Consider the following 72,089-nt stretch of genomic DNA (forward strand, 5'->3'; position numbering starts at 1 on the left):
TATCTGGTTTGACCAGATCAATTTTAAGTCAGTTGAATCATGTAACTTATCATGGGATACAAAGAACAGAGGTAAATAATAGATTATATAATTAAATATGAAAAATCTCAAACTCTTGTAAAAGGAAAAGACAGAGAAGGAGACAAAAAATAGAGGGGAAGAATAAAGAGAGATATTCTTATTAATGTGTGTAGAATTACAATGGGTTAAGCCTCTATTTATATAGATAGAAGACTTGGTTCCAAAGATATGTAAACCCTAATATTAGACACGAAGGACATCTTAGTAAATAAACTTGGTTTATAACACTCCCCCTGATGGCCACCGTGGCTAAGTCATTACAAAGATATCATGAAAATTCAAAAGAGAAAAACCTGAAATTGCATAAGCATATAAACTCAGACAGTGATAGACACATATATGTTGCCTCGTTAAAACCTTGACAAGGAAAACCAGTGGGATAAAACCTTGACGAAGGAAAAAGAGTACAACGCGATAAAGTCCAGTGAATGCACCCTAATTTGATGATGGTGCTCCCCTGATAAATACTTCAGTCAAATCTTGGCATGCAAATTTTTGAGTCGAGACTTTCCAATTTTGAAGAACGAATTTCTCGAATGCTAAAGATCCTTGTTCTTTCGTGAAGAAAATTGATACTAGATTAAGTCTTCTTTTGTGCAAGTCTTCTAACAGTAATTTTCTCGAGTCTTCACACTTCTTTAAGTACATTGAGGACTTGCTTCTTGGATTTCTAGCTTCTCGGAGATGATTTTCAAAAGTAGTTGATGTAGTTTCTTTAACAAAGTGCCAATATGCAGTCATAGTACCAAAGGTGAGTAAAGTTTGTGATCATACCTTATATGGATGAAAATGATATCCAAATTCATAGGAGATGGTTATGTTGATGTGGTCTAACAAAACAAAATGACCTAGTTAATGGTGGGAATCCACCAAATAACCAAAATCCATACAACTCCCCCTTGGATGACCACCATGTTGAATTAATTTGCCTCACTAAAACCTTGCCGGTAAAACCCAATGGGAAAAAATATGGACGAAGGAAAAAGAGCAGAAAGTCAACATTTTAAAATTAAATTGAACGTCAACAGAGATGTTGCCTCGTTAAAACCTTCTCAGGAAAACCACATGGGACAAAACCTGAAACAAAGGGAAAAAGAGTACAACTTTTGACGTAAATATGGATGCTAACTCAACTATATGAGTATTATTAAAAACACCAAAATTATAACTATAGTCTATATAATAGATATAGACATGTTTTAAGCAAGCATGTTATCTTAACTGCAGATTTAAGAAAAATAATATTTATGCTGCTGAAGCATGGATTTTTGTGTTTTTAAGGACCCCTCAAGAGACCTATGACGTTGAAGTCATCAACTAATTAATACGGATTTTTGGTTTTGCACCAAATTTCTAAAAACACACAGAGAGGATTGTTAAACCTTATGTAAGCAAATAAGGTGGCTGCCTAAATATAATTTGAATCCTCCAAGGATTACAAATTCGAAAATGTTCTTCGACCATATATGAGTCCTTCAAGGACTACCATGCCAAATGTGTCTTATAAGAAGAACAATTACTGAACCAATCCTAGGGTCTGAGCAAAAAGAAAACCCTCAAATCGTTTTCACAACGAACATATTTCTCGTATAACACATTATGACTACACCAACCTGTAATTAATAAGGCTTGGCACATTTACGGTGTTAAGTCTTGGATCCAAAATTTTGTCAATCGAGAAATCAATCCAATCTAATTTGTATTATATGCCAACCAATCACATATGCCGATGTTTTTCTGCAGAGGGGTTCAAAACCACCATCATTTATTTCAGTAGCTACTTTAATATTCGACAACAAAATTAGCTTACTACGAGCTCACACAATTCTCAAATGTATGCATATACTGAAAATTCAAAGAATTACTGGTACCATCACCCGCGGGCATTATAATCTCCTCATCATTCAAATGAGGAGATATGAATTTTGAGAATGTGAATCGTATTATGATAGTCTTTGTTGGAACACTATCTGTAGCTTATATAAAAAAAATGCTACATGTTTGCTAGATGTGATTGAATTTGCCTTTTCAAACGACATAAGCTTATGGAAAAGATAAATGAGATTTTTTCACGCCTATTTAATGGCAGCATTTATCAATTTGATTTTCTGGAAGAGAAATTGATATAACTTTTAAAGTTAATTAACACCAACTTTTGATAGTGTATATAGTCTCCCCCTGATTATGGCGGAAATAGTTGTATCTCATATACGAAATCAAGTTTCGTAAAGTATTATCCGATTAATTCGAGGACATATACTTAGAATAATTCCTGGATTTTAACAATACCAGGTTGGACAGTAGATAGTGACTCCAAAGAATCATTAAAAATTATCCGAAAACTGTAATCCACTTGAAATATAAATTGAACAAAGCATGGATTTTATTGGTTACAACCAAAAAAATATAAAATATGCAAATAAATCTTCAAATAATTTCATGACCTCAATGACATGAGATTGTGGACACTTTATTATTCAAAAGAAATTAAATTCAAGATCACTATTGCCACTACAAGGACTAATAATATTGGCTAACAAGCCGGGTGCGCACCCTTTGATATTTTGTGTCAAACTGTATTAATTCCATATACAAGTGGAACGGTCCAAACATTGGAGATTACTACGGAGAGGAAAGATAAAAAAATTTCAATATCCCTCGAGAATGTAGCAATTCTGTGTTTTGTTGGCGTTAGCAATTGAAAATACCATAACGATATTTTATCCCTTTAGGATCGATAGGGAAAAACCAAATCTAGTTGGCTTATAAGTTTCTTCTTAAGAAATATGAAGAAATCATTTTCGTTATTAAATTTAGAAAAATCCATGATTTTCGGTAAGAAATAGAAACCAACGGTATTGGTAGACAGAATCAAACTATATTGGCATCTCATATAAGCGATAGAGAAAACCAGCCAGTTCGTTTGTACGATTCGTTAAAATCATATCGACGAAGAAGGAAAAACAAAAATTTCATGTCAGTCATCGCATAGGGATAATCCACTTTGTGGTTAAATAGATAGTTTCTTGTAAAAAAAAATAGAAACAATATATAAAATCACATGATCTTTCTCCAATGGAAGAAGATACCAAACTTATTTGGCCGTAGGTTTTTCAACCATGCACGTGATCATCATTCAAGAAATTATATACCTCCAGGCTCTCTTAATCTTCCGACCATGAGTCGATGACAACAAAATCAAACATATACATCAATCAAAACCTAGCTAGTACCACCAGTATAAACAATTCCATTAGTTAAACATTGGGACTGAATCTCATTATTCGAATCAATATGCATGTAAGTAAAAAGAAATGGATTTTATACCTGATCAGATTATTGTTCTATTTAGAATGAGTAACGGATTCCAAAGAATATCAACTATCAAGGAAAGAAGAGGATGAGAGCTGAGAAAAAAGAAGAAGATGATGAGAGGTATTCTGTAGCGGTTACAATTTTTTGATTACATGCTGATTTAACGAAAATGAATGAGTGAGAAATAAAAGCTCCCACTAAGAATCGTGTAAGGTTTGCTTTGCTATCAAACTGATTGCCAAAAAAAAAACGACTTCGGCATTGAATATTGTAATGAAGATATATAATTTAGGTAAATAAGTGCAAGCACAACCTAAACTGGGAGAGAGGTGAGTAAAAACATGTGTTTGCGGGTGAATCTGGACCATTATTTGTCTTTCATTTGTCTCCAAAATGTTATCCAGCCGTTGAACCCTCAAAAACCTATTCTGTTTTGTATTATAGTTAACGTTTAAGCAACAATTTTCCTTTCCGTAGTGATTACAAATCACTTGTTTACTCTATATATTTCTCCCCTTTTTTGTCACAAAATGACAAAGGTTCGAGCAAATAAAGGTCAAACCGAAAGGATCTTACAAATTTAAAAGACTTGTACAACCTATAAGAGTTAAGCACGCAGGTTTACATACCATTTTAGATAACAAATATCAAAACTGAAACTACAAGTAATTTTGTTTTAATATGTTATCAAGGAAACAATTGCCCGAAGCAATCTTCCCTAATAGTTTAACAAATTGACTAAGAAACTTAGTTCCCTTGCTAAACCGATTGCACCAATACAATCGCTTATTTCGATAAGACCAAAATAAAGATCAGAATTAACTTTATTTTTCTCATCAGGTTCTAATTGTTCAGACAATAACTTAGACCTTTTACTTTAGGCAAGACAAGTACTAGGTTAGTTAAATAGTATTTCTTGTCAAGGCATTCGATTAGACTTGAATAACCGAATCCTTCACTTTGATAAGTCTAACTAAGATCAAAATTAAATTAGTTTCTCTTATCCGGAATCGAATTGGATTAAACAAATGATCCCGTATTTTGTTAAGCCATAAACAATACATACAAACCAAATAAATTGACTTGCACAATTAATTCTCTTAACCGAAAGCAATTGAAACAAACATAGACATTATTGCACCGAAATTTCGTTAAGCCAAAAAAATTTGATACCAAACAATAAAGAAAGATATCAAACAATAGTTTTTTCTTAACCGGAACAATTGAATCACACACACACACATCCATACACACATAATGGAATAAACATTAATTGTACCGAATTTTGTTAAGCAAAATCAAAATCTATGTAATAAAATCAGGCTTTCTTAAACAGGAAAACGATTAACTAACAAATTTTTTATACCTCAAATTCCGCATCTCTTCTCCCCAGAAAGATATAACATTACCTCAGATTCCGCATCATCTTCTCCCCATAAAGATATATCATTAAGCGCAAGTTCAATTTAGAACTTTCCCCCATTATGTTGTCATCCTCTGGCAAGAACAAAGAACAACAACAAAAAGAAACCTTTACCAGAGAAAGGTTGAATCAGTTTTAACTAATGCGTGCCAATAGAAAAAGTTGAAAACCCGAAACACATATGTTTATGCTAAACACAACTCATGTAAACACAAATTGATTCAACACATTGTGACTTTTTACATATGAGTCTCAATCGAAACACCTTATGATCATTTGAAGCCTACCAACATGGGCTAGAACTTAATCTCGCTAAATCAAAAACCCACACAAACCATAAGGGTTCACAGATATGAGATAGAATATTAAGGTTATGAAAATCGAAATCAAGCATCCCATAAACACATAGCAATAATATAAAGCATTCAAGCACAGCTATGTAATCGGAAAAACTATCACAAGAAAAATTATAAAATAATAATTTTATTCAATAAAAACTAGATAGTTTTATTCAGAAATAAACCTCGGTTTTCGGATCATTATGTAAGGGGGAGCGGTTTTCATGTGAGATGAAGTATTGACTAAGGGGGAGTGATACATATCACCATAGTATTGTTGTCGAATTGTGATACAATTGAACTTTGATGTTGTGTAATAATACTATGAAACTGTGTAACAATGATTGAGAGCTTTTGTTTTCTCATTGTTATGGCTACGGATCTTCAACAACGATGATGATGCATTGAATATCTTTGGAATCATTGGAGTACTTGGAAGTGACGAAGATTTCGAGTAATATTGAAGAACCAAGGAGATCATGCATGTGGAAGAGAAGCTGCAAAGTTTATTTATTTTGTATTCCATATGTATTGATAGTTTTGTCACTAAAACTGACAAAGGGGGAGATTGTTAGAGCACTGCTCGGTCGAACTCGCAAGCGTTGCTATCTCAAGCTTGTTTTTCAAGTTTAGTTGCCAAAACTATAAGTCTTGATTTCTAGTCTACTTATAGCTAAGTCTCGGACTAGGATAAAAAGTGTAGTTGAGATCTAGACTCCACGACGTTTATCATGCAAAGACGAAGAACTACTCAAGGAACTGGTGGATCTTCATCGACTAAAAGGTATGTGGAGACTTGAACTTATCTATCACTCAAAAGTCTATCTACTCTATATCCTATCTTGAGACAAAAGTCGTATTGCTATATAGACTTCTATTATACACATTTGCTATTTCGAGCCGAGTTTATCTCGCTTATCTATTTCTCAAAATATCTGTTGGTAAGCTTTCGCTTTGGCCAAGTTCATCTTTACAAGTGACGAAAGTCATGTTGATTGTTCAATCTCTTGAAAATCGCTTTGATGAAAAATAGAGTGTGAATAACCTCTATAACGTCCTCTAAGAATGTTTCAATGATTGAATAAATAGTTTAGAACATGTAACCATATTTGGATATAAGCATTTAGTGTGTTCGCACATTAGTGTATAAGTCCAAATCCGGGAACCAAATGTATGCATACTTGTGTGTGTACTAAATGGTTGATCGAGGCTGGGTAAGTATGTGTACCCGTATGCATACTGGCGGAAGTTCACGACCGTGAATTTCTGCTGAGTTTGGCGATCAAAACCAACCCAATCTGGTTACCTAAGTATGCGTACCCGTACGCATACTAGCGGAAAGTTCACGTCCTTGAATTTTTGCTGAGTTTGAAAACCAATACAAACTCAAATCCGGTTACTTAAGTACGCATACCCGTACGCATACTTAAGTGTGTTACATTCTAAAATTGGTTTGTTCATGAACTAAAACATTTACATAATAAGGAATGAAATTTGCAAACCGTGGATATAATGTTCATGAATCGATTCGAGTGAATCAAAACCAATTTTGCTTCGATTATGTCTTGTATACTTCTATAAGATCTAAGCAATTGAACAACTCTCGAACTAGTTCATTTGAATCATTTGGACTAGTTATGGTGAAGATGAATAAGGTTGATATGAAAGTGATCATATGGATAACCATTTGGTTAACTATTGTTGATACAACTAGGTGTACACGTTTAGGTACGGTTCCACAAACCTAAATGAACGTGCATTTCAATTGTGTATAACAAGCTAAGATTCGATCTAATGGTTGAAAGATATTAGCTTGAATCTAATCAGGTTTTCATATAACGGTGAATATTGAATGCTTTGTTACCAAGGTAGCATTGATTGCAAACCCTGATTTGAAGACTATATAAAGGAGAACTCTAGCAATTGGGAAACCTAATCCCCACACCTCCTGTGTGATACTAGTTGTATAAGCTAGAGACCCTGTAGGTTAACGACTTGAAGACTTCATTGGGATTGTGAAGCCAGACCCAACTATTTTCTCTGTAGTTGCGTGATCTGATCTTGCTGTTTCTATCGTATTGAGTACAATTGTAAAATTGGCTCGAGATTAATTTCTCCGATATGAAAGATAGAAAAGTAGTCACAAACGTCTTCGTCTCATCGTTTGTGATTCCACAATATGTTGTTTCGCTAGTCGATTAAGATTATTATGAGGTGATTGATATTTCTAGGTTGTTCTTTAGGAATATAAGTCCAATATATCAATTGGTTCCGGTTCACCTTGATTTATCAAAAGACGGAACAAAACTCGTAGGTATTTCTGTGGGAGACATATTTATCTATTCCTCTAGACTTTTCTGTGTGATACAAATTTGTTTATTAAAGTCTTCGACTTTGGGTCGTAGCAACTCTTAGTTGTGGGTGAGATCAGCTAAGGGAATCAAGTGCGTAGAATCCTGCTGGGATCAGAGACGTAAGGAGCGCAACTGTACCTTGGATCAGTGTGAGATTGATTGGGGTTCAACTACAGTCCATACCGAAGTTAATTTGTAGTAGTCTAAGTGTCTGTAGCGGCTTAATACAGTGTGTGTTCAATCTGGACTAGGTCCCAGGGTTTTTCTGCATTTGCGGTTTCCTCGTTAACTAAACTTCTGGTGCCTGTGTTTTTTCTTTTCCACATTATATTTTTTTATATAATTGAAATATCATAGGTTGTGCGTTGTATCGATCAATTGGTAAATCCAACCTTTGGTTGTTGATTGAAATTGATTGATCCTTGAACATTGGTCTTTGGTACCGTTCAAGTGATTTCTCTTGTATTCAATTAAACTCGCAGATTGCTATTTGCTTGAGTAAGTATTGAATCGAGAAATTGAGATATCTCCTTGATATACTTTTCTTAAGATTGAGTCTGACTGTCTAGTTGATTCTCTTGAAAGTATATTGGAGTTAGTCCATACATATTGCTAAGAAAAATATTGGGTGAGGTTGTTAGACCCCCACTTTTTCAAAGACCTTTGAGCTTGTGATTTACATCATCTACTTCTTCTTAGGAGAAGATATCTTCATTGAGAAGATCTTATGCGTCTTCATGAGAACAAGGTCAGAATTAACCTTTTTCAACTTAGTTCGTAACACATCGAGACCTTTCATAGTATCGACGATCTGCAGTTTTGCCTCCTCAAAGTATTTAAGAAAATCATGAAAAACTTCAGCAGAAACCATCTCATCATGCCCTACATCTTGATGGGTATATGCATAGCAACATCAGACATCAGGATAGTCTTCAGAGTTATGAGATTTGACAAGATCATCTTCTACTAGTGTTCTTTTCTTCTTCCCTTTGGATCCGTAACCAATACCCTTATGAATAAATCCTTTTGTAAAATCACAAGTGCGAAAAGGAGAAGACATTCTTGATAAAAAAAATAACCAAGAGTGAAATAATTCAACTCAATAGGATCGGTATATAAATGGTTATTAGGGAATATATTTTTAGGGTTTTAGAGTCGGTTCGTGACATGTAACAATGGCTACCCGTACGAACATCAAACTTTACCCAAAAAAGGAAATTTAGGAATGCTATAAAGTCCCATCCAAAGAGTAAAATGGAAACACAACAATATTTTGCTAAGTGAAAATTTTCTTTCACAAATCTTAGCTCAATAATATTATATTCTCACAAGAGGAAAATTTAGAGCACAAGAGTAGCACAAGCAAATGGAAACAACTAAATTTTATTTTAAAAATAAATAAAAATTCGACAAGTAGACACTTTTAAAGCAAAAAAAACTTTAATAACGAAAAACTTATGCAGCGTTGTCTGTGGGCAATAATCTAGCTATCAATCGTAAAGAGAATAACTCAACTAAAAAGAGAACATTTTTGCCATCAAGTATACCTGATCATTAACACATCTTACACATCAGGATTTTTCATGAGTAAGATTTCAAACCTTGTGATTAATTAACACAAGTATGAGCATTATGCTCATCAAATGAATAATGTTCTTGGTTAAACCTCTTTTTTCTTCTAATTTTTGGAGGAAACCCCTTTTGATGTGAGAAAGCATCATAAAACTTACTATCATCAAAGTATGAAACCATGTTTGAATCCTTACCTGAGGAAATTTGTATGGAGGAATTTTGACAGCATGTTGATAAGATCTTTGTAGCCTTCAATTATCATATTTAGGTTGTTCTTCACATCTCCATTGTTGTTTACACCTTCTGGTACCTTTTACACACTTTGAAAACCATCCCCAAAACTAGTTTGAGAAGGATTCTTTTGAAACCTCCTTGATTGATTCAAGTTAAAGATACTATTACAGGTTCTGACATTAGAGGAGCAAATTGAATTGATCTTCCTGGAACAATTCTCACGGTGAGTCCTAAAACCGATTGGTTTAGACATACGAATATCAGTTACACCTTTGAGTATTAAATCTAAGGTGTATTGGAGTCGAAAAATATAGTTATCATCCAACCTTAATTTTCACTTCCGTCGAACATGTCCCTTTGTATCGCAAAAGAAACATACTTTCTGATCACCAGAGTGATTAGAGTGAGTAAGTTCAACAAAATCGTTATAAGTTTTCTTTCTTCCGTGAGATGCAACAATTCCTTTATTAAAGAAAGTTATAAGCACATCTTTAATATGAAGGGATTGCAACTTATTTCTGAAACTGATTTCGTTAGAGAAACATGATTGGGAGTAGTCATGTTTTCTATTATCTCAGATTTATCAAAAGCAATAGGTATGGTGTACTCTTCAGAACAAACCTTGCATTGAATAGATTTACTCAATAGTTGTTTAATTTCTAAATCAATTCTCCTCCAGTTTGGCCTTGAGTAAATTACTTGACAAGCTTACATCAGCTTTTTCTTCACGGAGAATCTTTAACTGAGAGTCACGATCATTAACCATATCACTAAGCATATTGACTTTGTACTTCATCCTAATAAATTCAGTGGATTAAATTCTAGCTTGTCTAAGAATTATTGCACTTTCTTTGGGTGCTTCCTTTTCTACTTCAGAGTCAGACTCATGGGAACAAGATGTTCATCTATATTTGAGTCGGACAAGTCTTTGAAACAGCGGGGGGCTAACAACACCACCCAATATTTCGCTTAGAAATCTGTATGGACTAACTCCAAAATACTTTGCTAGAGAATCAACTAGACAGTCAGACTCAATCTAGATGAAAGTATCTCAAGGAGTTAATATCTCTCTCTTGATTTGATTTTTACTCAAGCTAAAAACAATAGCGAGTCTTTATCAAATACAAGGAATAACTTGGATGGTACCAAAGACCAATGTCCAAGTGTTAATCAATGAAATCGACAACCACAAGGTCAGATCTCCAATCGATTAAACTTTAATGCACAACCTGTATTATTTCAATTATAAAGATAAACAATATATAGTATAACTTCTTTAAAGTAATACTCGATAATATAATATTCTCGTTAAAATAATAAAATTTCCTGGTCCCGACTCGGGCCCTTAGTGCTAAAATAATAAATTCGATAAAATCATAAAATAATACATTTCAAAAGTTCCCCATAATAATTATTAGGTCCCAAGTAACATATAAAATAATAATGCTACTAGAAAAATAAAAAATTAATTTCATACATATTAAACTTTCCCAAAATATGATTTAATATTGGTTTCTTTTTCTTTAAAACTCGAATCAAGTTGTAGTTCATCCCCAATAATTCGTAATGCAATCAAAGTACCCGGGCTACGTTGTTATGCTGCAAGAAGAAGTAATTTCGAAGTGCCATTAATACTTGGAGTGCATGTATTTGTATTGCAATTAGTCAATAATATAATGCTTTTACAAAATTAGTCGATATTTTACTTAACCTACTAGTATTATTCAACCTACAAGCTAGGAATTATTTCTTTAAATAATTATATATTATTTAATTATAAAATAATAATTTATTATATTATTGATAATATAATATTTCTTTAAAATAATAATTTTTCTTGGTCCCAAGCCTATTATTTTATAGAAGTTATACTGTAATGCGGAAAATGAAATAACAAAGACACCAGAAGTTTTGTTAACGAGGAAACCGCAAATGCAGAAAAACCCCGGGACCTAGTCCAGATTGAATACACACACTGTATTAAGCCGCTACAGATACTAGCCTACTCTAAGATAACTTCGGACTGGACTATAATTGAACCCCAATCAGTCTCCCAATAATTCAAGGTACAGTTGTACTCCTACGCCTCTGATCCCAGCAGGATACTGCGCACTTGATTCCCTTAGCTGATCTCACCCACAACCAAGAGTTGCTGCAACCCAAAATCGCAGACTTGATAATAAACAAATCTGTCTCACACAGAAAAGTCTATCAAAGGATAAATCTGTCTTCCACAGAAAAACCCTAGGTTTTTGTTCCGTCTTAAGATATGAAATCAAGGTGAACAAGAACCAATTGATAATCCGGTCTTATATTCCCGAAGAACAGCCTAGATTAATCAATCACCTCTCAACAGTCTTACTTGAATACACAAGAGGACGTCGACGAATCACAAACAGTGATACGAAGATGTTTGTGACTTCTTTATCTTGCATATCGGAGAACTCTCACGATCTCAAGCCAATCAAAGATTGTACTCGTACGATAGAAGATGCAAGATCAGATCACACAACTACGATAAAAGTAGTATCGGTCTGGCTTCACAATCCCAATGAAGTCTTTAAGTAGTTAACCTGGTTTTAGAGAAGAAAACCAAAGGTTAGAGGAGAATCGACTCTAGCGAGGGCACTAGTATCACACAGATGTGTGGGGATTGGTTTTGCCCAATGCTAGATGTCTCTTATATATAGTCTTCAAATCAGGGTTTTGCCTTAGTTACAAAGCAATCAATATTCACCGTTAGATGGAAACCTGATTTAGATTCAAGCTAATATTTCTCAACCGTTAGATCGAAAACTTAGCTTGTCACACACACTTGAGATATACGTTTACTGGGTTTGTGAAAACCGTGCCCAAACGTGTACATGTATGTTGGTTCAACATAGTAACCCAAAAGGTCAACCATATGAGCATTTCATATTAACCTTGTTCTTCTTCACCATAACTAGTTCAATTGACTCAAATGAACTAGTTAGAGAGTTGTTCAATTGCTATGAGATCTTATGTAACTACACAAGACACAATTGAAACAAAGATGATTCGATTCGATTGAATCGGCTCATGAACTTTATAGCCACGGTGTGCATACTGCATTCCTTAGTAATTTAAGTTTCATGTTCAGAGAACATCTTTAGATCATAACCCACTCAAGTACGCAAACAAGTTCGCGGACTTAAGACAACCGGCAGAGTTCTCCAAACTCAGCAGAAAATCTCGGCAAGGAGACTTTCGCCAGTTCGTGGACTAAACACGCAAACGAGTTTTTGGAAAATCCCAGCAGAAATTCTCAGCAAGAGAACTTCCGTCAGTTCGCGTACTAAGTTCGCAAACTGAGTTCGCGGACTTGGCAAAGCCAATTCCTCCGGTTTCTCTCAATCAACAAAGTTCGCAAACTTCGGATTAAGGAATCAGATTTATGCACATATGTGTTACCACACAATGCTTATGTCCATCATTGGTTATATTTACCTAAACTCTCATTCCAACCATTAAAACATTTTTAGACGTTATATAGTTGTTACACTATTTCTCGTCAAAGCGATTTTCAAAGTGATTGAAACATTATGACTTTCGTCATTAGGTGAAGATAAACCCCATCAAAGCGAAACGCTTTACCAACACATGATTTCGAGATATAGATAGGCGAGATATACTCGGCTTGAAATATCAAATGTGTATAATCCAGTCTATATAGCATACAACTTTTGTCTCATAAGAAGTAGGATATAGAATAGATAGACTTTTGAGTAATAGATAAGTTTAAGTCTCCACATACCTTTTTGTTGATGAAGTTCCACAGTTCATTGAGTAGATCTTCGTCGTTGTATGATGAATCGCCATGAAGTCCTTGAGCTCAACTACACTTTTCTATCTTAGTCCGAGACTTCTCTATGTAGACTAGAAATCAAGACTCATAGTTTTGATCACTAACATTGACAAGCATGCTTGAGATAGCAACGCATGCGAGGTCGACCGAGAAATGCTCTAACAGTCTTTCTCTTTAATAGATTCCATAGAAACATAACTCTTATTCCTGGTGATGCGTTTGTCAGAGATAACACATTTGCCCATAGAGTCAGATTGCTACAAGCACAGACTTATGAGGTCTTAGCGTGCTTTCCTGCTCTGATACCAATTGAAAAAGCGGGAGTATAACAACCACACCCAATAATTCGTTCGAAAATCTGTAGGACTGCCCATGTTTCAGTTTGGTTTGGTTTTCTGCCAAACCCGATGACCAAACCAATATCAATTATAGGAAACCAAAAACCAAACCAGACCATGTTTGGTTTAGGATATTAGAAACCAGAACCGTCTCACCGTTTTTTTTTGGTTTTTCTGGGTTTTTTAGTTTTTTTAATAGACTTTCATTTTTAACTGGTAAGTCAAATTAGTAAAGCAAATCATCAAAATTAGATATATTTTGAGCTATAATTTTTTTATTTATGGATATACTCATTAAAATCATATATATTATACATATATAATTCAATATTATATACATTTTTAATAATATTTTCTTTATTATGGATATACTCGTTGAAGTGTAAATATATTATACTATGATGGAAAGTTCGGTACATATTATTATGATTTTCGTCGGTTTTTTGGGTTATAACTCTCGGTTTTGTCTTTAGTTTGGTTTTTTTGGATTTTTGGTTCTTTTATAACATCAAACCAAAACCAACCACCTATAATCGATTTTCTCGGTTTTTGGGTTTCTTGGTTTTTGGATTTTTCGGTCTCTGGTTTTCTGGGTTTTTTTGTCGGTTTGGACCAGTTCGGTCCGGGTAGAAAACCGAACCATGGGAAGCCCTAACAATCTGTATGGACTAAACTCCAATGTAATTCCGAGAGAACCAACTTAAAAGCGAGACCCAATCAAGAATTATATTAAAGAGTTTTTATCTCTTTCTCAATACAATCAGCAAATCAAACAGATAGAAATCCGCGAGCCTGATTGATATGAGAAATAACTTGGACGGTACCAAAGACCAATGCCCAAGTGTCAATCAAGTTATATACAACAAACAAGGTCGGATTTATCAACTGATTGAACTATGGACATCCTGTGATATTTCAATTATATAAACAAATATAATGCGGAAAAGAAATAACACAAACACCAGAAATTTTGTTAACGAGGAAACCGCAAATGCAGAAAACCCCCGGGACCTAGTACAGATTTGAACACCACACTGTATTAAGCTAATACAGACTCTAGATTACTACAAGTTAACTTCAGACTGGAATGTAGTTGAGCCATAACCAAGTCTCACACCGATTAAGGTACAGTCGCGTTCCTTACGCCTCTAGAACCACGCCGGATTCTGCAAACTTGATTCCCTTAGCTGATTTCACCCACAACTAAAAGTTGCTACGACTCAAAGTCGAAAACTTACAAACAAATTTGTCTCCTACAGATATGTCTATTCTTTATTCAGTTTTTGTTCCGTCTTTTGAAAAAATTAAGGTGAACAAGAACCAACTAATAATCCAGTCTTATACTCCCAAAGAGCAGCCTAGAAATATTAGTCACCTCACAATAACCCAACTGATTAACAAGAAAAGTTATTGCGGAATCACAAGAGTCTGAGACGAAAAATTGTTGTGATTAATTTTTATATCTTACCTATCGGAGATAAATCTCGAGTAAATATTAGAGAAGATAAAACTCAATACGATAGAACAAGTAAGATCAGAATATCCAATCACAAAGAAAATAGTTGGATTCAAGTCGTTAACCTATAATGGTTTTGGAAAAACCTAGGTTAAAGGAGAATCAACTCTAGTACGCAAATAGGACACAGGAAAGTGCCGAGATTAGGTTTTCCAGTTGCCAGAGTTCATCTTTATATATCCTTTCAAATCAGGGTTTCTTACAATCAAAGCTAAGATAGCTTAGTAACAAGGCATTCAATATTCATCGTTAGATAAACTCCTGATTTAAGATTCAAGCCAAGTCTGCTTAAAAATAAAGCAATCAATCTCCACCGTTAGATGGTCTTAGCTTGTTACACAAAAATGAAATATACTTATTTTAAGATATGGGTTACCGTACCTATACGTGTATGTTGAGTTGGCTCAATAACAGTTAATCGAAGTTGGCCATATGAGCACTTTTGTCTTAGCCGTATTCATCTAACACTTCTAAATCAAATATGAAGATCAACCAATCATGAAAGATAATCAAATGAATCTAATTGTGTTTCTAATATAGTTGTTTAATTGTTCACTATCTCATAGAAATATATATGAACAGACTGAATCGAAATCAGTTTGATTCGTAATCGTACAAAGTACTTATACTAGAATCAATTCATGAACATGAAACCACGGTTTGCAAAGATTGCATTCCTTAAATCATAAATGTTTTAGTTCATGAGTATGGAAATCATACATAACCGATTTTAGAACTTCACCACTGTGTTCGCCAACCAGGTACGCGAACAACAGATCCGGACCTTGACTTAGTCAAGCTGTTCGCAAACCCGGTTCGCGAACAACCGTTCCGGACCCAACTTAAATATACCCGTTCACATACTTGGTGTAGACACACCAATTTTGCACGGTCCACGAAAGATCGCCGCAAAATCGTATCCAAAGTGGTCCAGGTGTTAAAGGAAAATGAGTGCCAACTAGGGTCGTTGTTACCTAGACTTTCAAAATGCAACGCATGCAGACTTGTTCCACTGGAGCTAAATTCATAGCCCACTAAAGATTCATGCAAGTCCAAAATGCCTAATAGTCCCTAGTACGTGAAGTGAGAACAACCCTTGAGCTTAATTAGATTTCTACCCAACAGTGGCCACTAAGTCCACCCAAATGAGTTATCCTCCCACTAGTGCCCCAAACCCCATAGGTTAGCCGTCCATCCCAAAATGTGCAAAATGTCGACATCATTTCTAGCTTTGCTCCCAAGTCTTTCCATTGAACCAAAATCCTAGGCTTGAACGAGATCTTTTGGAATTTGGTAGTGATATCGCGATAATTTTAATAATATTTTCAAAAATGGGTAATAATATTTAGGTTTTTAATTTCCCGTTTGATCTAAGGCATTCGATCCAAGGATTAGAGTAGATGAGAAGAGGCTATAAATAGCTAGCTAGTGTTATGCATACAACAACTAAAGCCTATATCAGTGGCTTGATTAGCGCTGATCCTTTATCATGCCAGCTACCAGAGAATCTTTCCTCAATCACAGTTGTACGGCCTATATCAAAGGCATGATTTGTGCAATATTTTTGTTATTCTCATTCATGTAATATCTGCTCTATTTATAGTAATGTAGCTTGTATAAATAAGATAATTCTCCACCAAGATAAGTGTGGAAGATTTCACCAAATATTTCTTCTCAACTTGGTATCTCGCCAGTGATCCTATAAGCCACACTTAAAACCAGAAATAGTTCATCTTCATCATCATGTCAGCACCAGAAACTACAACACTACAACAGATCCATGTCAATCACCTTATCAGTGTCAAGCTCAATGACATAAACTATTTGCTGTGGAAAACTCAGTTTAACCCACTTCTGAAAGGTTATCGATTGATGGGTTATATTGATGGAACCTATCCAAAACCAGCAAGAACCCTGCCAAATACTGAAACTGTTAATCCTGCTTACACCAAATATGAAGAGCAAGATCAAATCCTGCTTGGTTGGTTGCTATCATCTCTCACAGAAGGAGTTCTTGGTTGTGTTTCAGGACTCGGATCTACAAAAGAAGTCTGGGATGCACTTGAAAAGCGTTATGCACCCAAGACTCGAGCTCATCATATGAATCTCAGAAGACAGCTTCATAGTCTTCAAAAAGGTAATAACTCTATGCAAGATTATTTTTCAAAATCTAAACAGCTATTTGATGCTCTTGCAGCATCAGGCAATGCTCTATCAGAGGAGGATATGCAACAGGCCATTTTGAGCGGCTTGGATCAAGCATATGATTCCATTGTTACATCTCTAAGCACAATGGAAAAGGTTGATATGGATGCATTCTATGCACATCTGCTTACTTATGATATGCGATTGGAGCAGCATATGTCATCGCTTCAACAGCCAGTAGCCCATGTAGCTGCATCCTCAAATGCTAGACCTTTTCAGAGGTCGGATCAGAGAAGAAACCAACCACCTAATCGACCATAACAAAGAAGGAACCAACCTCAAACTAATCAGGGTGAAGGACCATGTCAGATATGTGGCCGTAAGAAGCATGATGCTCTACATTGCTGGTTTCGCTTCAAACAGGATTTTGTTCCTAGAAAGCCTAGACAAGCTGCTTATCTTGCATTACCAGGAGAAGGTGTTGACAATCAGTGGATAACTGATACTGGTGCTACTCACCATCTCACTGCAAATCTCAACAATCTGAATGTTCGTCATGAATATGATGGCACTGAACGTGTCCATGTTGGTAATGGTAATGCACTTCCAATCGAGAATATTGGTAAAGCTTCTTTCAAAATCAATAGCCGATCTTTCAATCTAAATAACATACTTCATGTTCCTCAAATTAGAGTCAATTTGTTATCAGTTTCACAGTTTTGCAAAGACAATTTTGTATGCTTTGAGTTTCACTCTAATTTTTTTGTTGTAAAGGATATCCACACGAGGACAATATTTCTGCGAGGCAGGAGTAAGAATGGACTCTACATCTTTGATGGAGTGCGAGAGATACAACATTCCAATCCATTTACCTATGTTGCAGAAACTATCCCTATTTGGCATCAGCGTCTAGGACATCCGATGCTCAAAACGGTTCTTAAAGTTGTTAAGCAGTCTTCCATTCCAGTTTGCAACAAAGAGTTTCAATTCCGTCATTCTTGTTATGTTAGCAAGAGTCGTAAACTCCCTTTTTCTAGTAGTACTACTGTTATTGACAAGCCATTGAGCTTGATTGTTTATGATTTATGGTTTTCCCCAAACTTATCTAAACATGGTTTTCGTTATTACATTCTTTTCCTTGATGTCTTTTCTCATTACACCTAGATATATCCACTTCATCGTAAATCTGATGCTTTGCCTATCTTTGTTCAGTTCAAAAGAATGATAGAAAACCAAACTAAGCATAAAATGAAAAATTTTCAATCAGACAATGGGGGAGAGTATAAAAAATTCACATCTTTTCTCAATGAGTCAGGGGTAATACATAGGTTTACTTGTCCTCACACTTCAGCACAGAATGGCATAGCCGAACGTCGCATTAGACATATCACAGAGTCTGGTCTAGCCCTATTGTTTCAAGCCTCAATGCCAACTTCCTACTGGTCAGAAGCTTTCTCTACTACCTTCTATCTAATTAATAGACTCCCATCTTCCCAAACTGAAATCAAAACTCCTCTGGAACTACTTTTCCATAAGCTACCAGATTACAGTATGTTAAAAGTCTTCGGACGTCTGTGCTATCCTTGTTTACGACCATATATCTCTAACAAGTTAGAACCAAGGTCAAAAGCTTGTGTGTTTGTAGGCTATAATAGTGATCACAAAGGTTATATGTGCTTACACCTTCCATCCAATCGTCTATACATCTCTCGCCACGTCAAATTTGAAGAGGACATCTTCCCATTCTCTGCCAAGCAGCAGGTAACTTCAGACGATACACTACAGAGTCAGTTATGTACTAGAATATTGTCTTCTTCTCCTCTCTCTGTATTACCAATGTCTCCTATGCAGACCATGCCACTAGCTGAGCAAACGGTGGCTCCTGAAACAACATCATCATCACCGTACGTTACCGCAATCCTTAGTTCAACCATCTGTTGACGGTGCACAAAGCAACACAAATACTGGTACAACTTCTACAACAATTTTGGGTTCAACAACACATCAACATCAACAATATTCTATGGTGACTAGAGCCAAAGATGACATCAGAAATCCTGTCAATAGATTGTGTTTAGCAGCCACCAAACATCCTTTACAAACTGATAAGTTTTTCGAGCCAAAGTCATATACAGAAGCATCCAAAGATCCGAACTGGAGACCACCCATGGATGAAGAAATCAATGCTCATATACGTAATGGTACATGGACCAAAGTACCATATGTTGATGGAATGAATGTCATCGGTTCCAAGTGGGTGTTTCGAGTTAAGCAGAAACCAAATGGAGATATTGACAGAAGAAAAGCACGGCTAGTTGCAAATGGTTTTCATCAAAAAGCAGGTGATGACTATGGTGAAACTTTCAGCCCCGTGATCAAGCCTTGCACTATAAGATCAGTTCTATCTATAGCAGCATCACATAATTGGGATATGAAACAACTTGATGTTCAAAATGCGTTTTTTCATGGTGTGCTTGAAGAAGAAGTTTACACGAAACAACCTCCGGGGTATGTTGATCCTGAGAACCCAACATATGTGTGTAAACTTAATAAGTCAATATACGGCTTAAAACAAGCTCCGCGTACGTGGTACTCCAAACTCAGCTCTTATCTGATTGATTTGGGGTTCAAGGGCTCGATTGCTGATTCCTCCTTATTTGTGCAACAATCAAAACAAGGTATTACCTATGTACTTGTTTATGTCGATGACATCATAGTCACAGGATCTAGTTCACTACTTATCAATAAACTCATAAATGATCTGAGTACAGAGTTTGCAGTTCGTGATTTGGGCAATCTCAATTATTTTTTGGGTATTGAGGTAATTCAACAAGGTGGTGCAATCATATTCAGTCAGCGCAAGTATATTGCTGATTTGCTTAAACGTACAACAATGGATGGTGCAAAGCATGTCTGTACTCCTCTTGCAGCCAATACAAATATACTACGAGTCGGCAACAACAAGTTTGATAATCCAACCATGTACAAAAGTGTTGTAGGAGCTCTTCAATACCTTCATCTTACTCGACCAGATATTGTTGTTGCAGTTGCAAAAGTTTGCCAATATATGCATGATCCGTATGAGGAACATTGGGACTTAGTGAAGCGAATTCTTCGTTATCTGAAACACACAGTTGAATATGGTCTGGCAATACGAAAATCAACTGATTTATCACTACATGCTTATTCTGATAGCGATTGGGCAGGAAATTTAGATGACAGGAGGTCAACAAGTGGATATTGTATCTACTTTGGTGGCAATTTGATATCATGGAGTGCAAGGAAACAACGCACTGTGTATAAATCAAGTACTGAAGCTGAGTATCGAGGCATTGCAATAACTACATCAGAACTGGTATGGATTCAGTCATTGCTCAAAGAACTAGGAATTCTGTGTCTACTCCTTCTTTATGGTGCCACAACCTTGGAGAAACATATCTTACAGTCAATCCGGTGTTTCATGCGCGTACTAAACACATAGAAATTGACTACCATTTTGTCAGAGAAAGAGTGGATAGCAAACAATTAGAAGTCAAGTTCATTTATTCTAAAGATCAAATTGCAGACATCTTTACTAAGGGCCTAGCTTCACCAAGGTTTCAATATCTCAGAGACAAGTTCAACATTCGACAAATCATTCTCAACTTGAGGGGGGATGTTAAGGATACAACAACTAAAGCCTATATCAATGGATTGATTAGCGCTGATCCTTTATCATGCCAACTACCAGAGAATCTTTCCTCAATCACAGTTGTACGGCCTGTATCAAAGGCATGATTTGTGCAATATTTCTGTTATTCTCATTCATGTAATATCTGCTCTATTTATAGTAATGTAGCTTGTATAAATAAGATAATTCTCCACCAAGATAAGCGTTGAAGATTTCACCAAATATTTATTCTCAACTGCTAGGTCATGAGTTAGAGAGGAAAAAATTCAGTAATAATAATAAAAACAGTGGAGGAAAACAAAGAGGCTAATACAATTATTTGAGTGATCGTGTTGGAGAGAATTCTGTCATAATATCGGATTCAAATATGCGGAAGCACCTTGATTGTTGGTTATTCTTCCTCTAAGTAACATTTTAATCATCTACTTGCGAAACCAGGTTAGTACTAAATACTATCAAATACATCGCATCGGTGTGTGTTGAGATGAGCAACTAATAAATAAAGTTAGTTACCAATATATTCTTTATTAAAGCTTTTCTTTTAGTTTGCTACTGATGGTTTATTTTTGTTTTATTCAATCACAAGTTTGATACACTAACCCTCCTTGTCTTTTGTTGGACTACAATCACAAGCTAGGTTGACTAGGTGTTCAATTGAGTACAGGGCACTATTTAGCATTTGATACAAATTGTTTGGACTCATTCGGTTTGTTTCACATAATCTTTCATTCGTGCACTGTAATCCTGCTCTAGCATTAGTCTTGGTTCATATTTCATGGGAGTTACATTTAAATTTTGATTCGATAGCATTATGATAATAATAGGTAGTAGTGGTCCTAATAATTATAATGGTTTTGCTTCTATAATTTGATTTAGTCATTCAATCTTGGGTATCTAATATTTTGGTATTTTGCAGGTGATAATCTTATGGAATTAATATTTTTGGTATATTTTATTGTGATCAAAACCCTAGTGTCCCAATTATAAATTAGAGGCCAATCTTCGGATTGCACAGATTAGGTGCCTCACACCTTCCTAGTTTGTATCTTGATTCCCATACTTTTTATCTGTTTTGGACCAGTGTTTATTTTGGGTCCCAACACCCTAAGTTGGGTAGCGACTTCCCTTATTAATAATTTTCCACGTGATTTCCATTTCGGATATTTAGAGATCCTAACTGATTTCGACGGTATCTACACTTGGTATGCAAACATGAGTTCCAGACCTTCTCCGGTAAATCTGTTCGCATACTACGTACGCAAACAAGAGTTCCGGACCTGAATCATCACAATATATTTCGCATACTAGGTATGAAACATCCTTGGAATATGCTAATGGTAGTCTCACACATACCATTAGCTTCAAGTAATTTTTAAATGATCTAATGATCAATACGAAACTTCCCAAGCTAACATCAAATGACTGTCTCACACAAATCATATAAGATGTTTAAGGTAATTTTCACATGATCATCTTTTGACTTAATATTTAGTTTCCAACAAATAAATTATTTCCAACTAAACTCGTCAAGAATATGATGAACATTTAGCTAAAGCAAAAAGCTTCCAACACATATTTCGAGAAATAGATAAGCAAGATAAACCCGGCTCGAAATATCAAATGTGTAAAATGTAAAAGTCTATATTGCTATATGACTTAGTCTCATTAGAAGATAGAATAGGATAGACTTATGAGTGATAGATAAGTTTTAGTCTCCACATATCTTTTGTTGATGAAGTTCCTCCAACCTCCTCAGTAGATCTTCGTCTTCAATTGGTGAATGACGTGAAGTCTAAAGCTCAACTACACATTCTATCCTAATCCGAGACATAGCTATAAGTAGATTAGAAATCAAGTATATAGTTTTGATCAATTAAACTTGACAAACAAGCTTGAGATATCAATGCTTGCGAGTTCGACCGAGCAGTGCTCTTACACTAATATGATGAATTGTTGACCTGCATTACACCAGTTACTTCTGGTCCAAGAATATCTGTTTATCATGGTGTCGTGTTAGGTGATACATATGTTATATTATATAAAAGCATTGTTGGAGGATTGCAGTACTTGACTCTCACCAGATCTGACTCATGCTTTGCTGTGAAATATGTCTGTCAGTTTATGCACAAACCAACTTCTCTTCATTTTCAGTTGGTTAAAATAATTCCGCGCTATGTGAAAGCCACTGTAGGATCTGGTGTGACTCTCTCTGCAGGACCTTGTGATGTTCTTAAAGCCTACTCAGATTCAGACTGGGCTGGATGCCATGATACTCGTAAGTCAACTTCAGGCTATTGTATTTTCCTTGGTTATTCTTTAGTTTCCTGGAGTTCAAAGAAGCAGCCAACTATCTCTCGATCTTCTGCTGCGGCAGAGTTTAAATCACTGGCTGTTACAAGTGCTGAGATGCTATGGATTTCTTATTTTCTTAAAGAGTTGGGTATTACCTTGTCATCCCATTCTACTCTTTTTTGTGACAATACTAGTGTTGGTAGTCTAGCTGCAAACCCTGTTTTTCATGCACGCAACAAACACATAGAGATTGATTATCACACATTCGCAATCTGGTGGAGACTGGTTTTCTGCAAGTTTCATATGTCCCTTCTGAACATCAGGTAGCTGATATTATGACCAAGGGCTTGGGAGTTCATTTGTTCACCTTTTTAGTTTCCAAACTTATGTACTTACATAACCATAAGTTTGAGGGTGGCTGTTAGAGTAACTGAGTGTTAGAGTAAATGTAATTTCTTTTTACTTCTATTGGGTGTTTGTTGTTTTAGGTGTGTTTATCTTTTATATCTCAGATACATTTATTAGGGTTATCTTCTCTTTGTATGAACCATTCATTTTCTAATATTTAAAGAAAACTATTCACTGGATTTTTCCAGTGACCTACTTTTGGAGTTGGTCATTGGAATTTCTGTATAGGTTACAGTTGTTGTTTTTCGAACACTATGTGTTCTCGAGAGATAGTAAAAGAAAGAAAACTATTTTTTACTCAGAAAAGGCAAAGTTTATTAAAGAAAAACATGGATTCCACAAAGCAGTGGATACCATGAGAGAAAGTTACAATTGCTTTATCAAGCAGCACAAAAAGAAAAGGGAAACTAGCCTTAAGCTAACATTACAAGCTATGAAAAAAATTGTACTAAGCAATGCCTAACACCCCATTCCAGTTGAATAACAAACTGTTAATAGAAATGTTCTCAAAAATATTTGTACCAAGAGACCAATTGTAAAGCAGGAATTTTACTTCAATCAGGAGCTGATTATAGTTTTTATATTTCCCTTGAAATAATCTGGCATTCCTTTCATTCCAAATTACCCACCAAATTGCAAAAGGAATCATGCTCCATAGTTTGTGTCTCCATGTCCTACCCTTCTTTCTATTCCATTCCCACATTGTTGCCTTAACATCTTCCCTGAAAACCCATACAAGCTTGAAACTTGTAAAGAAAAAATTCCAGAGTTTTCTTGTTTCTTCACAATGTAAGAATAAGTGTGAATTAGACTCAGCTTCCTTTTTGCACATGATACATCCATTAATCACAATGGAATTATGCACATAATCAAGATTTGGAGCTGCATTGTAACATAAATTCCAAGTGAAAAATAATACCTTCTGCGGAATTCTTGGATTCCATAAACTTTTATGAGGAAATCTGATGAACCTGCCACTTCAATAGCATCATAACAGGATTTTACAGAAAAACCATTACCAGGATTCCATGACAAGTAATCATCTCCAACTTCAGTTAGATTAGGAACATTGATTTGGCCCAGCAGATCTGCATCCATAACCACTTCCTCTTCTTTGAGATTCCTAGTGAAATTGAAATCCCAAGCATTGCCATTGCCATTCACCTTCACCATCTCTTTTATTGTAGCATGTCTGTTTCTGGAGAGTTTATAAAGAGAGGGAAATATCCTAGCTAGTGAAATTGTCCCAATCCAGATGTCATTCCAGAATGAACATCTATTACCACTTTGAATATGCACTGTAGATAGCTGCTGAATTGTGCTTTTTGATTTGAGAATGCCAGTCCACAAACTCTTTCCCACTGAGTTGTTAGTGTCATTTGGCAAAATAGCTTCAATAGAACCTCCAAATTTTTGATGCACAATAGATCTCCAGAATGCTCTTCTTTCTGTGTTGTATCTCCATATCCATTTTGCATGAAGGGCTTTATTCATGAGTCTCAGCTTCTTTACTCCAACACCTCCTCTTTGTTTTGATAAAGAGACATTTTTCCATCCCACCCAATCTCTCTTTTTTCTATTACCACACAAAAAACTTCTCATTATGCTATCCATTTGCTTCTCTACAGATGCTGGTAATTGGAAAAGTGAAAGATAGTAGATAGGAAGGCTACAAAGGACATGTTTAATAAGCATCAATTTACCTCCTTTTGATAAATATATTCTTTGCCAATTGCTTAATCTTTTTTGGAACTTTTGCAAAATTACTTCCCATAATGTTACTGACTTTGACTTGCTTCCAAGTGGAATTCCCAAATAGTTCAGTGGAAATTGTACAACTGGACAACCAAAGATTAATGGACTGGAATGAGCATAATGTGCATTTCCTACAACAACCAAAGCACTTTTCTTGTAATTCACTTTTAAGCCTGAAACCATCTCAAAAGCAATCAAAAGATTCTTGAGGTTTGTAACTTCTTCTTCACTGTCACCTAGAAACATTATCAAGTCATCTGCAAATTGCAAATGATTTATTGTGTCTCCATTTGCAGAAGGCTTGAAACGCTGAATCATATTTAAATTTGCAGCTTTTTGTATCATCAAGGACAAGACTTCCACCACTAAGATAAATAAGAAAGGTGACAAAGGGTCACCTTGTCTTACTCCTTTACTGTTTCTAAAAAGCTCTGAGCAAGTCCCATTTAAAGCTATAGAGAATCTCACAGAAGATATGCACCAACGGATCCATTTTATCCAAAAATTCCCAAAACCAAATCTTGACAAAGTATAATTAAGACAACTCCAATTTATGTTGTCAAATGCTTTTTGCAGATCCACTTTGACAATTAGCCCTGGAATATTTGACCTTTCCCTTGCATCTATCAGCTCAGAAGCTATAAGAATTCCATCTGTAATTTGTCTTTCATCAACAAAAGCACCTTGAAACTTTTAGATAATTGTAGGAATTACAATTTTAATTCTATCTGCCAAACACTTAGAAGTAATTTTGTAAATGCCTCCAATTAGACTAATTGGCCTGAAATTGTACATAGAAACTGCACCTTCAATTTTTGGCAGAAGTATAATGTTAGTGCAATTGAGTCTCTAATATAGAGTACCAGTAGAGTGAAATTCACGAAAGACATTCATTATATCATGTTTGATAATATCCCAAGAAGCTTTAAAAAATTCCATAGTATAAGCATCTGGACCTGGAGACTTATTCAAACCAAAATGGTTGATGACATTACTTACTTCTTCTTCTGTAAATGGTTTCTCTAGCATAATGTTGTGTTGTACTAATAATGAAGGAAGCTGCAGATCATCAAAAGTTGGTCTTAGAATTTGGTCCTCTTTGAAAAGATCAATATAAAACCTCTTAGCTTCAGCATTGATAGCATCTTTGTCATGACACATATTATCATTTACGACCAGAGAAGTAATGCCTTTAGATCTGTATCTGCAAGAAGCATTCTTGTGAAAAAACTTAGAGTTTCTTTCACCATCCATAAGCCACTGGCCCGTGGATCTTGCATGCCACTTTCTTGCAAGATTTAGAGAAGCAGATTTATGTTGTATTCTGAAGTCCTCCCTTTCAGCAAAATCTTCTTGTAATAAACCATTTATTTCTTCTAAACTGTCCATCACATCAATAAGATTCTCCAACCTGTCTACTTCAGCTTGTAAAGAAACAAAATTATCTCTTCCCCATTTCTTGATGAAAAATTCCAGACCTTGAAGCTTCTTTGCAAGAATATAACTTGGTTTCCCAGTGAAAGTCAAGTTATTCCACCAAATTCTCAAACAATTTAAAAAATCAGGATGAGATAAGAAATAATTGTCAAATCTAAAAGGAGATTGAAAGAAGTACCTCCATTGAAGCTCAAAAGAATAGGGGCATGATCAGAGATAGGTCTTTTAAGTCTTGTTTGCACCAAATCTGGACATCTATCTTCTCATTCCATAGATACAACAAATCTATCTAATCTCTGGAGAAGTGGTGAGCTTTGGGAATTTGTCCAAGTAAACCTACCTCCTGCCATTGGCATATCTAACAAATTTTGGGAGTTTAGGAAATTCCTAAAATTCGTTCTTTTTTCTTTTTGCTCCACCAGCTTTATTTCTATCATCCTGACATAAAATGGCATTCCAGTCACCACCAACACACCATGGCTCATGCAAAATTGTGCGGATGTCTTCTAATTCAAGCCAAAATTGAGCAAAGTCAGCTGGATCAGAAGCACCATAGACTAACGTAAAAATCCAAGTGAAGCCATCTTTGACATTTCTAAACTTGATAGTCATTGAGAAAGCTCCCATAAGGATCTCCTCCATACACACATCACCCCCATTCCAAAGAGTAATGATACTTCCAGAGTTACCTTCAGATGGTAAAAAAGCATATTCACAATTATTACTTCCCCACAAAGATCTTATTAGAGCTTCATTCACAACTTCCATTTTTGATTCTTGAATAGTGCAAATAGAGACTCTATTTTTCCTTATTGCTTGTCAGACTGCCTGAATTTTTAGTTCATCATTCAAGCCACGAAGATTCCATGACATGATGTTAAGATACATTAGACAGATTAAACCCAGAATCAACAAGAGAATCTTGAACAATTTCTTTCTCAAAAGCAGAATCATAGTCTTCCAAACCATCTAAATCTTCAAGCATAGTTTGGATGTTACTTTGCTCCGACTTCTTTAGATTAAGGAGAAGATTCTTATAGACATTGCGAGAATAGACATTATCGCAATTGATACCCAATTTTTTATTAAACGAGATATGAAAATCCACCATTTTTTCAATCTCCTGAGCATAATTAATTGAATTTGTATATTCAACGACTACATTTGTTGGGGATTGCACTGTGTCAGCTATAACAGTGCCATTAGTAGCATTTGAATTTTCAAAAATTGGGTATACTTCTAATGGGGTAGAAATATCCCGATTAATAACCAAGGAACCAAACTGAAAATGTGAACCATTGACTCCACCCCCGTCTGATTGACACGCACGCGAGACAAATAGGAGTGAGTTTTGTTCAACAATTTCTCTTGACTCAGCTAACAATGAATCCTGGACTGGAGAAGACCCTGATTTACACGCAAGCGAGACATCCAAGTCACAGTGATTCATCGAGACTGAGTGTTGTATGTCTTGGGAAGAAACACCAGCCAAGTGCCCCAAATTATGACTTACAACATTCCTTTTCCTTCTACGTACCGTAATCCATGGGTGTGGATCGTCTTGGTTTAGCAGTAACCCTGAGTTAGATGGATCAACTCGAAATGTTGAGTTTCCCCTTAGCAACAATGTGGTTACTGGTGGTGAAACCTCATAATTCAAATTAGGCGCCGAAGAATCCGTCCTATTTGAATTCAAAATATTCTTTGGAATATTTCCGGTGCTAGCTGGAGTATTCTTAGATGGAGACTTTCCATTATTGAATGAAGCTGAATTATTGGCAAGGTTAGCTGTAGTCCGTTCCTGAACAATAGGTATTTGTTGACCCTCTACCGTAATTACCGATCTGAGTTGCTTCTTGAGATCATGATCAAGTATTAAATCATCTGGAATCCATTCAACACTCAGCCAAACACTTTGAAACTTAACAGCAACAAGGATTTTATGAAGATAACCTAGTATCTTAACCTTACTGTTGTTAGTTTTGGAAAGATTGATAGTGGATGGATGAAGATAAATGACTCTTCCCCAAGGATGACATATTAATTCGAACGTACTCATGTTCCAAAGATGTAATGGCAATCCCCTTATGCCAATCCAATGCTGCTCCGTCGATGAAAAGGCCTTACCGATATAAGCATCTTCCTGTTTCCATTGTCTAATCATGATTTGAGACTTCCCACATTAAAAGATTGAGGAATAGAAAACATAAAATAAGTTTTCTGAGACTCTACTTTGAATAAAGCGATTTTCCCGTTGATATTACAAAGATTAATTTTACCCCAGTTATAAAACTTTGAAATACCTTCTGCGATCTTTGTCCAGCCAATATTGTAGTTTTGGATGGATACTGCCAAACCAAGAGAATAGAATTCCTCATATTTGGGTTGAATAATTGATTCAGATGGGGGAGCAATGGGCTTCCATCTATTTAGAAAATCTAATGAAGAGTTTGAAGTACCTTCTATATCATGAGGTTTCTTTGCAACGGATGACCAAAAACTGCTCCAAACAGCTCCATCTAGACCACTTGGGATGCAGATAAATCTTTGAACAGAATCAGGAGATGTGCGAGTGATTTTGAGATAGCTACCATTTTTGTTTGATAACAGCTCCAAAAGGAGTACTATCTGGTTGAATCTTCTAGACCACTTCTGCTTCTTTTTCGAAATTGCTTTCACGGCTTCTAAAGTAAAATGAAAAACCCAATCAATAGCTTCAGCAGGGATGAAAATCCAATTCTGAAACCCTCTATATCTCTCCAGAACTTTCAATTCCTTCTTTTTTCCTTTGAGAGACCAAGAAAGCTCAAAAGATTTCGACTCAAGAAGAATTGTTGTTGAAAATTTCATACTGAAATGAAAAAACTACGAAAAATTGAAAAACAATGGCGAGAAAGATCTCTACTAACCAATAAATCTCGACCCCAAGGGGAAAGATCCAAAGATCCGTCCTTGGACAGCGGAGAAGTTCAGTGTAGCACACTCCTAAACTGAATCAAATCGCAAAGATTGAAACGATTAGGAGGCTGAGATCAAAAACCAGAATGGTGAAAATCGCTATGAGAGAGAAGCTCCGAGAATTAATTGTTGTTGAGTGAGTGAAACGTCCTTAAAAAAAAAAGGTACAAGAACGAGAAGAAATGGGAATTTGGTTCTTACTTATGTTCTTTTTCAAGGTGAAATCAAAGAAATAAAAGTTTGTTTTATCTTGTGCTTATTATGTACCGTTGGTTCTTTAGCTGCTTGGTGTTTGGTTATGGGTTTTAGTATGCAAAAAAAACAAAAACAAATGTAAGGTGCTATCCCGCACGGTCTAGCGGGATGCCTTCCCGCAAAAGCGGCTTCTAAGCCGTTAGATCACTATGTCCCACAACTAAAATCCAAATCTAGACACCTTGAACCTTTAGGAAAAATGGTGGGTCCCGAATTGAAAATGGTGGGTCCTAAACTGAATGCAAATCTAACCGTTTATTTGCTCATCCAACGTCTTAGAAACCGCTTTTGCGGAAAACCATCCTATAAAGTCGTGTGGGATAGCATTTGTCCAAATGTAATAGCTCTTTTCCAACAAAACAAAACAAAAAAACAAAACAAATTTGCTCAAATTTCGAGGTTATCCCAAACATACATAGATCGGTACAATTGTATTGTCACATGCTTTTGAGAAGTATATTTTTATTTTCTTCTTGTTCAATCAATGAATGCGGGCACTTGGTAGAGGCAAGAGTGAAGAAATGACACATCGATCCCCATTGAAGAAGACTTCCCTAGGAGCACACGAATCTTTTTTCACAAGAAAGAGTCGCAGCATCGTTTTTATATTTGTTCTTATAGAGATGCATTATCCAACTCACTGTTGAGCCTTTACGACCAGTTGCAGTGATAACATCGGTTTTATTTTTAGCCCCCCATATTATCCCCACCATTTCTGCATTAGGAAAAGGTAATTTGGCTAAATTAGTGAAGACAGTTCATTGTTATTAAACCAATCGATTATATAGCCTGCTCCTAATCTGAACAAGTAGCTCACTAGGGATGATTCTCAAACCAACTGTGCTAGCTGGGGCCAGGTTGAGTAATTTGAACGGCCTTGCTTGATAAGTTGGGCATTTAGGTAATGTCTACAATGAAAAAAAAAATATCGATACTTACTGAAATTAGTTAACTGCCTATGTTTGGCATGAAGAACTCTGGTGAGCTTGTTAATGAAAGGATGATTTACAAGCAGTGTTCAATCTGAGTAGTTCCTTCGGTAGTTAAAGTTAGTTATGGAAACGTTAACTGCCCATCCTACTCCTCTCTCTTTGGGTTTCATCATCTGCCAATTGATGTTAACAGGGCACATATGATCTGTGCACTTTATCTGTGATGGCACAAAGCTTAGGCCTCTCGTACTCCTACAAAAAGGGACATAAGTCAGTTCCATGTGTGATGACATCTTCAAGATTCAAGAATTGAACCTTAATGTGCATGTACATTTCGATAGATTCTAACTCAATTAGGGTAACATTTCGGATAACTCACGAGTTGCATGTTTTATTTCGACAACCACAGGCACAAGTAGGACAATTAGCTTTCTTATGTTGGCCAAACCCTGAAAATGATACGCAACAAGCTGGGTGCTTGTTAGCCTCTTTAGCACGCGAGTGCGTGCACACTACTTTCCATGTCACTGCAAAAATATACACCCCTCTTGATGAACCATATAATTTTTTTCTATAGAATGCTAAAAAATAATCTCAAGTAGAAATTGATTCATTTTATTTTTTGGGACTTCAAACACTTACGATTCTGACCGGAAAACCCCAATATTATTCATCTGGACAAAGGGCAAGGCAGAGTCTCTCTGGCATTTTACAAATCCAGAGCAAAAAAGGAAACAAACCGACATATTTTATTTAAAAAAATTATTGATTAAATTTTAAATTTGTTTGTGAGTTTTAATGATTTATTTACAATAATTTCTTTGGATTTTATGTCCTAATTTATATAAGAAATTTTAAAAGCTCATTGGTGGTTGGGCCAGTTAACAACACTCATTGGATCAAGAAAGAAATGAAGATAGGGATTTTGGTTACTCACTGAAAGCTCTGGTCATTCTCCTTCCATCCGAAGTGATAAATCTTGTAGAGGGTACAGTCTTGGCAGGTCTGCAAGTATATTTGTCATGGCCAGCAACGAAGGTGAATTTCTTAGGCATGCGCACCGTAGTATTCGAGGTACCTGCATTACCAACAGAGATCTGAAAGCTAGCCACTGAATTATGAACATCATGATATCTCGTGCTTAAAGTTCCTCCTTTACAACAATCCTTGACCTGTTGATTGAATGGAGCGCCAGGCATCAGATCAACCATGGTAGGTATCTTTAAGCAGGAATGTGGGATGTTGCCCTTGAACCTAGAACAGTCCCCTTGGTCAATGGCCTGAGCCCCGACCATGCTCCAACCAACTTCACGTCCAGCCCAGGTCTAGCCAAGCTTCCAACCTGGCTTCTGCACTGTCCGGTATATCTGATTGTTTGTGATAGTAACAACTCCCACATAACCATCTGATGTCCAGCTCAAGACGTCCCATTTGACTGTAATGTTGCTGGTTGGATCATATGGATCGTACGCCTCGACCAGCACAGAGGTGGAGAAAACTGCTGTATTACTTAAAGACAAAAACAAGAAGAAGTAAATGGTGGAGGAGACCCTGAATAAGGTGTCCATAACAAAGAAAACAAAATGTTTGATTGCTCTTCTTCTTCTACTCTTACTGATACTTATACAGCTATATAAACTGGGGCGGTCTTGACTCTGAAACAATCAAAGATATCATACTTTAATATTTTCACATTGATAAGTTCTAAACAATTAGTGATTGTCACTTGTGCCGGATTTATATACTGAGAGAGTAAAGTTTACTGAGAAACAAACAGAAGAAACCAATTCAACATAATATACATAGAAATCCTTGAGAAGTGATTTAAATAATAGCATTATCACCATTAAGAAGTAAGAGATGAACCAGTCAAATTATATTATCAATAGTACCGTTGAATTCAATTGAGAAGTACATTACAAAATCCAGATTCAGGACCAATTAATAATTTAAATGGGTAAAGGTTCTTCCTTTAGAACTCCACCCATTTCCATCCTCCATGATTGGTCAACCAGGTTAGACAACTCCCTGAATATTCCCACACCAAGATCAAAAAGATGCAGTGAAAACCACAAGACACCAAGGGAACAAATGAAAACAGAATTGATAATGAATGTCTTATATGAAATCCACAAGACATACTACTGTCATGACAATATAAACAAGAAAAATCCATACAAAGTAGACAACTTACTTGAGGTCATGGCTCACGACAAGTAAAGTTAGTTCCTTTTTTAGATGCTTTAGTAACTTCACAACATCTGCTCGTGCCTTCCAATCTGTTCTTCCAATTTGGCATTTGTTGCGAGAAACCAAATAAATAAGGTGAGTAGCGGTTTTTGATATGACTTGAAAAACACAGAGAAGGCGGGATAACAGAAAAATTCCTACCAAGACCTGCAAGAGGCTCATCAAGTATCAACAAGTCTGGGACTTGTACCTGAATAAACCATGGCCATACAAACGAGTTCAGCACTGCCCATTAAGTTAAAGCTTGAAGATTGCAACTGTGAAAACAAAAGATACGCTTCTTACTAGTTGAATTGCTAAAGCAAGTCGGCGTTTGTAGCCACCACTAAGAGCGTGGGGATCTTCATCCAAGGAGATCCCGTTCATTCCAACCTAACATTTGATAAATTCAAAAAGCATATGCTCAACTCATCAGAACTGAACTTTTTATTAAAAAACTTATAAAAAGGAAATCAAAGGGATAGTGGAATTCAAGTAACCGGAATAAGTTGGTTATGGTTTTTATTAAAAAACTTATAAAAAGGAAATCAAAGGGATTATGGAATTCAAGTAACCGGAATAAGTTGGTTATGGTTTTTATTAAAAAACTTATAACAAGGAAATCAAAGGGATAGTGGAATTCAAGTAACAGGAATAAACTGGTTATGGTCTAAATATTGTAATTACCGAAGTAATAGCTCGTTGGAGTCTCAAGGCAAGCTGTTCTTTCACTTGAGCACTTCCTTTCTGCCTTGGCCACCCAAATGTAACTTCCTCAAGCACAGTGTCAGCCAAGAAGTACCTAATTCATAATGTTTATAGAAGGTAAAATGAGGGACTCAGAAAATAGAAAGAGAAAAAAAAAACAGATTCAGACACAATAAAGTAATCAAGGAAAATGAATAATGCTCCAAGCAAAAGTCCTTGATGTTGGCTGAGAACCTAAGACCAAGTATCCTCTGTTGAGTGTTGAGCCTTGAAATGTAAAAACCAAAATGGTCAGAAGGCCCAGCACATACCCGACGGAATCCAGTCACTTGCATGGAGAAGACATCAAGTTTCTGATGAAACAAGAAATCTTCAGTTTTCCAATTAGTTTCCAATCTTTTTTCCCTTTGTGCATTTCAAGATAAAGCAAGACTTATGCTTTAAATCTTCGTACTCCACCAAAGTTACAAAATAATCAATAGCTTGCAACTGTTCAATCCCTAAATTCGACTTATAATTACCATGCAGATTACTTTTACCTTGATCAAGTCAAAATCTTAGATGGCGGGATCATAGCACCTCACACACTAATTTTTCTAACACGCGCATGTCCTCCGCCATTTTGCACATGTTACTATGAATCACGAGGAGTGCATGATATAATGATCCGTTTTTAGGCATAGGCCCGTCAAAATAACCTATACCCAGGTTAAACATCCAAAAGAATTAGTCTCCTCGTAATTCTAGTAGTAATTTCCTAATCCTAGAAGGAAAACTTAGGAGTTCCATTTTCAGAAGATTACAAACATAGAGGAGTTTCTTTTCCTAGAATGACTAATACTTAGAAGTAACTCTAACCTATAAATAAGTTACAGATGAGTACTTGTAGGCAGAGAAGGAGAATACTAGAGAAATACTAGTAAGTAAGTTCTAGAGGAATGGCAGAAAATACCTTGAAGGAAAACGTTGTAATACTCTTTCAAACAAAGCAATAAAGATAAACGTGTCCATTGCAATCGTTTAGTTCGTTTATTTTATTTGTGTAATTATTCTCTATCTATCATATTGGGGTCTGAAATTGATCATACCATCAAGTTTCCAGTGTAAAAGGAATATATTGAAGAGCTTCATACATACCTCTCAGGAAACTGAAAAACGATGCCAACTCTTTCAGGAGGCAATAGTTCAGGAGCTTGATTTGGGATCCCGTCTTTATCATATTTTTGAATATGAATGGATCCTGATGTCGGTTTAACTAGCCCAGCAAGAAGCTACACAAGACAAAGTTTTTCCAGAAAGCAATAAGTACAAAAACGAGGCTAAATGTCGCTTCAGACAACACAAGTGAGACAAGACAGACCTGCAAGAGTGTAGTTTTTCCACTTCCACTTCGTCCGAAAATTAAGCCCAAACTGGAATAATAAGCAAGACAATGTGAACCATGAATTAGTAACCTGCCTTTGGTGACAATATAGCACTATGTATATTCATACTATGTTTGCACCAAGCCCTGGGCACTTCTCCCTACAGCTCTACATAGTATCTTATCCCGTTGTTTACCCAGCGGCTAATTTCAGGCTGTGATGTTGATGCAAACATGGTATGATTAGCATGATATGCTCACATATCAATTTGTCATTAGTCTATTGGGTACCAGTAAGTATGGGTAGTTATTATGTGAGATTGTTATATATATGCGATGTAATAATGTAATCTGACTTCTTGTGTCTAATCTGACTTGATAAGTTTGCACTTACGCACCAGTAGTTTCCGAACACTAAGCTACCCAAATTTAGACAATAGTACAGAATGAATTAATGAATGATCAATGTAGATCCTATCATATGATTAAATAAAATCCTGAACCCTGAACATTCACGATATTTAATTTTTCTGAGACTAACAATAAATTATATTCTTCACCTTTTCTCGTGAAGGGAAAAATTGACGTCGTTCAAAAGGTTGTTCTCGGTCCCAGGTGGTCGATAAGTTAACCCCTTCACCTACAGAGTAAGTACAAAAAGACAATGGACCATTTGTTTAGTTTTGATTCAAGAACAGGGTAGTAACCCTAATTCAAGAATTGACTAAAAGATGTGGAAAAGTTGTTACTTGGAAGCAAGAATAATCACCGGAAACTGATAAAGCTTTACATTTAGTTGGATTGAATCTGCACAGAACAATTTATGCAAACAAATTGAAATTGAGGACAAACTAATATGTAGTTGCAAAATGAAATTAGGGTTTTTACGAATAAGACCTGACGAGTGGCGTTGTTGTCGTGGATAGTGATAACGGAGAAGGGGAGAGAAAACAGGAAGAACTCATTTTCGAGAAGAATGAAACTTTCATGAAATTAAGAAGTTAGTGTTGACGGTGGGATTCGAACCCACGCCCTTTTGGACCAGACTGTCGATGCAAAACAGGAAGAATTATTTAAGCGAAAAAGCTAATGGTAGGCCAAATTTCATAGTGCAATTGTGGACCAATGAAATCCAACCATCCAACAAAATTGTGCAGGCCCCACTAACACCTTAAAACCTCATCCCTATCAGATCCTGTGGTGGAGGCGTGGTAGACCAATTTGGTCTACCTCTAATGCTCCGTGCATGGGAAGGTCGCTATTTAAGCATTCAATCACTTATTGCGTTTGAGAAACTGAAAAGTATGGTTTGCACAAAACTTAGGGCATCCATGGAATGTCTTAAATAGAGCGACCTGATCATGACTTAGCCGTCACTCTGTTTTGTGTTTGATCTTTGTTTTGTAGGCGTGAAAACAACAATTATTCTAATAATTTTAAGATGCGTGTTTCTGTTATGGAACTGAAAAGAAAATTATTACTGATGATAATAAGCCTTTCAAGTTTAAAGGATTTCACTTCAAAGTATGAGAAAAAACATGTTTTTTTCATCTCAGAATGATAAGGTTGAAAATGTTTTTAACCTATGACAAACCAACGGTTTTCTGAGTACACGAACGTGGAACATATAAATAATAAGACTTGATGAATTATTCTCCAATTAACTTGGGTGCACAACTAGATTTGGTCGGTTCAAGAACTTGTTGACTTAGAGATATTCCAAGACACTTTTGAATCCTTGAGTACACGAACTGATTTGGTCAGTACAAACCAGTTGATTTTAATAGGTACTTTGAGTAACTTGAGTACACGAACTGATTTGGACAGTTCGAGAACTTATCAATACGAAAGGTTTTTGAACTCCGAGATGAGGAATTGTTCACAAACTGATTTGGACGATACAGATTATTTTAGTCTTCACTAATGATTGAAGGTTCACAGAAAACTTAACCATTGTTATTGAGCTAACCACTTGGTGCACAAAGCTTATTTCGACAAAATATGAAGTTGCACATTCTTCTTTGTGATTAAAGAAAAACTTCTCACATGCTTGCATGATCAATCTATTTGAGAATTTAAGCTTTCTTGGTATCAAAGTAATTCCAAACGTGGAAACTAGTTCATGAACTCAGCTTTGATTATAAGCTACCTAGTATTGTTCATCATCATTATAAACAAAGGTCTCTCTGCATACTAGAATCTCAATCCTGCACTTCCGTGTCCTAGATGCAGCAAAAGTCGTCCTCTAAAGACCTATGTTTCTTCGTGAAACTGTATCGGGGTTACGACTTTTAAAGTCTTCACTAAGGAAGCTCGATCATACTTTCTTTTATCTGATAGTTCTTGATATCTGGAATTTTATCTTTATCATCTTAATTCTTGTCTACTCTAAAGATCCGTCTCTTTTGTTATACGGTCATTCAAGAATTATCGACCATGGACTAATATTAATAGAAATTACAAAATACTATTTGTCTCAGACTTTGTAATTCCACATGTATCATATCTGTTCGATTGATCTTGTGAGGCAGAATCGATTAGGCATCTCTATAACCTTTTGAAGCGAATAAGCTAGCCTAATTATTAAGGTTTGCTTGAGATCATATCTACCATGGAGATCCCTCATAAGCAAACAAGTTTCCATTACCTTGATTGTATATCTTTTTGAAGGAAACCAATAGGCTATCTGTTAGAGGCTGATTAGTTAAAAATCTTCACTTTGGATGAAACAACTCTTAGGCCAGTTTAGGACGACATCTAGGGGAGTCAAGTGCATAAGGTATTGAGATCCAAGAGAAGAAGGAGAACAATTGAAGGTCTATTCGTTCTCAACTACATTATAGTCCAAAATCTGATAATATAGCTAGTGTTTGTGGTGTTCGTAGCGGTTTAATATAGGGTGGTATTCAAAACTTGACTAGGTCTCGGGGTTTTCTGCACGTTACAGTTTCCTCATTAACAAAATTCTTGTTGGTACTTTTGCGCATTAAAATTTTTGTATCTTTTTAATTGTTAAAAGTAGTACACGGGTTCACCCTTCTATCAGATAAAAAGTTGGTGGTGTACTTGGTACCTTATCTTTTTCAATTATATCTCGATGACTACTATTAGTATTCTATTAAATTCAACAATAACTATTTTATTGATACTTATTAAGGATGCAACAATTTGTTTCCAATTTTTTTTTGTCAATGCAACACTCATTTTCATGGTACCTTGTCCTCTCCGCGTCTGAGGAGGTTTTGAACGTTGTTTCCGCTCCTTTGGCTATGCTAAGTTTTGTATTTTATTAGAAAAACTTCAAATTCTCTAAAAGTAAATTATCCTAGACTCACACGAAATGGTGTCATATCACCCTTACCACTAGCCTCACTACTACAAGAAAGCCACCACCATTACCTGTAGTGTAAAAAACATCCACCAATACCGGTACAACAAGAATAACATTCACCAACATTATTGCAGCAACATCCACCACCACAACAGTAACAACACCTTCCACCACCACCACCACCACAATAACATCAAAGACTATACATTAAAAATCAATAATCGCTACAAAAATCATGAAATTAATAAACCATGTAAAAAATAAATTATATGTAAAGATGAGTTCTTACTTGTTTGTAGATTATAAAAAACCAAATTGATCAGTAAATCTATTTCGATAAAATTTGCGAACCCAAATCAGTAACATCGATGAGTAATGAAAGAAGAAGAACAAAGATACCGTCAGGAAAACACGAACCATCTTAAATTTGCTGCTAATAATGACTTTCAAGTTTGATTTATAAACCTGTTGATAATTAGCGAAACCTAATTTCGGTCGAAACAAAAATCAATCGCAAAGGAAGATGAAAAACAACTACATATCTATGAAATCTCACTAAAATCTCACTGAAATCTTCCCGGGAGTCTCATTGAAATCTCATGAACTAAAACCCTTCTTTTTGGCGGTGAAGGCGAAGGTGGTGCGATTTGGATTGTTGTTGACTGTGAAGATAGAGATGGTGATAATGGGTTGGAGATGGTTGTGGTGCTGGTGTTGGTGGCGTTGGTCATAGGGGCAGCGAAGATAGTGATGGCAGCGACAGAGATGGTGCTGGGTTCGATTGATATTTATCCGAGTAAAGAAGAATCAGAAGTACAAGATACAAAGATTAAAAATGTGATTATGAAAATTATTATTTTATTCATAATTTCAATTTCAAGAGCGAGTCCATTTCACATATTAGGAATTTTCGTACAAAAAAGTGTCGGAGCTCAGCTTGTTGCTAGGCTTCCCACTGAATCCTTGCAAACTATTCCATTTATTATTTACTAGAAAATTATTTTCAAATTTTGCAAAAGGGTTGGCTCAGTTGTTTAAGGGTACTGTTTGTGGACTATAGGTCACTGGATCAATTCCTTTATCTGAAGTTTTGCTAGTGTACCTGCTAGGAAGGAAGTTGCTTTGGACCTTTTATCTGATGATGGTTGTGCCTTGAGGCATGCTGATATCCTTGTTTATAACTGGAAAAATGGTCAGGATACATGCTTTGATGTCACATGGGCTTCTCCTTTCACTGGAGGGGGTTCGTGCTTTCGCGTCTGGCCTTGCTATCTCTAGTGTCGTCGCTCCTAAGCGCAAACATTATTTGGATAAGTGCAGTGCTTAGGGGTATGGTTTGGGTGTTTTAGCTTTCTCCACCCTTGGTGAGCTTGGGGAGGACATGGTGGCTTTTCTGAAAAGATTGAGATGCTGCATAGCCAGTCATGACTTCTGTGATAAAATTAGAAATTTTGTTTTCCACAAAATAGGGCTTGTCATTCAGAAAGGGGTCGGTTCTCAGCTTGTTGCAAGGTTACTGACCAACTCTTTTCTAATTGGAGAATAATGTTTTAATGTAAGAAATAAATCTTAAAAAGAAAAAATGTAAAAAAGTAATAATATTTTGCAAATAAAAAAAGTTATACTCTTATGGGTATTTGTGAAGATCATCAAAAGTAAGGAAAAATCATGGCGGTATTGTGGAAAATCATATCGGCTTAATTATTAAGGAGGTTGATGAGATTCCTCCTTGATAGTTGCTGTTGTTCTCTTTTAGTTCTCGTTCCAGCGATTGAAACTTTCTTTGATCTGCAAGTTTGATGCATCTTGCTAGCTTAAATTTTCTTTTACTTTAGCTATTTCTTTTTGTGATGTTTTTTCTTGGAGCTTCATGCTCTTCTTTAGTTGTTCTTGCCTGCACACGGCTTGTGTGCCTTTAACACATTTACGTTTGCCAATCAACAAAAAAATAAAAATAAAAATCAAAAGCAAGGATATTTATTCAATTTCCACTATATTTTGAGTGACGAAAGTAGGATTCAATATATATATATATATATATTTTGTTACAATGAAATGTCCCGAAAAATGGTTTTTGAATGGGTTTTAGACTAGGGTAACTGATGTAATTTGTTTGGTATGTTTTCGTATCAAATTTTCAATGTGGATACGTTCATATGCGATTAGTTATATTTTCGTTAAAAAGAATTCAAATATATGGATCCAATATATATTTGCGGATATTATTTGATAGTTCGGATACGAGTCCGAATAAATTTCGGAATTGTTTTTTGAAATTCATTCAAGAAGAGTAATAGATCCTTAAAAATGAATATGTTGTCATCCAAACATTTCAAAAGGAATGCGAAGACAGTAGGAAAACTACCAATAATTTACTCATGTGATATTAAAAAGGAAAAAAAAAAACAAATATATGGTTCGACTTCTTGGTTTTTGGTAGAGAAAGTATGCACTATCTGATTTTAAACAATTTAACAATACAACCAATAATATTCTAATTATTATTTTTTTGATCAAGAAAAGTTTATTGATCAAAAAAAACAAGAGGGTATAAAAGGTTTATACCACCCTCAAGAGTTACAAAAACAAAACAAAACAGATGAAAGAAAATAGAGAAGTAACACACTACCTCTCTGATTACAAATGATCCAAGTAAATTTTTGTTGCAGAAGTTGGAGACTCTAAGATTTTAAAAACCAGACACCAAGTGAACAATAAGTACTTAATCTTCTGTTGAACTGCAATCTCATTGTTTTCTTTGTCTGTAAAAAGCTCTAATATCCTAATAACCTAGACGTAGTCTCTTAACTGGGATTTGATGCATGAAACAAGATACAGAATTACAGACCCTTATCTTTGTATGTAACTGTAAAAGGTGCATGAAACAAGATACACACTCTTATCTTTGCACGAAACTATAAAAAACGACCGCAACAGTATTCAGAATTTGCACAATATTCTCATCTGGTTTGAAGTGATTTCTGGACTGAAAATCAATTTTGACAAAACTGCATTTATGGCTGTAGGCAGTGACCAAAACTTAGAGAATTTTGCTGAGGTGATGGGATGCAAAACTCAAGGTCTTCCTACCAGTTATCTGGGTCTTCCGTTGGGTGAGCCTTACAGGTCCGTCAATAAGTGGTCAACTGTCACTGAAAGAGTTGACGCCAGACTTCCGGGTTGGATAGGCAAAGATCTTACCAAAGGAGGTAAACTCACGCTCATTCAGTCGGTGCTTACTGCTTTACCCATCTACTTCTTATCTCTTTATACAACTCCGGTCAGCGTCATTAAAAATCTTGAAAGGATCATGTGCAACTTTCTGTGGAACAAAGGAGAGGAAAAGAAGTATCATCTGGTTGATAAGGATGTCATTACCAAGCCCAAACATTTAGGGAGTTTGGGTATTAAAAATTTGGGACTCATGAATATTGCGCTGCTTATGAAATGGCTATGGAAATTTGGGGATTCTAATGACCCTCTTTGGAAATCTCTCATTACCCAAAAGTATGGCAGAGACATTCTTGGTTGGAATTCGAATAATCCTAAAAATGCATATGGATGCAGCATTTGGAAAGGCATTCAAAATCATTGCGAAGACTTCAACTTAAACTGCAAGTTCATTCTAGGTACCGGTGAAAGGATTTACTTCTGGAAACATATTTGGTTAGGGAACTCTACCTTAGCTACACAGTTTCCTCTTGCTTTCGAAGTATCTTCCAATAAAGACAGCATCATAGCTCAAATGTTCAATACTGCTACCCAAAGCTGGTCTTTAGGAATAACAAGAAGAATTCAAGACCATGTGATAAATGATGTAGCTAGTCTTCTTCAGCTGTTGGATGATAATAATGTCGTCTTCACAAACCTTGAAGATAGAAGAGTTTGGATGGATGGTGATGCTTTTGGTGATTTTTCAGTGAAGAAATGTTATAGCTGGTTAGTTAAGCGCAACGAACCTCAAGCGGAATCCGACCACATAAACCCAAAGAAGATATGGAACAAGTGTTGGCCCCCAAAGGTGAGCTTCTTTCTTTGGTTGGCTGCTAAGGAAAAAATCTTAACTCAAGACCAGCTAGCCAAGAGAAAATGGAGAGACTGGGTCAATCACTGCTACTTATGTATCAACGATGCAGAAAATTCTTCACACTTGCTTCTCCATTGTTCGTATGCTTGCAGCATTTGGCTCTATTTCATCCAGGAATTCAGCCTCATTTGGACTATTCCACATTCAGTCGATGCTGCCATCCAATCTTGGCCTCATTCTAAAGCTAAATCAAGAAAAGCCATTGTCATCAAGACCATCCCTGCAGCCATTTTATGGAATTTGTGGAATGAGAGGAATCACCGAGCCTTTGACAATAAATCTCTTGAAAAGTCTAAACTGATTAAAGAAATTAAATTCACATTGGCGTATTGGCTTCACAAGCAACCACAGTTCCAAGGAATATCTCTTCGACACTTCATGCTCAAGTGGAATTTAGTAGTTATTGAGCCTCCTTGAATTTCACCTAGCTTGTTCAACAAGTATTAAGTTTGTCTTCGCAGTGAGTGGTGTTTTTTCTTTATTGTCGTTGTTTCCCTTCTTCTTTAGTCGGTACTTGTACTTCTTGTGTTCACTTTTTGTGAGCCTTTTCATTCTTTAATAAATTAAATTTACCGATCAAAAAAAATAAATAACTCGTGTCATTTCGGCACGCGAACATATGCTCATGGGATTAACTGAATCAAAGTACATTTGCATATTCTGCATTCGTTCTCACCATGTCACCTTTGGTTAATCAAATGTTATTATGATAAATTTAATACTATTCCCCTCGTGTTAATTCGTTATACATGCATCTGGAAGAAAAAAAAGTTGATTATAAGCTTTTACGAATGAAATGACAATATTTCAAAAAAAAAAAAGAAAAGAAAAAGGAAATGAAATGACATTTTAATTTAAACAAAGTCAAGGGGACATAGAATATTAATCTCTTCATTGCTATTAGTTTTCTCCATGATGCTACATCAAAAATTCAAATCTCTTTAATTTCCTATAATTCGTCAAATTTCAAATCCACGTGCTTCTATCTTCTTCATGCAGTATACGTGGTGAACTGAGATTAGTTTCCCGAGCCATAGATTATCCAACCATAAACCAATGTAGAATGTTGGATTGTCATCATCGTGTAAGCCAAGACGCAAAAGTCGATATAAGGTTGAAACTTGAAACTGCAAACATGCAAATTGAGATTTTTGGTGTAGCTCATTTTCTTATTGATCTCTTTAGATAACAATACGGCTCAATCTTTTCCTTTTACTAATTATCTCCATGATCAAAGGTTTGATTTTTCAGCAACTATAATATCGACCTAATTTGAAGGAGAACCTGAATAAAAATCTTTTTTTTCTAGCCTTTGTTTTTTTATATGAAAGGGAAAGAAGAAATGTATTCTCGGCGTATCGTCCATTGTAAGCTGGTCAAAACAAGGAGATGTAATGTCCAATTCAAATATAACGAGAGATTAGTAGCATAGTCACCAATTATACCTCTTAATTATGCTGAATAAGTAATAAATTAATCTCTAGATTAAGAGATATGATTATCGTTTTTCGAATTTTCACTAGCCACCTAGTTACTTTCCTGATCCTAGCAATCTCCATTTAATTAGCTATAATCTTATGATGATACACATTACCCTTCTACGTGTCGTTTACGTCTCTCTTTTGTTTTTTTTGTCTATATTGAATGGAATTATTTTGAAACGTTTTAGCCGCCCCCACTGTGCGCATCCACTTTAAATTTTTCTCGTGCACTAATTACATGTACCCTTTATTTATATCCGTCAATGTACACATAACCCTACCCTTCATTCACTTCTTCTTACTCTGATCTCTTAATTTTCTGCAATACCTCTAATGGAGAACAACAATTACTCATCATCTTCTTCAATGTTCCCTTTCTCAAATCCTACAAGTTCTGCACCGTTATCGTTGGAGGATCAGGCACAGTATCTTTTTTCAGCAAACTTGACCGGAGGCGGCGGATTCTTGGAGCAGTTGAAGCTAATGATGAATGTGCCGTCTAGTAAAAGTGATGCTGCTGATCATGACGCTTCTACCAAGAGTTGTAGCAGCGACCAGCATCGGTCGATCCATAAATTAGCAACTGCAACAAATGATTATGATCCTGCAGAAAATTCCGTTACTACTAACACTACAAGTACCAGTACAACAACAAGTGATGATAGCCGTGGTCAAATTAAGGAGGAGAAGATCAAGAAGAAGATAAAGAAGCCCAAATATGCTTTTCAAACGAGGAGTCATGTTGATATACTTGATGATGGGTATAGATGGAGAAAGTATGGCCAAAAATCTGTCAAGAACAACCTCCATCCAAGGTTTCATTCCCTTTTAATAATCAAGTCATCATTTCTTATTTCTTGATTTACTCTCTAGATCTAATTATAGTAATACAGTTAGTCCTCTTCTTCAGTTACGTGCAAAAATACATCGGACCTATGACTTCTTTTTTCGTTTTTCAGTAATGGTGGGTGTAAAAATTCATTCACAAACTTTGTTGCTGTAATTGTGTGCAGAAGCTACTACAGATGCACGCACCAAGGGTGCAACGTAAAGAAGCAAGTCCAGCGCTTATCAAGAGATGAAGGGATTGTGGTGACAACTTATGAAGGGATGCATTCTCATCCAATCCAAAAGTCTACTGATAACTTTGAGCATATCTTGAATCAAATGCAAATCTACCCTCACTTTTAGATAGATTTTTTACTTGGTTGTGCATCAATACTTTTACTGTAATTATAACGATAATCATGATTATTGTATTTAGATTACAAATTGATGAAATAAATTTACATCAACAAATAAATTTATTTGTTTGCTTGTTGGTCTCGATGGAAAAGCGAACAACATACTTCAAGAAACAAACAAACCGAGATACGGAATTAGCCTTTCATCCATGGTTATTGGTTAAGGCAGCTAGCTCTATGGGCTAGTGCGGCTTAGACCAGTTCAGGATTGTGAAAACCATTGTGGTATCACTCTACATTATTTCATGCTTAAATGGAACATAGTCGTCTTTGAGCCACCATGAGTTTCTCTGTTTATATGCTTGTAGTGTTTTTGAGGGATTTTGGTTCCATCTTTCTTCCGTGTTTCAGAGCGTCCACAGTGGTGCGAGCATAACTAAAGACCAAAGACTAAAAAAAAAGATCAAATTTGGGTTTAGTCCGTCCTGTGGCGTAGCGGGTGACGAGTACATTTGGTCGCGCGTTGATATAAAGTCCGCTTCATCGTCCAGCGTAGATAAAGATTACGCCTGGCATGGGGCGTTGATAAAGATAACGCCTGGTATGGGGCGTTGATAAAGATAACGCCTGTATGGGGCGTGAACTATAGCAACGCCTGGTGTGTGGGACGGAAATTATACGTTCGCCCGGGTTCAAAAAAAAAAAAAAAAATGGGGCGTTGATAAAGACAACGCCCCAAGCAAAGTTTTCAAAACTTTGTGAACAACAGTATATGACTATATCAACGCCTGGGTGTCCGGCGGACATTATACCAACGCCCCATCCAGGCGGACATTATACCAACGCTCCATCCAGGCGGACATTATACCAACGCCCCATCCAGGCGGACATTATACCAACGCCCCATCCAGGCGGACATTATACCAACGCCCTGCATCAGGCGTTAACTTTACGAACGCGCGGCTACAGGCGGACATTATACCAACGCCCGTCGGGTAGGCGGACATTATATAAACGCCCGACTATATTTGGATTTGGTCTTAATCGCCGACCAAATTTGGTCCGAGTTTTACTCTTTGATCAAATTTTGATCGATGGTACGTCCTACTACACCAGCCCACTCAACACCAAATTTGGGTTTAGTCGTCCACTGCAGTTGCTCTCAGGGTGTTTTAGATTGTTGTCCCTTCGATTTTTCTGTCATGACTCCAAGGGACCTTTGTGGGTGGTTCTTTGCTCCCTTTTGGTCGGTCTTTGTTTGTAATCCTGTTCATGCTTTATGAACTTTTCTCTTTCTAATAAATTTCAATTTACCGATCAAAAAAAAGAAAAAAATATTTGTGAAAACCATTGTAAACCCCATTACTACATGGATTTCACATTAAGAAACTCCACAAAATGGATTCTTTACTATCAACTCCATACTTTTAGAATTTAATATTATTAGACCTAAAAATTTCAAATATGGAGTTTGGTTATGAATTTTTCTCGGTCGCTCACGTCACTGCTAAATTTTATTACCATAAATAACCTCTACTATACATTTTAGGTTTTAGAAAGAGAAACACTCATTTTATTTATATCTTATTTGAACTCGAGAGTCTGGCGATTTTACCTAGGTTTTTTTCTTTCTTCTCCCGCTACTCTGGAATCGATTGATCTAATCAATTGATAACTCTTTAATCAAGCAACTTCAACGGATTCCAGTCAATTATATTTGATATTACGTTTTTTTATCATGCAGAGATCTGATTTGAATTTTCTAGGTTTAGTTTTTTTGCTCATTTCAATCATTTCTTTACTGGTCTATTTATTTTCAGAGTGTTAATAGATTTGGTTTTATGAATATGACGCTGATTTGAAGAATACTTGGACGAGATTGAAGATTCTATGAGGTTTTTGGAAGTTTCAATCTAGCGATGAAATCAACAGTGAGGGAAAAACGTCAACAAATTGAAGCTAAAGACTCAATCATCAAAAGTGAATCGAAAAGATAAGTTTCGTTTCTTCTTATTCTTTTATTTTATCAATTGATTTTGATTTCTTCTTTTTTGTCCTAGATTCAAACAATCAATCTCTTTTTTTCATCGATTGATTTTGTTGTTTCTGTTGGAATCAATTGATTTAGTTATTTTCAGATCTCAGAAGAACGAAGAAACGACATTATTCTAGAAGAAGATTCAACAACTAGGTATGTTTTTTATTTTGGTTTTATTGTTCAGATCTTTGGTTTCAGTTTTAGTTTTCATTTTTGATTTTGTATTTTAAATATTTCAAATCTGATTTGTATGTAATATAGATGATGTTGCTTTCTGAAATTAGATGATGTTGTTTTTAATGATCATAAGTTACACTGATTTTTTTAGGTTGTATATTATCGCATGTGTAACTTATGATTACACATGACACTAGTACAATTTATACTTCTGTATAGACTTTTTTTCCCCTTTTCTGTATGTTGGTTGCTTCAGTTTGTTTTCGTCCATTTGGACCATTATCTGGTTGCAGTAGCCACCATGTAACTCCAATATTGATTGTTCCATCTACGATTGTTCGTATGAATTGTACTTGGGATATTCACTGATATTTTGGATGTGTAACTTTATTGTTTTGATATTTACAGTGTTTTTGAAGTCATCACGATGTTAGACTTCACGTTATTGCATGATGTTGATAGATAAGGCATATGGATGTAGATACATGGATGTGTAACTTCTGGTTACACATGCAATATGCATGCGTCACTTCTGATTACACATATTATATGCATGTATAATTTCTGGTTACACATTTTTTTTCATGTATACTAGCAGATTACGCATGTATTTATTTTTATGCGTATCAACATATTTTCACAAGTTTATATACTTCCTATCTATTAGCATTTTTTTCATGTAATTTTCTTTAGTCACTTGATATTGAGAAATGTGAGGAACTATTTTGCATAATCACTTAAGCACGTTAGTATACTTATAGGTAGTCTTTAAAGATATCTTATCTTGTACTATTATGTTATGGCTATTTTCACTTGTATTTCAGGACAATGTAAACATTGGTTAGAGCATTTGGTGCTGGATCAGATGGATGTACGCCACTAATAGTACACAAGTAGAGATGGTAAGCTAAGTAAATAAGTCATGCATATGTGTAACTAGAAGTTACACATGTTATATGCATGTGTAACTCGTGATTACACTATTCGGATGCAAGTGTAACTCCCAATTACATATGTAAAAATGGATAAAACTTGCAACTGAAAAATTACACATTCTGATCATACATGATATATGCATGTGTAACTTCTGTATACACATCCATTTTTGTAGTCCTACTTTTCTGATTGCTTAAATATCGCAACTTAGCCTATAATTCTCTAATATGAACAAATTTAGTTGTGCTGGCTCGTTGTTAGATTCAAATGCCTGTAATGCTATATTCTTACAAAAGATGATTGGTTTCTTTTGTTCTTTCGGTTGAAGATAACTTCCATAGAAAGAACTTGAAAAATGCAATTGTTCGCAAGGTTGAGTGATGTGCACATGAGTATCAGGGTTTCCAAGTCTGGTGTTAAGAAGAGTAATATGTAAAATTTCAATAAAGCTAACAAGGTTTCCAATTATGGTGTTAAGAAGAGTAACAGGCAGATTTCCAAGAAATATAATTGGGTTTAATAATGTTTACTGTTAAAGAGTTTGAATATTGAATCTATGTTCTTTTCATTTATAGTTATCAAATTATGAATTGTATAATGTTTTACGATCAATGTTTTTATTTTTCCAAAAACATGTGTAAGTCTCATGAGGTGGTTAAATATTGTTATTGATTAATGTAGAGATTATTGTAAGTGAAATGAAATGATAAAGCAATATGCGTATCTTTTGTATGGTTTTTGATGTGTAACTTCTGGTTACACATCTCAATATGCATGTGTAACTGCTGAGTACACATAGAGTAAGTAGCAGTGATGGTGTATGGATGTGTAATTGTTGATTACACATGCCAATTTGATGTGTAGACGAAAGTTACACATGCTAATTGGATATGTAGACGCAAGTTACACAAGATAATTGGATGTGTAGATGAAAGTTAAACATATCGTACATCATCAAATAACAAAAGTCATCTTACAACAACAAAATTAAAGTTGAAGACAATGACGACCAATATCTAGAACAAAAATTGCATTTGATTGAACAAGATCATTAATAATAAATACAAATTTAAGCATAATATTCAATGTAGAAACAAGATAATCACTCAATGTGTACCAAAAAAAAAACACAAAGCATAACACTCAAATCAAATTTTATAAGAGGATCATTCGATGTTGAACTTCGTTCTTCACTTTCAAACAACTGATTTCACTCCAATCAAATTTTGTAGGCACCACTATTCCTATAACCACCACCATTGTAAGAAGAGTGCCATAACCAAAAATACAAGCTAATTAACATAAAACTTCGAATTAATTTCCCAAATAAAGAAGATAAAGAAAGCAAGATTAAAAAAAAACAAAAATATAAGCCTATAAGAACATTAGAATTGAATCCAGATTACAAAAAATCCCATAATAATATCAAAATCAAACGAAATATACCATTAGTGCTTGATCTTCTAGGTTTTCTTATGATCTGATTTGTTTTCTTCATATGTTTCCGATCTGACGTTAATGTTTGGTTTGATTTGAGTATGATCGAAACCAATTAAATCACATACTTACCAACTAATTTCAGAAGAAAAATCAATCTCTTCATGATCTAAAACAACATCAACTGAACTAGAATAAGGTCACTTATTCCTTGGACAGTCCCTCATGGAAACCCCGACCTTCCTTTTTTTTTTTTCTTCTTTATATCAAGCCTTGCATTTTTAGGGGTGAATAACGAAATAAAACATGGTCACTAAGAAGTAAAGCCGACCCCTTATCCACATATTTTTCGTAATGGATAATCTACTCTTGATTAATTAGTGTTAATTGGTAGTTAATTAGTAGTTATAGATTATATAGTTAGGAAATCATTTGAGTTATTGATATTTTAGAGAAGAAGAAGAAGAAGAAAAATAAGAAGAATGGAAAAAAAACAAACTAGGTTTACCTAAAATAAAAACAAAAATGGACGAGAATGGAGAAGAAGGTGGGAAACATTATGAAGAATATCATATTGGAGGTCTAGTAACGATTAGAGAGACGATTAAATGCATTCAGCGCCATTAGCGTCTCAGAATCGATAGATAATAAAGTACTTTATCTACCAATTATACTTTTCTATTCAAATAGAGAAGCACAATTGGTAATCTTGTGATGTTCATTATCTACAGATTATACAATCCGTGGTCTCGTTATGTTCATTATCTACCAATTGTGATAGTCGCCCCAAATTATAATTTTTCAAAACTAATGAAACTTTGAATTTTTCTACTAGCACAATTGGTAGTCTCGTGATTTCATTATCTACTGATTGTACAACCGGTAGTCTCATGATGTTCATTATCTACCGATTGTGATAGTCGCCCCAAATTCTAATTTCTTAAAAACTAATGAAATTTCAAATTTCTCTACTTTCACAATTGGTAGTTTAATGATGTTCATTATCTGCCGATTGTGATAGTCGACCCAAATTTTAATTTTTTCAAAACTCATGAAATTTCGAATTTTTCTACTTTCACAATCGGTAGTTTAGTGATGTTCATTTTCTAATGATTGTGATAGTAGCCCAATTAAAAATTTTCAAAACAAATGAAACTTTGAATTTCTCTACTTTTACAATCGGTAGTTTCCTGATGTTCATTATCTACCGAATATGATAGTAGCCCCAAATTATAATTTTTTCAAAACAAATGAAATCTTGAATTTCTCTACTTTCACAATTGGTAGTTTGAAAATTAGACATCTACCGATTATGTCTAAATTTGGGTATAGAAACTCAAAATACGAAACATAATCGATAGATACGCATGAATAATATCTACCGATTAAGATCATTGTTCTCGAGGAGTGAAGAACACAATCATAATCGGTTGATAAAACCAATACTAAACTACTGATTGTGAAAGGGCACATAAGTATTTTACTAACGACTAGGACACCCCATAGCCACACCTTTGATATGGATATAAAAAAAGTCGCCCCTAAATCTTTTTGAGTCACCCCTGAAAATGCGTCTTAAGTTTGGACTAGATTTATATGAAAAGCGTATATATATTATTTAATGGTTTTTAGACATGTGATCGTCATTAATACTTAACCAACCAAGAAAACAATCATACAACAATTATCTACAATACAAAACAGAAGGGGTCTTGGGCATTGGACGGACGGATAACATTTTCACAGACAAATGTTGTATTCGACCATCCAGTCTTATTCTAGCTATAGACATCCGACGAATGTAAGATTTCTAACATCCTTCCATTATGGATATATGCATTGATAACCCTCACAATCAGTTCCTCACCATTTAAATGTTACATCATATAAAACTCAGATTTGTACACTATATTTTATTATTCAAAAAGAAAAATAAAGAAAATTCTTTGACTCATATCTTTTTAGAATCGAATTAGCCAGCCTTCGTTAACCTGCAAAGAACGAAAAACTTTAGATCCTCTTTCTAAACATACAATCTTTATTGCATTAAACACATGATTTCTAGGGGAAAATAAAAAAATAAAAAATACATACAATTCAGATCATGACTATCTTCTTGATCATCACATGGTGGTTTCCTTTTTCTTCTGCATCTACTAATTTATTTATTTTATCTTCTTAATGATGGCTTGATTGACAATCGTCATCTAAACTTTTATATCCATCTAAATATGATTCAGAAATTCAGTAGATTCGATGGATGCAACAAAAAATCATTATGCATGTCGCTTTGGCTGTTAGCCTTTTCAGAACTTTTTACAGGAGCACCATAATTGAGGCCAAAATTTAGGACATGCATCGCATAACTAACAACTCACTTTTTTCCTACTTTAAGTAGACCAATAAATATCGTCCTATATTTATGGCCGAAATTAGGACAATGTAGAATTAAGTCTTAATCCAATGCCTTAAACGCGATCTAAGGGGTTTTTGAGCATTGGATGGTCGGATAAAATTTTCAGAGATAAACGTTGCATCCGACTATCCCGGTGTTATCCTAGCCATAGACATCCGACGGATGTAAAATTTCTAACCTCCTTACATGGATATATGCTTTGAAAAGACGAGGGTACCCAAATATACCTCAATCTAAAACTCTTCCACCTGTAAGTCCTTTCTCCGAAAGTGATTGTCTATCGACTGAGTCGAGACAATACAACTAATCGGTTCACACTTCATGTGATCTTCTATGGATACGAGATCGAGACAATACGACAACAAGATAACTTGCGTCATTGACTATGGATACAAGATCGAGACAATACAACAACGAAGTATGATTACTTGATAATAGGTTCAGACTTAACCAAACACAATAGGATTGATATCAAGTAAATAGGAATTAACTTTTATGTATTTTACTTCTAATTATAATAAATCAATTATAACTACGGAAATAGAAAAGTAAAAGACACAACAAGCTTGGTTGGTTCAACCGAGCTATGCTCTAAAAATCTCCCCCTTTGTCAATTTTAGTGACAAAACTCTTACATCATATGGATAAACAAATTACAAGAATTCATTACACATACGCTTGATTCCAAGTTTCAACATCACAATAAGTTGTATACATTAAATCCATAAATGCCACTGTTGACATTATAATAACAAAACTAATACTCCCCCTAAAGGTAAGATAGGTATATTTTCAATCCGCACGCCTTTGTTATTCCCTTTGTAGTTAAGATAACCACAAGTATCAATATGATATGTTACTCCCCTTAGTCTATGCTTTACTCTTTCGTTAGATATAACGTTTAAGCACCATTGTCCTTTCCTTACTGATACCAAAATCACTTGTTTACTCCATATATTTCTCCCCCTTTTTGTCACAAAATGACAAAGGTACGAGCAAATAAAGGAAAAACCGAAGGGATCTTACAAATCTTAAAAAAGACTTGCAAAACCTATAGAAATTTTTTTTGATATGTTACCAAGAAAACATTTTCCCGAAGCAATTTTACCTAATAGTTTAGCAAATCAAAAATTTACTAAGCACCTTAGTTCTTTTGCTAAACCGATTGTACAAATACAATCGCTTGTTCGATAAGACCAAAATAAAGATCAGAATTAACTCTATTTTTCTCATCAGGTTCTAATTATTCAAATAATAACTTAGACCTTTCACTTTTAAACAACACAAGTACTAGGTTAGTTAACTAGCATTTCTTGTTAAGGCATTCGATTAGACTTGAATAACCGAAACCTCCACTTTGACACGTCTAACTAAGATCATAATTAACTTAGTTTCTCTTATCCGGAATCCAATTAGACTAAACAATTGATCTCGATAACCCTTTTGTTAAGCCATAAACAATTCATACAAACCAAATAAATCAAGTTGCATAATTATTTACCTCAACTGGAAGCAATTGCAACAAACATAGACATTATAGTACCGCAATTGCACCGAAGTTTTTTAAGCCTAAACAATTGATACCAAACCATAAAGAAAGATAACAATAGTTTTTCTTAACTGGAAACAATTGAATCACACACACATCCATACACAAATAATGGAATAAACATCAATAGTACCGAAATTTTGTTAAGCAAAAGCAATAAATATATGCAATAAAATCAGGCTTTTCTTAAACAGGAAAATGATTAACTAACAAATTCGTTACCTCAAATTCCGCATCCTCTTCACCCCAGAAAGATATATCATTAAGCGCAAGTTCACATTAGAACTCTCCCCCGCTGTGAACAACAAGAGCACCACTAGAGATTAAGTTATTTGCTGTAATACTTAATCAAAGATAATAGACATCAGTTTTTGATTTCTTTCAATAATTGTATAAGGTCTATTATGAATAAAACTATCTTATTTATGAATAAAATTATTAGTTTATAATTTTTCTTGTGATATTTTTTCGATTACATAGCTTGTGCTTGAATGCTTTATATTATTTCTATGTATATTTATGGGATGTTTGATTTCGGTTTTCATAACCTTATTATTCGATCTCATATTGTGTGAACCCTTATGGTTTGGGTGACTTTTTGATTTAGCAGGATTAATTTCTAGCCCATGTTGGTAGGCTTTATCAAAGGATCATGAGGGGTTTTGATTGAAATAATATGTGAAAAAGTCACAATATGTTGAATCGTTTGGTTTAGCATAAAAGCATATGTGTTTCGGGATTTCAACTTTTGCTATGCATAAGTTAAACCGGTTTACAACCTTTCTATGGTAAAGGTTGGTTGTTGTTGTTCTTTTTTCTTGCAAGAGGATGACAACATAGTGATATTTTGGTATCAATTCTCCATGGGAATATGCAAACATCAATGTAGAAGAGAATGCGGAATTTGAGGTAACGACTTTGTTAGTTAATCGTTTTCCTGTTTAAGAAAAGCCTGGTTTTATTGCATATATATATATATATATATATATATATATATTGCTTTTGCTTAACAAAATTTTGGTGCAATTGATGTTTTATTCCATTATTTGTGTATGGATGTGTGTGTGATTCAATTGTTTCCGGTTAAGAAAAACTATTGTTATCTCGCTTTGTTGTTTGGTATCAATTGTTTAGGCTTATAAAATTTCGGTGCAATTGCGGTACTTTAATGTCTATGTTGTTTCAATTGCTTCCGGTTGAGGTAAATAATTATGCAAGTTGATTTACTTGGTTTGTATGAATTGTTTATGGCTTAACAAAAGAGTTTTCAGGATGAATTGTTTAGTCCAGTTCGATTCCGGATAAGAGAAACTAAGTTAATTCTTGTTGATGGTGGTTTTTAGTTTAGGGTCAAAATTGTAAAACCCTATATTTAGCGTTGTAATGTTGCAAAGAATAAAGGTCATTTAAAATTAAGGAGTGCTCAAACCTATTTACTTATATATGTATTGAGCAACTCAGTATAAATATGAAATTCACTCAGAATGGTGCGCGTAGTAGCAATCCCAAGTATTCTATTTTCTGCCAGCATTATTAACTAATGCATGACTTGCCTAGTATTTGCATGTGCTATGTTCCCATCTGAACTCTCAATATTGACATGACATGACGATCAATGCTCACTCTCAGTAGAGTAGCATGAATCTCCCGAAGTGCCAGTATTGGGATCTGCATAATAATACTCATGCAGGCTACATCTCTCTCTGAAAAAGAGATCAACACGCTCACACACCTCTTTTAATTAAAGTTAGCGTGATCGAACACATATTTATTCCCTAAAGAAAATCTAGACTGTTAATATCAGTCTCAAAAAATAATCGAGGCCACATGATTTGGCCGCACGATTTAACAAGCTTGGATTACTCCTAGCAGAACTAGGTAATCACCTTAGTAACCACCAGCGGGGCCACTAATTCCCCAGTCGATCGAGCCATATGTAGCTCATTCACAAGTGCTTCGAACGCCGACCCAAACATGGGCGTTCACGCCGCATAAAATGGCTCAAACGAGCTGAGACTGACAAAAAGGGTCTCAAGGATGTATCGCGTCCGTCCAACTTAGTCGGCCTAGTTGGAAGGTTGGATCGCATCTCGAGCGATCAAAGAGGTGCCAACGTGTTCACCGTCGGCCCAACTCCTCCCTTGGTCGATCGACCTATCCACGACAAATCCAGGGAATATCAAATCGTTTGGTCAAAGTAGCGTGAACGCGTTGTTTTAAGAAACCCTAAAATCACTTTGCGGCATTGGACAACTGCCGCAAATCGATCACGACCATCCAACTTTGCCAGCCGAATTGAGTGGCTTAGATTTAATTTTAGGTGACCCAAGGGATGTCAACATGCTCGCTGGCAACCCACCTTTGTACATGGTCGATCGACCTACTCAAACCCAAATGCAGCGCCTCGAATCACTCGCTCAAAAGGGAGTTGGTCAATCGGCCTCCAAACCCTGAAAATCGCGCCAACAACATTGAACAACTGTCGCAAATCGATCACGACCATCCAACTTCGCCATCTTCGTCGGACGGTGTAGATTTATTCTCAGAAAATTAACAAAGTAGCGTTATGACCGTCGACCATCACTTCTCCATAGGGAGTGATCGACCAGGTGGTAGTTCGCCCATAGGGCACTCGAACGATCACCCAAAGTGGTCGATCGCGCTACCCTTTTAAGACACTCGATCCGTGACTGATTCGATCGAACTTAAAAACAACGATGTTTCCAACACATCGATTACTTCCAGCTGCTTATTTGAAAGCGATACTTTACGTACATCGATTATAAGCGATGATTTATAACAATCGGTTTCAAAAATAATTTATTATTATTTAACCTAAAAGCACTATGTGATGATTTTAACGGAAAGTCACATGACTTGATCCATTCACTCGAGACATCAGACATGTCACAAACTGGGGGATACTCACTGGGGTATTGGTCTGGCTGTTTACAGCGTGCAGCGTGCAACACGCCCATTACGAGAAAGTGTCAGGAAAAACAGACGGTTAACAGTAATGAGAGTAGTGGGTGAACGTGTGATCAGTTTTCCCTCATAACGGCAACATGATGATCGCCACCTTCCGCACAAACCCACCACTCCACTAATTAACTTCCTCCACTTCCTAAGAGATCGGAGTGCGCTCAATATGACTTGTATAAATAGGTTTTCAATCTATCTTGAAAGAAACAACACAAGTGTTATCAACACAAGTAGACAGAAACCATTTCTGATACACAAGTCATAAACAACCATACCTTCATAATTCTGATCTCAAACACCTTATTCGCTTCCCTCCCTAAGATCAACCCTTCTCCTTCACCTTGTGGAACAACCATTTATTGGTTTAGGCCAGAGTTTTACAGACTGATCTCTCGAATCTAAAAGTAATCCCGTGCAGTGCATCTGTTTAGGGTTTGAATTCGTTTCTCACCAAAAATAGTAGAATCATCTTTTACCCTCAAACAATTCTGATCTTAGTTAGACTTATCAAAGTGGAGGTTTCAGTTATTCAAGTCTAATCGAATGCCTTAACAAGAAATGATAGTTAACTAACCTAGTACTTGTCTTGTTTAAAATTGAAAGGTCTATGTTATTGATGAGAATAACTAGAGCCTGATGAGAAAAATAGAGTTAATTCTGATCTTTATTATGGTCTTATCGAACAAGCGGTTGTATTTGTACAATCGGTTAGCAAAGAAACTAAGGTGCTTAGTCGATTTTTGGTTTGCAAAACTATTAGGAAAAATTGCTTCGGGAAATTGTTTCCTTGGTAACATATCAAAACAAAATTACTTTGTAGTTTCGGTTTTGATATTGGTTATCAAAAATGGTGTGTTGAACCCTCGTGCTTAACTCTTATAGTTTTGCAAGTCTCTTTGTAAGATTTGTAAGATCCTTTCAGTTTGCTTTTTTTTTGCTCGTACCTTTGTCATTTTGTGACAAAAAAGGGAGAAATATATGGAGTAAACAAGTGATACTTATATTAATTTGTATCGATTTGGTATCACTAAGGGAAAGGACAATGGTGATTAAACGTTATATCTAACGAAAAGAGTAAATCATGGACTAAAGTAGAGTAACATATCATATAATGAGAATAACAAAGACGTGTGGATTGAAAATCTACCTATCGTATCTTTAGGGGGAGTATTAGCTTTGTTATTATAATGTTAACAACGACATTTATGAATTGAATGTATATATATTATTGTGTTGTTGAATTTTGGAATCAAGCGTATGTGTAATGAATTCTTGTAATTTGTTTATCCATATGATGTAAGAGTTTTTCACTAAAATTGACAAAGGGGGAGATTGTTAGAGCATAGCTCGGTTGAACCCACCAAGCGTTGGTATGTCAAGTTTGGTTGTCATATTTTAGTGAATCAAAACTTATTTAAAGAGTCTCTTGATTATATACTAGAGTCAACTTCGTGTAGGTTAGCTTGAAAGTATTAGGATATGAGACATTACAAGTATTACGTGAAGACTTGAAGAATGTGAAGAAGTAAGGAGCTACAACGACGACATCATCCTTCCACTTGAGGTTAGTAATATTTGACTTGAACTGTTTCATTCCCTAACGTATCTTTCAAGTCGTGCATATTGAAAACATAACTTCGAAGCTATGAATGATTATACTCTACTTAGACGTAGTATTAAGGAATACAATACGAAGTATAACGCTTATCTTTTGAACTTCGTATATAAGACATCGACATAATCGTATGAATGCTATTGTGATTATGTATGTGTATGAGGTGAAGAGTTCGTTCTAGGAAACAATGTTTTTACATTAGTTTAAAGGAAGTACAATTCATAAACTTGTTTTATGAATCGAAAGGGAAATCGCTAGGCTTATTGGTATTGTTATTCATTGCAAATCTTTTGAATTACCAATATGTGTGTTTAGTATAACCGCTCATGACTTGCTTATGTTATTCGTAAAAATATTCACAAGGCCTGACTTTTGTATTGGTATGACTTTTATTAGTGAAACCGATCTTAAGTAATCACATGAGATGGTATGATCGATTTGTTGTAATTGGTATGACCAACTCTAGGAAAAAGGTAACCGATCCTAGTAAGAGGTGCAACCGATCACAAAAGGGGAATCGATCCTTGTAAGAGGTGCAACAAGTTTCTAGTTATAGGGAACCAATCCTATGAACATGTGCAACACGTTTTTAGACACTGGGAATCGATTCTATGGACATGTGCACCAAATACAAGTTAGATACCATATATATGTGGGAATCGATCCTAGTACCTAGTCAACCATGTTTTGGTAACTAGCGTGACTAATTCTAGTACCCACATGGAGGTAGAACCGAAACTTGTTTTGGTAGAACCGTGAAACTCATGTTTGGTGATTTGATAGGATAATCAATCACGTAGTTCTTGGAAGTCAGATGAACCAATTCTATACTTGTTTGGAAGTGTGGAAAATCGGATCCAAGATTGTAAGTATGGAAAAGGACTTACAAAGTAAAGATGTCGACATACTTTGAACATGTGCAGTAACGCTTATCTTTTATTGTTCAAAGATATTCCTTAATAGCTAAAGGAGAATCCCGGATCGAAAAATAAATTGAAAATCTTTTAATTAAGGTTTTTAATTTTATATTTGGAAAATAAAAATTAGTAATGTGCATTTACTAGTTGGAGATTTTCTAAGAGATTTCGGTCAATATTTGGACATTGTATTTCCAGGAATTATGGAAACCGAATTTGGTAATATATTGCATATCTTGAGAATAATTTCGGTTTTGGAAATTCCTTGGTGTCTAAACTTCCTTGGTCTATAAATATTGAAGTTTTCACTTCGAGCAAACTAATCCTCAGATCCAGCAAAACTACCTAGTTGTGTTGTTAGTGGTGGAGCCTCCTATTCGGAGAGGAAAGTAAACTAATTAGGTGAAATCTCTTACTATCGCTCGGTTTAAAGACTTCTTTGGGATTGAGAAGATAATTGCAGTTTATCTTTTGTTTTCGATTGATTTGATTGACTAACGGTTGTTGAACTTTGATTGCACCTAGTTTGTTTATGCTTGAGAATCTTCTCTACTGATATAAGATTCACTCAAACTAGATCGAAGTTTTGACGGGGATCTTTAGACTGTTTGTAGATCTAAAGACGTCTTGTGATAATCCATTGTTAACAGACTCAGTTCTGTGTGTGATTGATCACAAGAGATTCGAGTTGATTGTGTACAGGTGTTTATTGAAGATTTAAGGAGATTTGAAGACGAAGAAGATTTCTGATTTGGGTTCATAATCTTTGGTGTGCAAAATACTTGTTTCGGGTAAAGAGGATCCAAATATAATCGGTTTATCTTCGTGATAGATTGGATTGATTAGTTGATTAGATCGACATCAATACGTTTCTTTGTGATTAAAAATATTGATTGCAAAATCTTGAAAATTACTTTGGTAGTTGTTATTGGATAGATCTAAGGACCTAACAAAGGAGTTTATTGGGATAAACAGAAGAGCCTTTTGTCGAACTGATATCACTTGGTTGCAAAGAGTTGTTACCGAACATATTTGTTGTTCCTTTACTGTTTGGAATACGAACCAAAGGAATTGTTCCAAGTGCGTGACTTACTGCAAGTGGGAGGCGCAGGGATACAGACGGAACTAGGTGAACTATAGGTTTAGTTGCTTGGTCTCAACTATACGAAGTTGGTTTGATTTTGTATAGCGGCTTAATCCTGAGAGTATTCAATTCTGGACAAGGTCCCGGGGTTTTCTGCATTTGCAGTTTCCTCGTTAACAAAATCTTGTTGTGTCATTTACTTTTATTTTCCGCAATTATAATTGTTGTTACTATAATTTAAAGTAAATTACACAAACGTTAATTCCTATTTACTTGATAGAAATCCTATTGTGTTTGGTTAAGTCTGAACCTTTTATCAAGTAAACATACTTCATTGTTGTATTGTCTCGATCTTGTATCCATAAACGATCTCACGAAGTGTGAACCGACTAGTTTTATTGTCTCGACTCGGTCCATAGACAATCACTTTCAGAGAAAGGATTTATAGGTGGAAAAGTTTTAGATTGAGGTATACTTGGGTACCGTCGTCTTTTCACAATGGCCCCGGTATGAGAGTTTGTCTCTCTTCTCCTTTAGATGGTTTTAACATGAAGATCATTATGTGAGTTGTAGAGGTCTTGAAAGGCCTTATTTTGGCAGCATTATTAGGTAATTGGTCAAGAAAGATAAATTAAATATGGTTTCTTTACTAAAGACAAGAACTATCCCTGAACATGTTACTGATTTGGCTTAGAAACTTGGATTTACAAGTTTTATTTTTCGTGGATCCCGTTGGTTTCTCTGGAGGGATAGTGCGGTTGTGGAATGAGATTGAGGTGGACCTAAAAGCTACGTCTCGGTCCAGATCTACAGTGCATGCTGTTATGATTGCCAAGTTTCTCCTGTATTTTATCCTCTACAAATGCTAGCACCAAGAAATTTCCATAAAAAGGGTATGTGAGGAGATGCAAGGTGTTTCTGAGATCCAAGATGCTCATTGGATTGTTATAGGCGACTTGAACACTCTTGGCAGTGAACAAGAGAAGGATGGAGGTAGGATGAGTTAAGGAATATTGTGAATCAGTGTGGTTTGATGCGTGTCGTGAGTGCAACAAATTAAATCACTTATTTCCACAAAATTAACTGGTAATATGATGTAAGCAAGGATCATTCCCACGAAGATCAGTGAGTTTTTAGTTGTTAAACGTCACAACTGAGGGGGTTTTACTTATAGGTTGAATATAAAGCAAAGCAAATAACAAAGCAATTAATTAATAAAGATGCAATCAAGGATGAGAAATATTATTGACAAATCCTTCTTCGTTACTAAACATTCATCAAGGTAATATAATTATCTATTCGTCATTAATCATAGATTATCACCAACCGTAAGGTAACATGTACGCTTAGCCACCCTCAAGACTTCCAATATCACCTAATAACAAGTACACTTATATATCAGATTCTATCCGTCTGAGCCACCTTGAGGTATGCTTAAAAGATGCAACTCAATCGAATGCTTTAGGTTTTATGAGCCTAGATTCGATTCTAGCAGTTAAACTCGGTACGATAGGTTCACTTACTAGTATTTCTTCTACACACGATCACTCCACATAATCCCTCTGCAAGGTCTCACGTTTTTTACTTGTGTAAGGGTTAATCAACAATTACGGATATCCTAACCCATTACTAGCAGTTGATCAATCAAGGAATCAGTTTAGTAGGCCTCCTAAATCAATCAATCAACCAATCATAAACACTCATTATAGTAGAAACAAACGATAATCGTATGAAGAAATTAAAATAGATTCATATATGAAATCAAATCATGTTTAGAACTTAGAATTCATCCTCAATCAAATATGAGTGTAGCTACTCATGGATTTAGTGAAGCCCATGATATACATAAGAGATAATCAAAGAGAAATAGATTCGGTGATGGAAGAACCTAAAACCCTAGCTTTCGCTCCTTGTATTCTTTTCTCCGCTTCAGTATCTTGATAAAATCTCTTTGTCCGGAACTCTCTTGAAAAGTTTTTTGAAGTCTCCTTAAATATCCCTAAGAATATTAGGGTTGGGAATACTTCTGAACTAAGAAATCTAATTTTGGCAAGTATTTTCGTCACTTCTTGGAGGTAGGGATCGGTCCTACCCTATTTCCCGACGTAGGTAGGGATTGCTCCCCACTTGATCCCAAATTGTTTTGCCTATAACTTTTGCGTACAAACTCGGAATAACCTCATTCTTTTTGCGTTATTTTCGTATCTTCCTTCTATACAACATAGGGTTGAATAAACCTGAATTTGGTCGAGTTTCTCTTGGTCCTTAGTACACTCACGCTTGTGTCCGTTTCAACACTCTTTTTGCTCCTTTTGGATGATTTTACCTTAAAAAGACAAACAAAAGAAAACAAGAGTAGTACAAGGTATATTGCAAGAAATATAAAAAATAAAAGCATGAATTTTTTTTTTTATATTATAATAAAAAGTTCATACAAAGCTTTTGGTTGGTAACCTAGCAACAAGCTGGGCTCCAACTCCTTTTTTAATAGCAATGCCTAATCTATAAGAAATAAAACTACCCAAGCCGCTACTGGCATCATTACTTACCAGGAAATTCTTCAGACGGTTGAAGAAATCCAAAGTATCTTCACTGAGTTCCCCTAAAGTAGAGAAAGCTAGGACACTCAAACCATTATGCATGGAATTGATAACAAAAGTATAGTAAATTATGCATTTATTAAATTTTCCTCCACTTAGCTTTTGCTATTCCTCAAGAAAACTACCCAACCTAGACTAAATCCTAATTCATTTTCGGTAGAATCACGGTTACACTTAGCATGTGCAACAAGACTTTAAATCCCTAGGTATCCCTAATAGACGAGTTATATTCTCGTAAGGTTTACAATAGGCATACCCACAAAACCTACTCCAATTTCTAGCCACGAAAGAACAGTTAAGGACCGACACTGAGCAAGCAAAATAAATAGTCTACAAATGTTATTTAGTTATCAATATGAATTCCAATCATCACACATAAGCAATTTCTTGTGTGTGACATTCATAAAAATAAGCAAACTCTGCTCTAATTATCATAGTTATATACTAGATGCAATGTTTTTCAACATTAATGCACAATTACTCGCATATCTACACATAAAGTGTATATGAAAATTAAATCACATGGATAGATAAGAGAATTGATGGAAAAGTGAAGTGTGCAAATGTTTACTAAGGTGAAAGATGTTTCCCACAATATATGCATGAGCTGTCAAAGGATTATTTATATATATAGTGTAATAATTGAGACCGACACCCATTTGTCCACAACATGATTAATTAGATCTTTAGAAACTAGGCACATGTTTCTTGTCAGCATATCACATGATAGTTCTCATTGATCCTGTATTCCGCGCTTGTTTAGGCGTCGGAGACAGGAAGAACACATAACGTCATCCAATATTGACACCCACAAAAAATCCTTTTCATTCGGATTTGCTATATAATAATGATGTGGTTTCACTCAATTTGTCCACAAATTGATTATATATTTTGGATCAAAGAGCATATTACATGATAGTTCCCATGGATCCTGCATTCCACGCTTGTTTAGGCGACGGAGACAGGGTAAACACACACTATTGTCATCAAAGTGTCGAATACCACCTCAAATCTTTTGGATTTTCTATAAAAAGTAGTAATGTGGTAATAATCAAGCCTGATTTTTATGTGCTGGCGCACTTTTTGAGTGTATAAGATAGTTGCATATTAATGCATATAACCAACCAATTTGATCGATTTACATTGTCTTTGGGGCTTCTATCTCAACCAACGATTTTCCTCGCGACAATATCAAAGCAATATTAGGATCCCTCCAAATTACTTAGAAAAATATATAAACTGCAAAAGATAAAAATAAAGTGATTAAGTATTGATAGATTACGATTTACGAGTAATGCATGCACAAGTTCTTATGTTGATATTTTCAGCGACTATCATGCTATTTCTAGCATATGGCATTTGCATATGAATAGATTAGATCAATTTTTCTTGGATATGATAAGAAATTAAATACTACAGCCGAAATAATTTAAACCCATCCACCTAAAGAAGATATATTTAGTGTCATCCTACATAGCTCAAAAACCTCAAAAAGATGAAGCTTCAAAAGGCCAAGATATCATATAAGAGTTTTTTTTTCCCTCTTTTTTTTTGAAGTATATAAATATACTAAAATGATCCTGAAAAAGTGAATATTTATACTAATATACTACCCAAACATGCTTAACTACTCCCCACACTTAAATTTTACATTGTCCTTAATGTTCAAAACCGAAAATTCTGATTTTTAACATAACAGTCTGGAAAAACTCGAAAACTATGAAATTCCGTAAGGATTTAGGAAAAATATCCTTAATGAAAGTTGTTTTCCTACATAATTTTTATAACATATCAAAAGGGAACAATGCTTTGATAAGTGGTCTGATAGTTATGGCCTCCGGACTGACAGACGCTCAGTCTGGCAAAAGTTCTGGAAAATACCGAAACTCAAATATCCTAGCCAATCGGCCCAACTTTACAGACTACGAATTAAAATTTTCTTTTCGTAAAATAAATATGAGTCTGTCCTCTTTAAATTTGTGGTCAACCACTCAAATCGGACTCTGAATGAAGTCTGGAGAGTTATTTTAGCAACAAGTGCCCAGTCAGAATTCTTCTGACGAAGAATAGCTTTCCATCAAAACATTCATTATAGGTATAGTACTTTGTAAAAATTTAAGATGAGAATGCAAGATATGATATGCAAACTATAAAAAAAAATAAAAACAAAAAGGATATAGATACAAAACTGATAGGTTGCCCCCCATGTAACGCTTGGTTTAATGTCGTTAGTCCGACTTGATATTCCATTTACTCCTCCAGAGGGAGCAAGTCTTGAATTCCAATCACATATACATTCTCCTTCGGAAAGTTTTCATAACATGTCTTCAATCTATGACCATTAACTTTAGAAATTACCCCGGTTTTGGTGTTAGTAATCTCAACTGCACCATAAGCAAACACATTAGTAACAATAAAGGGTTCAACCCATCTGGACCTTAGCTTACTAGGAAATAAACGAAGAAGAGTATTGAATAAAAGAAATTTCTGTCCATAATAAAATTCTTTCGATAAATCCTCTTGTTGGAGAAAATCTTAGTCTTCTCCTTGTATATACGAGAACTCTCGTAAGCATCGTTACGTATCTCCTTTAACCTATTAATTTGTAGTTTCCTTTGATTTCCAGCTTCGTCGTACTCCATGTTGCACATTTTACCGCCCAAAATTCCTTGTGTTCTAATTCAACCGGGAGATGACAAGCTTTACCGTAGACGAACCGATGGGGACATGTCAAGTGGTGTCTTATATGAAGTTCGGTAAGCCCATAATGCATCTTTAAATCTTAAGCTCCAATCTTTTCTTGTAAAATTGAAATTTTTCTCAATAATGGACTTAATCTCACGGTTTGAGACCTCAGCTTTCCCATTAGTCTGTGGGTGGTAAGGTGTACCGATCTTGTGAGTAATGTTATACTTCTTGAGGAGAGCATGGAAGGATTTCTTGAAGTACGAGCCTCCATCACTGATAATCACTCGGGATGTACCATGCCTACATAAAATATTTTCCTTCACAAACTCACAAACAACTTGAGAATCATTAGTATGGGTGGCGTTAGCTTCGACCCATTTTGACACATAATCCACAACACGAAGTGTATAAAATTTTACAAACGAATTGACAAAAGTACCCATAAAATCAATTCCCCACACATCAAATAATTCTACAACAAGAATCAGTATGAGTGGCATTTGATTTCGAGTACCTAGTTTACCTGTTCGTTGACTCCTATCACAAGATTTACAGAAAATATATGCATCCTCAAATAAAGCAGGCCAATAAAAGCCACTCTCAAGAAATTTGAGAGCGGTAGGTTTAGCACCAAAATGACCACCACAAGCATAAGAATGACAAAAACTAAGAATGGATTGAAATTCAGAATCAAGTACGCACCTGCGGATAATCTGATCAGATCAGTATTTCCACAAGTAGGGATCATCCCATACATATTGCTTGGCTATTTTCTTAAGCTTTACGAAAATGCGGGGGTCTAACGACCACACCCAACAATTCGTTTGGCAATCTGAGAGGACTTACTCCAATACACTTTCTAAAGAATCAACTAGACAGTCAGACTCAATCTAGAATAAAGTATATCAAAGAGTTTAATATCTCTAACTTTTAATTCAATCCGCAATCAGCAAACAGAATGTTAACGAGGAAACCGCAAAATGCAGAAAAACCCCGGGACTTATTCCAGTTTGAACACCATACTGTATTAAGCCGCTACATACACTAGCCTACTACCAATTAACTTCGGACTGGACTGTAGTTGAACCCTAATCAATCTCACACTGATTCAAGGTTGTTAGATGGTGGATTTTCGACAAAGGCTAAATTCGTAAACTCATAATTATACGAAACTCCGATTCAGCAATCGGACGTGAGTATCGAGACACGAGTCTCTCATCGAATTCTCAACGGAGAGTACTTTCTCTCAGAGTACATGTAGATATGTAGTCTCACGACTGGACAACGACATATCTCATGAATACTGAATACTTTCAGTGATTATTTCTATATAGCATCACGAGATGGACAGCTCCTAGACAGCTTTTTCTGCTAGTATAGAGCGATAACATCTTCAGGAACAAACAACGAGTTTACCCTGACTATATAAAGGATATGACTTACCGACAAGCTCATATCGGGATAATTAATGCTCCTAGACAGCTTGCTCTGCTAATATAGATCCACATAGTTAATTATTCCTAATTAAGATTGATTCTGCCGTGACATTCACAACTGGAATAATCTATTATTGCTCCTATTCCATGGTCGAATCCACAACTGGTCCCATGGAATGGAAATAACAATTGTTCTGATTCTATGATCGAATCCACAGCTTGATCATATAGAATAGCAATAACTATATTATCTCATTACTCCGATTTCATGATCGAATCCATAACTGGTCTCATAAATGGTAACAGATAAACCTTAATTACTCCGATTCTATGATCGAATCTACGATCCCATGGAATGGTAATGCTCACTTTATTATTCTGAATTCGTAGTCGAATCCTCAGCTGATCCTATGAATTAATAATAAACATCTTATTACTCAGTTTTGTGAATTATTCTCCACTGAATTCCACGATTAGTAATAAATAATCAACAACCGAGCGTCTGAGATACCTCTATGTAAGTGTTGTAGTAATTCGATTGCGGTAAATAAGGATTCGATGCTCGGACTTGAAAAGATTTTTAAAGCAAAAATATATACAAAATTGTCACAGGATCAAGAGACACTAGGACTCAGGATTCCACCATAATCATTCATATAATTAATATATTTATTTCCAAAACAATTATAGCTCACATAAAAATAGGGACTCTAATTCTTGCCAAGGTAGATTTTTAGAAGATTAACTGTAAATCGAAAGCATGGCATATCAAAAGTACTAAGACCAAGCATAAACCATCAAAAGAAATGACAATCAATTAAGAAAAAAATCATAAAACATTTAATAAAAATGCAAGAAATCATAAAAGAATTAAATATAATTTTTATATGTGTAAAATATGGCTTCCTCCATCATCCCAGTATTGGGGTTTATCTATTCATATCAATCACACACTCAAAATATTAATTCAAAGTTCAAAGTGTGATTAAAAGAGTCAAAAGTTATAAAATAGTGGTTCTGAGACTCACAAAACACGTCCAACAGAAACGATAGAATATAACTGCAGCTAACTGCGACACTTCGCTGATGCTGTTGAAGCTGCTGAAAATAAGTCTGCCCTGGAGAGTCTGTTCTTCGTGTTCTTGAAGCTTTTTAATGGCAGCAGCAGCAGCAGGTGAACATTGCTGTTTTTCCTTCTTCTTCGCTCCTCCTGGCTCTGGCTCGACCCCAAACTCTTCATCCCCCTTCTCTGACATAAAACCAACTATTTATAGGCTTTAAATCCCCTTGAAACTCGATCAAACCCCTTGGAAATCTCCATTATTCTTTACGGGTTGTTTGAAGAATAATCTTCTTCTTGTTGCGTTACAGGCTTTTTCTAGCTATTCTCTCGTCTCAAATATCTTCTAGGACTTTTACCCAACTGTTTTGATGTATATCCCACGCAAGATATCCCATAAATCTCTCAAACTAATCTCAAACCCTAAACAGAAACCGTGTGCACTGTCTTGACTTTGTGTGGATTTTCTGACTTATCCAGCCCAATTAGATGGGTCTAATCGCTTCTAAAAGGTCCCTTATGTCTTGTAGAGTCCGTGGGTACCAAATTTGCCCATTGAATCGCCTCCTAGGTCGCTCAAATCCTTGATCCAAAACTGTTGACGCTGCTGCCTTTTTTTCCGCCAAAATCCAGTTTTGAAACTTTGAAGATGACCTCCCCCTATCCAGTTCCGGTGTCCCTTTAGTACATGCCCTCAAATGGGGTGCCCCTTAGTAATTAGGTTACCCCTTATCCAAAGTGAGAGTCCGTATAGTAATTTTCTCCCACGAGCGCAAAAACCACTTTTTAGCCAATTTCGCCGCAAAAGCTTATTTCTCCAAAAACACCTACAAAGACATAAAATAACCAAATAAGTACAAAATCGAGCACTAACAATATAAACAATTGGGACAAATTAGACACATAAATGCGTCTATCAAATACCCCCAAACTTATTATTTGCTAGTCCCGAGCAAATCAAATAGAAAATAAAATCCTAACTCACTGTCGCAGGCATCGTCGATTGCATTTAGCGTATGCAATAAGCCTTTAAACCCCTAGGTGGCCCTAGTGGCCGAGTTATAGTCTCGGGAGGGCTTACCAGAGATACACCCACAAAACCTGTACTCCAGACCTTAGCTATCTACGCAGAACCTTGGAAGGCACTAAAGAATCTCCTTGGTTGGCATACTTATTGACTACAGGAAGAAGTACCCTGATGCGAAATTCCAATTGATGTACACGAGTTTGCACTCAAGCATACTAAAATTCATATAAAGTGACAGAGCTCTACTCAGATAGTTGCACTATGGACATCATATTCGGAGTCAAAACTAATCACATGGATAGATCAAGAAGATGGATATAGAAAACATAGATGGTTTTGATGTTTACTAAGTGAACGACGTTTCCCATATCTGTCTGAAGGCCTCCGCAAAATGAACCTATCCTAATGGATTGAGATACTAGTCTGACTAATATCAACACACTGATATACAAGGGTACCAGTGGTCGATAACCTAACTCTAGGTCAACACAACTGGCATATACAAGGGTACCAGTGGTCGACTTTATTGAATTTATTCCTTTTGGTCAAATGGTCTGGTCTCAATTTTTTTTTTTTTTTTTTTTTTTTTTTACTTTTTGGTAACTACCATTTTTTTTCATCTTTTTTTTTTTTTCATCTCTTTTTCTTTTTCAACTTTTTTTTTTTTTCATGGTATCTCAATCACTCTAATTCACCCTAGCATTGGTAACAACTTGAATCGTGGGCCCCACCTATCACTTAGAGAAACATAGTTTAAAAAAAATAAAATAAAAATAGAAGTGAAAAGGACTCAACGAGATATGGTGAAACTATCATGTTATTTCTAACACCTGAGCTCTGTGCTTTTATGAATAGACTCTTTAGATGTTTCCATCTAATCAGATTGGTTCCTCAAACTCCTACAATCAAAATGCTTCCATCCACTTAGATTAGTTAGTGCAATCCTCAATAGGCATAAATTTCTAAGCTCTGGAGTTTATTTATTCATACTAAAAAGTTTCTCCCATACCCCCAAACTTAAACCTAACATTGTCCTCAATGTTCTAAAGATGAAATTAAAAGCATGAACAAGGAGAAACTGTTACCATTTGAATGAAAGAGTTACGGAAGGATATTACCTGGTTGCATGAGATTGGGTTACCTCCCAAGAAGTGCTAAGTTTAAAGTCTTCAGCCAGACTAAGAAAAGTATTAGTCAACTCGAACCGTATAACAGTAGCCGGAATAACTGTGGGTCTTTAAACCAAAAAGAGCTGACAAAAGGAAACTGCAGTGAACCAAGAAAATGTACAAGACTAGCATGCCCTTACCTAGTTTCCTGATTAAGATATCTATATCTAATTGTGGTTCAGGTTCAGGTTCTATAAAAGGGTCTAAATATATTTCTTTAGGCTGCAACTCCTCAAAATTGAGATCCGAATTATTAGGTCCTAGAGTCTGTAAGTACTTAAATAAGAACTTAGAAGCACAAAATAATAACCTAAATAATTGAGGATCCTCTAAGTCAATCAGGTTTGACTTACATAATTGACCACAGTGAGAGTAGTGGTCATTCTTAAGAAAATGTGTCGATTCTAATATCCTAAAGTAATTAGGTTTAGTCTCAGAACTTAATAATTGACACATTTGAAATTTATACGTTCCCACAATTGTTTGAAAAATATTTGGTGGGAAAACAAAGTCGATCTTAGTATCATAGCCTGGTCTAACCTCATCAACCAGAGGATGGGTTTCTAACAACTGAACTTCCTTATGGACATCACTAGGTTCAGGAAAACGAGTATGAAAGTAATCTTGTAAAATGGTTGAGGCATTGATGTCAAGTCCTAAGTGTGGGGACTTTCTGAGAGTTAAAGGTAAGGCACTAGGAAGTGATAATCACCCCCAAACTTAGAGTTTTCAGTTTCTCTAGATAGACCTCTAATTTTTCTTGAATTTCCGTATCTTCAGAGTCCTTAAAATATTCAAGATTCTTCTAAGTATTATCAGGTAGTGCATCTTTACTCATCTCTACGGGTCTATCTTCTTCTTCCAAGACTATTGTTTCTAAGTCGCTAGACTCTAAAACAGTATTTTCGAAATGAACCCGTTCCTCTAAACCACTATCGGCTTCGTAATCAAAAGGAAAAACTACATCGTCTAAAACGGTGGTATCCCTAATCAAATCCTCGTCCTTTTGAATAGGTGAATAATCATAAAAATTATTTGGATTTGAAGTAGAAATAATATAATCACTATAAAGCTCAATTGGATTACTAGATTCCTGATTACTATGCCTACATGTTTCAGATTCTTCATCACTACTATCCTCATCATCATAATAGTACGAAGATGATTGAACCTTATCTAAATAAGTAGTGTTACCAATTATAACCTCGTTATCTTGATTATGTGAAAAAGTATCTTCATTCTCAAGGGTATTATTGGATACACTATATTGGCAATTCAAGTTATTTCGAGCAATACTTTCATTCGTCTCTAACTCAAGTCTACGTGTCGACTCAGCTATCCTCTCAAGGGTCTCTTCCAAAGAAAGTTCCCTTAGTGTAGGATCTAAGTTTTGAGTTAATCTATTGAGGATATCTTCTACAGATTCAGTTGTTGTTGCAGTTCTTTCGTCCATAACTACATTATTCACCTCATCTAATTTATACGTCGATTCAGCTAACTGACGTGATGACTTAGCTAAATTCCTGAGAGTCTCTTCTAGAGAAGGAATAGGAACTGAAGGATCATAATAAGGACTACTTTTCAAAAGTTTGATTGTATCCTCTAAAGACGAAGAACTAGTATTATAATCTTCTTGCTCGTATGACTGATGCGCGTGCGGATAGTAATTGGGCTCACCATGGTATGAACCATAACCTTGAAAAGGTTGGCGTCCCCAGTCACTATT

General features: G+C 35.5%; 2 protein-coding genes and 1 pseudogene across 2 annotated transcripts; 1 reads left to right on the plus strand and 2 right to left on the minus strand.

Moving 5' to 3' along the window:
• Nucleotides 1–30,284: 30,284 nt before the first annotated feature.
• LOC113281440 lies at nt 30,285–32,494 on the minus strand (annotated as a pseudogene).
• Nucleotides 32,495–32,629: 135 nt separating this feature from the next.
• LOC113281441 (ABC transporter I family member 11, chloroplastic-like) lies at nt 32,630–36,195 on the minus strand. Its single transcript, XM_026530174.1, has 10 exons — nt 36,047–36,195; nt 35,899–35,956; nt 35,710–35,789; nt 35,147–35,198; nt 34,924–35,057; nt 33,766–33,880; nt 33,385–33,471; nt 33,241–33,289; nt 33,044–33,128; nt 32,630–32,877 (listed from the first exon to the last, which is right to left on the minus strand). Exons 1-10 carry the CDS (start codon nt 36,136–36,138, stop codon nt 32,799–32,801), a joined length of 831 nt encoding a protein of 276 aa, XP_026385959.1. The 5' UTR covers nt 36,139–36,195; the 3' UTR covers nt 32,630–32,798.
• An 8,093-nt stretch (nt 36,196–44,288) lies between these two features.
• LOC113277381 (probable WRKY transcription factor 45) lies at nt 44,289–45,374 on the plus strand. Its single transcript, XM_026526496.1, has 2 exons — nt 44,289–44,863; nt 45,062–45,374. The coding sequence occupies exons 1-2, from the start codon at nt 44,382–44,384 to the stop codon at nt 45,237–45,239; spliced, it is 660 nt and encodes a 219-aa protein (XP_026382281.1). The 5' UTR covers nt 44,289–44,381; the 3' UTR covers nt 45,240–45,374.
• The last annotated feature ends 26,715 nt before the right edge of the window (nt 45,375–72,089 follow it).

This window comes from Papaver somniferum, chromosome 5 (genome assembly GCF_003573695.1).
Source record: "Papaver somniferum cultivar HN1 chromosome 5, ASM357369v1, whole genome shotgun sequence".
NCBI lineage: Eukaryota > Viridiplantae > Streptophyta > Magnoliopsida > Ranunculales > Papaveraceae > Papaver > Papaver somniferum.

What these genes read in the sequence shown, in the direction of transcription:
- LOC113281441 (XM_026530174.1), bottom strand. Translation starts at nt 36,138, where the DNA reads ATGAAAGTTTCATTCTTCTCGAAAATGAGTTCTTCCTGTTTTCTCTCC. An exon ending in GTTTTTCAGTTTCCTGAGAG is followed by an intron (nt 33,881 to 34,923) that starts GTATGTATGAAG and finishes ATTATGAATTAG; the next exon opens with GTACTTCTTGGCTGACACTG. An exon ending in TCCAACGAGCTATTACTTCG is followed by an intron (nt 33,472 to 33,765) that starts GTAATTACAATA and finishes ATCAAATGTTAG; the next exon opens with GTTGGAATGAACGGGATCTC.
- LOC113277381 (XM_026526496.1), top strand. Translation starts at nt 44,382, where the DNA reads ATGGAGAACAACAATTACTCATCATCTTCTTCAATGTTCCCTTTCTCA. An exon ending in AAGAACAACCTCCATCCAAG is followed by an intron (nt 44,864 to 45,061) that starts GTTTCATTCCCT and finishes AATTGTGTGCAG; the next exon opens with AAGCTACTACAGATGCACGC.